The sequence below is a fragment of the Bos indicus x Bos taurus genome, chromosome 9 (assembly GCF_003369695.1).
Source record: "Bos indicus x Bos taurus breed Angus x Brahman F1 hybrid chromosome 9, Bos_hybrid_MaternalHap_v2.0, whole genome shotgun sequence".
Classification (NCBI taxonomy): Eukaryota; Metazoa; Chordata; class Mammalia; order Artiodactyla; family Bovidae; genus Bos; species Bos indicus x Bos taurus.
The window spans coordinates 61070043-61141761 of NC_040084.1; the positions used below are offsets into that span (position 1 = coordinate 61070043).

Sequence of the window (71719 nt, forward strand, 5' to 3'; positions counted from 1 at the left end):
TGTAGTGGGTTGAATGGTGGCCCCAGAAAAGACAGGCTCAAAACCTAATCTTATTTAGAAAAAGAGTCTTTGCAATTAAGTTAAGGATGTTGAGATGAGATCATCCTGGATTACCTGGGTGGGCCCTAAATCTAATGACAAGTGTGCTCATAAGACAAAGAGGAGAAAGCTGTATGAAGATGGAAGCAGAGACTGGAGGCACTAGGGACCAGAAGAAGCAGGGAAGGATGCTCCTCCAGGGCCTTAGGAGAGAGTGTGGCCCTGCCAACACCTTGATTTCAGATTTCTGGCCTCCTAAACCGTGAGAGAATACAATTCTGTTCCTTTAAACCACTGAATTTGTGGTAATTTGTTTCAAAAAAAAGTTACAGACAGCATATTAAAAAGCAGAGATGTTACTTTGCCAACAAAGATCCATCTAATCAAAGGTATGGGTTTTCCAGTAGTCATGTATGGATGTGAGAGTTGGACTATAAAGAAAGCTTGAGTGCCGAAGAATTGATGCTTTTGAACTGTGGTGTTGGAGAAGACTCTTGAGAGTCCCTTGGACTGCAAGGAGATCCAACCAGTCCATCCTAAAGGAAATCAGTCCTGAATATTGGAAGGACTGATGCTGAAGCTGAAACTCCAATACTTTGGCCACCTGATGCAAAGAACCGACTCATTGGAAAAGACCCTGATGCTGGGAAAGATTGAAGGTGGGAGGAGAAGGGGACGACAGAGGACGAGATGGTTGGATGGCATCACCAACTCAATGGACACGAATTTGAGCAACTTTCGGGAGTGGTGATGGACAGGGGAGTCTGGCGTGCTGCAGTCCATGAGTCACAAAGAGTTGGACACGACTGAGCAACTGAACTGAACTGAGAAAATCCAACTTTCCTACCATACACTCAACCTGCTCTCCAGCCTCATTTTCTTGTTCTTCTCCAGCTGGCTGGTCCTGTTTGCTGCCTTTCATTTCCCTGTATTGCCTCAAAGCCTTTGCACATGCTGTTCCAGTGCATGGATTGCTCCTCTTCATTCTTCAAATATTCCTGTAAGGCTTCTTCAGGGTAAAGGTCAGTGATCCTCTAGCCTTGTTTGCCAACCCTATAAAGTACCCTTCCAGCAGCATGTAGCTCCTTTTCAAGAAAAAAAAAAAAATTATTCATTTGACAGCATCAGGTCTTGCAGCACACAGAATCTTTCTTGCATCATGTGGGATCTTTCGTGGTGGTGCATGGACTGTCTGGTTGTGGTCCTCAGGCTCAGTTGCTCCAAAGTATGTGGGATCTTAGTTCCCCCACCAGGCATTGAACCATTATCACCTGCATTGCAAGATGGATTTTTAACCACTGGATCACGAGGGAAGTCCTGCATATAGCTGTTTTCCTACCCTTAGCATAGGCTTGTCTTTATTAGTGTGATAATTAGATTCTGCCGCCTCTAGCAAGTTGTAAGCTTCAAAGAATGTGATCCCACTACCACCCCTTAGATTCCCAGGCTAGCCCTGAGCTTGCTGTGCCCTAAGGAATCACATTTTGAACGAATGGCCACTATTCCAGAAGTATTTGCTGACCTTGGGAAACTCTCACAGCCTTTGAGACAGCCATGGGCTAGGTAGGGTGACCATATTATTTACCCTCCCAAATTAGCCACTTCTGAGAATGAAAAGGGGTGCTACTATAATTACAAGCCACCTGGTTTCAGTCCTGGTAACAAGTTTTTCTGACCACAGTAGCAAATGTGAAGGCACGAGTATTACTAAGAAGGGGTGGCTATGACATTTTGGAGAGGCAGGGAGAGGATAATTTAAATTTGCTTAATTGCCTCTGCATTTTCATCGCTTTCTTCTACAGCACGTATTCACTTGTTCATTTTTTTATTGTCTGGTCTTCGCTCAAGAATGTAAGCTCTATGAGGGCAGGGATGTGGCTTCTTTTGTTTGTTGCTGGGTCCCACACCAAGAATAGTTCTCGGTTTATAGCAGGTGCTCAATAAACATCTGAATGAATGTACTCACAGCTGAATGGTGTACTCTAAACGAATAATGGATGAAGAATCAAAACACACAGAAAAAAAAAATCCTCACAGTTTGAAAGTCTAAACAGCCTCAGCATTCAAAGAGCAGGAGGCAGAACCATTGCCAAGGTCTGGGGCTGAGGATGCAATAAAGAAGGCCCCAGTGACCATCCGGCTGTGGCGCGGTTGAAGGCATCCTTCACCCCGCCCACCTCCGACTTGCGACATCTTTTCTCCGGACGCTCTCTAACCTCCGGTTCACCTGCTTCAGCCCCTAGGACCGCTCTAGTCCACGCCCTCCTATTACACTCTGACCCCAGGCGCCCCCTCTGAGAGTCCCTTTCGAACCCCCGGGACCCCCGCGCTGCCTCTTCCCCGATGCCCTCCACTCCGGGGCTCCTGCGCCGCCCCCTTCGAAGAGGCCCTCGAATCCCGGGACCCCCGCGCCGCCCCCTCCCCACACGCCGCTCGGCCCCGCCCCCCGCCCCGCCCCCGCGTGGTCCGCACGGACAGACTCGCGCTGCACATCGCTCCCCCCGCGCCCGCCTCTGCGGCTGCGCGCTGGCGGGGCCGAGGCCGAGGCGAGGGGGTCGCGCCGCGGGCCGGCGGAGCTGCTGTGGCGGCGGCGGCGGCTGCGGGAGACAGAGCGAGCCCGGCGGCCGGGCAAACCCCCGAGGGAACGGAGGAAGCGGTCATGTCTCGCTATACGAGGCCCCCCAACACCTCCCTGTTCGTCAGGAACGTCGCGGACGCCACCAGGTGAGCGGCGGCGGGTCCGCAGGTTGGGGCGCGGGGGAGGGGCGGGTAACGGCCGCGACGCAGAGCCCGGCGGGGCTAACCCGCACCTCCCCGCCAGCCGGCCCGGGGCTCGCCGTGGAGGAGCATCTCCAGAGGCCGGCGGGAGTCCTCGGGCTGCTCGGGGCCTGGGCGGGACTCGCGCCTCCGCCCTCCCGCCCGGCCTTCCGCCCCGGCGCGGCCCCGTCTCCGGGCCCCGCCGCCCTTGACCGCCCCTCGCACCTGGGCGGCTGGCCGGTGCCTGTTCCTAGCGGAGAGAACAGGAGGAGCGCCGGCTGCCCCTGTTTGGGAGCCACGGTCACTCCCCGCCTCCGCCCCTGAGAGTTCCTCGGGCTAGTGCCAGCGTCTCGCCCCTTTGTCGTTGTGCAGGGATAAAGCCGCGCATCTCACTACCTAGATGGGAAGGAATTGGGGATGGTGAGAACGCGTTAGGGAATAGTGCGTACCTTGGGCCTTACGACTCCCTTTCCCTGTAGTCAGTAGTCTGGTTTACTTACAGGTGGCGCTGGTTAAATTTTATTTGTTGCACAATTTTATACTGTATACAAAGGATAACTTCAGTGAATGAGATTTATGTGTTTTTCTTTAAAGTTTTGAGTGCAATGTAAACACTCAATGGTTTGGAGAGACTCCCTGTTCGATTCTGTTGCATTCAGCCCACCCGCCCCCCTTTGGAGAATCCTGTCTGCATAGTTTCTAACATTGACTAGCTTATAGCTGTGTCTTTCTCCCTCAATAGGAGCCAGAGGGGATGGGGGGGGATTAGTAGACATTTTCGTTTCACTGGGCTTGCTTAATTTACTCCACAACCCTCCTCCCCATCCCAGTCTTTATAGTTATGCAAGATTATCTTGTGGTCCATAAGGGAAAGCTGAAATTCAGAGTGTCAGTGACTTACCTGGGGCTTCACGGCTGGAAATATATTGGAGCCTTTGACTCCAGCGCTATCAGGAGTAATCATTATAATTTACTTTTGAGAAGTAAATTTTAAGTCTCTTTTAGAAACTTGATTTCTGTTAATAATATATATATATGTATGTCACAACTATAGACTGTGAGTTAACATACTTTTAACATCCTAAGTATGCCTGTGTTTACATGTCTTCGCTCAACTTGTTTATCAGTGTATTACATAGAAAGAAAGCGAAATTTATAATTTGGGTAAGGTTAAACAAACCACTTGTATACTGAATAAGATTGCAGTGCACCCCACTCCAGTACTCTTGCCTGGAAAATCCCATGGGCGGAGGAGCCTGGTAGGCTGCAGTCCATGGGGTCGCTAAGCGTTGGACACTACTGAGCGACTTCACTTTCACACATTGCAGAAGGAAATGGCAACCCACTCCAGTATTCTTGCCTGGAGAATCCCAGGACAGGGGAGCCTGGTGGGCTGCCGTCTATGGGGTCGCATAGAGTAGGACACGACTGAAGTGACTTAGCAGCAGTGCCAACAAAAAAATGTAAGGTTTCCAATTCTAATGACCACAGAAGCCAACCAAGGTAATATGAATGAATGAGTGAAGGTGTCAGGTTAAAGCCCATAGAATGGTGTGGGCTGTTGCAAATGGAAAAGAACATGGGCCATCTCAAGGGGACAGCGGCTGCTGCCAAGCTTTAGCTGATAACGGCTGTATAGGCATTTGGACTTGTGGCCACATCGTTTTAATTTTCAAAAGAAGTCAAAAGCCTGTATTTTGTGTGTGTAAACTGTCAGTTTCAAACTGTTGGCAGTATCTAAGTTGAATTATACGAAATTGCCATTTTTGTAGTTTGAAAAGCTATAAAATATTGGCATTTCCATGTTTCAGCACTTTTTGTTAAATGTTTAAACATTGTGCAGGCCAGATAACACACACAGACACACATGTATGTGTGATGCATGATCTCTGATCTAGATAATCAAGAATGATAATTGAGGTCTATTTATTTCTTTTTCCATCTTTTCCACAACTTTTTAACATTGCCACTGGGCAGTGAAGGGTGGGGAGGGCAATCAAAATCTAGGAGGTTTGAAGTAGTGAAATTACAGTAATCCTAACATTTGTTGAGTACTCATTGTGTACCAGGCACTGTACTAAAAACTTTACATATATTATTTTATCAAGTTTTCAATAACCTTATATAACAGATGAAAATGTGAGATTTTAGAGAGATTAAGAATCTTGACTAAAACTGCTCAGCTGTTGACTAGTGTTACGAAAGTAGAATCATCACATGTAACCTTAATAGTTTTTTTTGTACAAGGTGGCATAGAGTTTAACTAGCAATATGATACCTAGACACATTTTAATTTTTTAACATTTGCTATGCTTGTAAAGAAAATCATTGGGATAAATGTTAAATGGGGTATAAAATTATATACAATATGTTTTCAGTTATATAAAATGAAGGGAAAAACTATATAAACACATAATCCACGCATATAGAAAATAAGCTTAGAAAGAAATCTCTTTGAGTGGTTTTCTTTATCCTGTTTTCAAATTCTAACTGTTAGTTTTATAACAAAGTCAAATTTTATTTAAAAATTTTCTTTAAAGTAGCTGTTTAATATATATAATAAAGCACAAGCCATTATAACATGCAGGTTAGCAAAAAATTTGTTAGAAATGAAATTCAGCAAAAGAACTAAGGAAAGGTTTAAAAATACATTTTGTAATTTTATAATTTGTGTTATGTTTCTCTTCACTGGTGAAATAAGATGTGGATTGGGAAGAATATTAACTTTAAATCTTTTTGTATAATTTTTTTAATGGCAGATACAGTTTTCTAGTGAAACAAAGCAATGCCCAAATCTCAAATAAAACATTCCTGTTTTGATGCTTAACATCATGTTAGGTTGGGGAGCACCGATCAAGTACTTCTCTTGGACATACTTAGTAGCATTCTTTGGTTATAGTGTGTATGAGGCTTACATTAATATTGGTGTAAGTGGTGATGTAGAAAAAAGCATTAAACAAAATCCAGCCGAATTCATGATAGGAAGGCTCAGCAACCTAGTAATAGAAGGGAACTTCCTCAGGTTATGGACATCTATGAAAAACCTTTAGCTAACAACATACTTAATGATGAAACTGAATGCTTTCTCCTTAAGATCAGAACAAGACAAGGATGTCAACTCTTACAACCACTATTCAACATTTTATTGCAGGTCCTAACCAATGCAACAAGGCAAGAAAAATAAAGACATAAAAATTATAAAGGTAAAAGTAAAACCTGTCCCTGTTCTTAGGTGACATGTTTGTTTACATAAAGCTACAGTAACTGATAGTTTCCTTAAGTTACCAGAATATGAAGTAAATTTAGTGAATATTCTATTTGTATATACTAACAGCAAACAACAAAAACTTTTAAAATTCCTTTTATCTTAGTATCAAAAAACGTACTTAGGAATAAGTTTTGCAAAACCACGTAAAAACCTTTGCATTGAAGATAACAACACATGGCCAAGAGCAATCAAAGACCAACATAAATTAATAAATATACTGTGTGCTCTTAGATTGGAAGGTGAACTGTTATGTTATCAGTTCCATCCCAATTGATTATATTATGGATTCAAGGTATTCCTGATCAAATGCTTTTTAAAAATAGGAACAAATTAATTCTAAAGTATATTAATATGCAAAGGATCTGAATAGCCAAAATAATTTTTAAAAAGGTCACTGAAGCTGGAAGGCTTATATTCCCTGGCTTAAAGATTTACTAAAAAGTTACAATAATCAAAATAGTTTGTTATTGGCCTAAGGATAGACGAATAGATCAATAGAACAGAAAGAAGGTCCGTAAATAATCCACACATATAGAGTCAATTGATTTTTGACAAAGGCACTAAACTAAAGCCTTTAGAAAAAAATCTTTACACCAAATGATGCTGTAACAACTGGATATATATGTAGGGAAAAAATGTACTTTGACCTCTGTCCTACATAATTTGAACTGGATCATTAATTGATATATAAAAGATAAAATGGTAAAGCTTTTAGAAGAAAGCAAAGGAAAATATCTGTATGATTTAGGGATAGGCAGATTTTTTATAAGACAAAGTCATTACCTTAAAAGGGAATACTGAAAAATCAGATTTCTCCAAAATTAAAATTTCTGTTCATTAAGAAAGTAAATAGGTGAGCCAGGGACTGGGAGAAAGTATTCAGAAAGCATATATCTCACAAAGGACTTTTTCTAAGAATAGTAATGAACTTTTTTTATAAGTCAACAATGAAAAGACATGTTATTATTAAAAATGGACAAAAACTCCTAAATGTTCAAGAGAAATACATATGAATGTCCAATTAGCATGTGAAAAAGTGCTCAGCATCATTTGTACAACACAAATGTACAAATTGAAATGCAAAAATTGTAATGCAAATTGCAATGCAAATTGAAACCGCAGCAAGATTCCACTTAATACCCTCTTGAATGGCTAAAATTCAAAAGACTGACAGTACAAAGTGCTGACAGAGATGGGCAGAACTGAATCGTACATGTTGTTGGTAGGAGTATAAAATGTTAACCATTTTGCAGAACTGTTTGGCTGTTTCATAGAAATTAAATATATATATCCTCTTTAGCCCAGAAATTCTGACCCTAGAGTAAATGACCCATAAGCATGTAAAGATGTTGAACCTAACTGGTGTTTACAGAAATTAAAATTCAAATAATGAGGTACCCATTCACTTTATATCCTTCAGAAGGCAGGGAGTGAGAAGTTGGATTCTTAGGAATTCTGATGCATGTCTTGGGGAGTATAAGTTGATTTGGCTGTTTTGAGAACATGTAGTAAAGCTGAAGATATGTATACTCTCCAACCCATCAATTGCATGGCTAGTGGTACATCCCAGAAAACTATGCTACAGTACAATTTGCACTTAAAAAAAGGAAGCATATTAAGTGCTCACCCATAGAAGTGTGTGTAAAATTGTGGTTATCCATAACAATAGCAGTACAGAGTTAAAGTGAGTGAACTAGAACACCATGGAGAAATCTCAAGGGTGGAAAAGGCAAGGTTCAAAATTTTACAGGTAATCTGATACCATTTGTGTAGATTTGCAGTAGAAATACAAAGTTATGTAGAGGAATGATGAACACCAGTGATTATCTCTAAGGGAGAAGGAAACAATATCTTACTTCTTAAAAAATACTAAAAATTACAAGTATAGTAAGTATTAAGGCATAATAAATCTTGTTGATGGATACATGGGTGTTTAATATCAAGATAGATTACACCAGAAATACGAAAATAAATGAAAAAAAAAACAGCTAACAGATGGAGTGGAGACTGAATGAGAGCCAGTTCTTTTGAGAAGGTTCATTCCCTCAGACTTCTGGGATTCTAAGTCTCTATGACACATTGCTCTAGCCTCCTTTATATATCTAGTATCCTTTTCTGTCAGCCACTCACATTTGGTTGATGGAATTGGTTGCCTATGAAGGTACTCATTTGAATTCTAGCTTTGCCGCTGGCTGTGTACAGCTTTGGGCAAGGTAACTGCTCTCACTTTCAGTCTGCTTGACTGGTAAATGGTAACAGTAATGTGTCCTTCACTCATTAATACAGCAGGTATATTCTGAGGCCTCCTATATGCCAAGCAACTATGCTAGGTACTGAGATATATTAGTGAAGACATCTGCTTTAGAAGTGATTCTCAACCCTGAGCCTCAGAATTGCCTATGAAACCCTTAAAAAAATTAAACATAACTGGGGCTCATCATGGGAAGCACAAATTAGGTCAGGGATGAAAGGATCAGGCTGGAATGCCTGCTTCTATGACATCTCCTTTATAGATGATTCCAATATTCAGGAATGGTTGAGAATTTTTGCTCTGTTAGTCTGTGTTTTATGGGAGCAGGAATTGTGTCTTTCTTGTTCTCCATCATATTCCTAGAGCCTGGCCCATAGTACATACTCAATAAGTATTTGTTGAATGAATAAGTGAAAGAAAAAGACATTGTCACTGTCCTCTAAATCTAAAGTTAACAGTCACTCAGGAAAGGCAGGCAGTTAAGCATGGTATAGTGAATAAAATAATAAAAATAAAATGAAGTTGTCATGATATCAACATAATATTGGCTACTTGGTCAGTGTTAGTTGAAACTTTATGTAATTCTTAAATTAATATCTCTAGCTTTAATCACTGACTTCTAGTCTTGAGAAAAAATAAAATTGAATTTGTATAACCAGTTTTCAGTTGCTCATAGAATAGAACTTTTATGGCTGTTCCACCATCACCTCAAATTTGGCATTTCTAAATGTGAAAGTTTCTTCTTTTGCCTCTCCTCAATCTTCAATCTAACTCTCTTTTCCAGCTATCTAATTTTTATCTTGGACACTATCTTTCTTCCAGTTGCCCAAGTTAGAAGCTTTGTACTCATCTTTGGGCCCTTTTTTCTATGGAGTATGTTTTGAAATACTCTTTAATTCCTCTAAGCCGTGTTTTGTGCTCATAGCTGGTTTTGAATCTCTAAGAGCTCCATGAGGCAGTAGGATATAGTCATTAGGAAGCCAGACTAGTGTCAGATTGTGGGAGTTTGCTTCCAGCTCTGTCTCTTGCTGACTCAGTGATGTTAGGTGACTTTATCTGTCTCTACCCTCATCTGTAAACAACATTTGTAAAGATGTTATGGGAATTAAGTGTTCTTAAGGTGAACAGTGGCTGGTATGTAAATGCATTATAAATGTCAGATTTTAATGCTAAGTGTTTTGTCTCTTCAGTTAAATTGTAAATCCTGAAGAGAAATACTATGCTATGTGTTTCCTTGGTGTCCCCTCTTTAATATCTATGACAGTAGAAAGCATGTAAGTGACTCAAAAATACTTGCCAGATTTGAGGCTCTGGTAGTTATTTTTGCTTTATGTTTACTAATAAAGCATCAATTTTTCTTTTAAAGGCTGAGAAATAACTTTAGAACTTCTTTAGAATCTTATTGCTATCTGACAACATTTAACATAAATATGAAATTATAGTGAGACAAATAAATGTGTTCTTAATGAATAGTTAATAGTACTCTGTATTTTGACAGTTGAAAAGTCTGGTAATAGAAGTAACTTTCAAAAGTGCATATGCTCTATATAAAATAAATAACCAACAAGGATCTACTGTATAGCACAGGGAACTGTACTCAATATTTTGTAATAGAAAAGAATTTGAAAAGGAATGTGAAAAAAAATATAAAAACTAAATCACCATGCTGTACACTTGAAACTAACACAGTATTGTAAATCAGTTATACTTCAGTTTTAAAAAAGCAAAAAAAAATAGTGAATGTGCTGGATCAGTATCCCCAGCCTGAATAAACATAAAAGCCACCTAGAGTGCTTATAAAAATACAAATTTCCAGACCTCTTGAATCAGAATCTCCAAAACTTAGAACTGAGAATTTGTCGTTTTATTTTTTCTTTCTTTTCTAAACCCTGGGTGATTCCTATGAGAGACAATTTTAGATAATTCTAGTCTGGAAAATATACTTTCTTCTGAAGGTTTCAACTGAATTTCTGTAGGCAAAATATTTGAATCTAGCTATTCATATTTCTTTACCTTATTTCTAAAATACTTCAGGCCTGAGGACTTGCGCCGTGAGTTTGGTCGATATGGCCCTATAGTAGACGTTTACATTCCACTTGACTTCTACACCCGCCGCCCAAGAGGATTTGCTTATGTTCAATATCCTTTATTTTACTGTGTGCATGTGCATAGACTACATACATGTGCATATACATATATGTATACACACACATACTCAGGAGCATATTTTATGAAATAATATTGCCTAATTAAATGTGTTTATTTCTTTATCTCAGAAAATCTAAAGCAGTCCACAGTAGCTGGCAAGCGCCCCTCAGTTTGAACCAACCTGTTAGCTAGAATCCAAGCATAAACCGAGCAGGCGAGACAAAAGGCACCTAAAGTTCAAGCATCAAGGAGTAAAGAGGGAGGGTGGACACAGATATAAAGACCTGGAAGAGGGGAAGTCTTTACCAAGCAAAAGACAAAGCCAACACCAGGTTGAGACTTCGGCTTTCCTACATTTACTCAGAGTTCCAGGATCAAAGCCAAGTCTGATTTTGTTGGTTCTGCGTCTCTTATAAAGTCCATCTTGCAAGCCCTAAAGAATAAAGGTCAAGGTTCAAGATCAAGTGACACTGAGGTAATTGCCTAAGTCTCATTTTGTATTGCATTACTTGAGCTTTTTCTGTTTTTAAAAAGTTAAACCAGCGACAACCTCCTGAAATACAGCTAGTTGGTTTATATAGTTTGTTTCCATTTTAGTTAGGTTTATTATATAATTTACATAGATAAGGGAGTTCCGTGGGATATATAATTCCAGATGTTAACAGATTGTTCATAGATGTTAACAGATTGTTTATATATTTCTTTTATAATAATATCCAAAGTAATAAAAACATAAAGGTATTTTAAAGCAGTAGGTTCAAAGTCAAATATGATCACTTTTAAAGGACCAAATCGGTTTTGAATATATGTTTTAGCTCACTTATATGTGTGCACGTTTGTTTATAAGTAAATTTCTCCTAAATTAATTTAAAAAGCCTTTTAATGAAAGTAATTTTAATTTCAGAATGAAAGCTTCTGTGTACTGATTTTTACCTGAAATACTGAAAAACCTGGTAAATCTTTTACCTAAGAGAAGGGAGTGAGTCCTGCCTAAATGTTTTATTTGATAATACTAGCCAGTGTTGGACTTATTCTCATGTTTCAAATTACATGCATTCTACAACTTTTAATGTATACATTAAAAATACAGTTAAAGATTTGTTTCTGTTCTTTTTATTTTCAGACTCACTCTTCAGAATCATAATGGGGCATTTGTTTTGATAGTGATATTTTTTCTGATTTTTCAATTATGTTAGAGATATGACCTTAAAAACTTGAGCTTGTTTTTCCTAATAATTTCATGCCACCTGTAAATTATTAAAAAAAAATAATATTTTTGATATCTGATGTTCAAAGTGTCCTTAACAGCTAGTCATATTTGAAGATGTTCGTGATGCTGAAGACGCGCTTTATAACCTCAATAGAAAGTGGGTATGTGGCCGTCAGATTGAAATACAGTTTGCACAAGGTGATCGCAAAAGTAAGTGTGACTTAATAGCAGATCTTGCTTTTTTAGCAGGATGAGTTTCAGCAATGACAAATTTTTTAATTTAAAATTATTTCAGAATATAATACTATTTGAGTGGCTTATTTATTGAATGATTGTTTATTGAGGTTTTCAGGTAATGAATTATAAATCTTGAACTTCATATTCTAGCACCAGGCCAGATGAAATCAAAAGAACGTCACCCTTGTTCTCCAAGTGATCATAGGAGATCAAGAAGCCCTAGCCAAAGGAGAACCCGAAGTAGAAGTTCCTCATGGGGAAGAAATAGGCGGCGGTCGGATAGCCTTAAAGAGTGAGTACAAAATAAAAGGGGATTGAAAACTTAATTTTCTGCTGTTTGCAGAAAACATTTTAAAGAGTTTTCAAAAACAGGACACCAGAATCATTTTATTTAATATAAATAAAGAATCAACTTTTTTAGAAGGATATGCTCCTCTCAATTTATAATGTATTGTTATTTTAACTTGGGTTTGTTAGATACCTTCCAGTGTGTTCATTTTATGACAGACTTAAGTTCAACCTTTCTAATAGAAAGATAATATATACTGAGGAAAAAAGCAAAAATTTAAAGTTGTATACTAGACAATAAAATGAGGATTTTAAATAAAAAATTTTTAAATGAACCCCCAAATTAAGAATATGAGGCCTGATAATTAAAAACTCATGTGAAATAAAATATAATCATTTGTGAAAGAAAGTTGACCAAAATGTGAATCAATGTATTTATAAAAAGCAAATTATTTCAAAAATAAATTCCAAGTATGGTAGTATTGTAGGAAGAAAATATAAAAGCACTAGATTTTTAAGAAAAAGATATTTACAAGTTATCTATTTTTCCTGCTAGGAGTTAGTTTCTGTTAGAATAATAGGAAATTGCAGTGGAAATTACTTGATGCTGTTTTAGTCATAACTGAAATTGTATTAGCATACCTAAATTCTACCACTTACTGTTTTTCTCTTGAGTTTTAATGCTGTAGTTTTTTTATAGGCATATGGAATTTTAAGGTGAATTCTGTTCGTATAGATTGATCAGCATTTACACTCTTTCTATGAGTAAAAGGAGTTGACTCTCCTGGGACTTCCTTCACAATCCAGTGGTTAAGTCTTCGGGCTTCCACTGCAGGGGACTTATCTTGGGTTTGATCCCTGGTTAGGGAACTAAGCTCCCACATGCCACATGGCGCAGTTAGTGATAAGAAAAGAAAGAGTTGGCTCTCCGGGCCATATATCTAAGCTGTCCAATGACAACATAACCGCAAATCAGAGCTGATCTGTAGAGCAGCTCACTTTCACTCCACTCTCTCCGTTCCTCAACTCCCAGGAGCCTATACAAGGAAGACACACCAACATAGGGTGTGTGTACCTGAGCTAGACAGTCTTTACCCCAAGTACCTAGTTCTAAAAACAAGACTGTAAAGTGGCCTGGCTCCAGTCCCTCCAACCAAGTGGAAAGAAAAGACAGGAAGAGAGAAATATCTGAGAATCCTGATTACTAGAAAATGTGGCCGATTCAGAGCCCTAGAATCTTAACATGTCAGATCAGTCCCTCTCCTTGGGTTTGAACCAAATGTTTTGATTTTGGCACATTCTTAGGGAGGCATGCAAGTAAGAGGAAGCCTTGAGTTCCTTTTATAAGCCAGGAGAACCCAGGTCAGGATTGAGCCATCACCAAGGTGGGTGAAGAAATATTTAGGAACAGTTATGTTTTGGTCTGGAATTTGATTCTTTTTATCATACTTGGTCTGATAGTGTAAGAATATAAACCTCCCATGAATCTGTGGAGAATAATCCATTTTGTTCCATGGCTAAAGGAAAGCCATTTTACTACTGATTATTTGAGATTTTGACACCAATATACTCAAATACAAGTTACATTTATAGAACCTAAAATGTGGTGAGAACAAATTAAGAAATTTTATATGCCATGTGTGTAGCAAAGTCACACCAATACCACTGGTATTGCTTCTGACTTCACAAAGGACTTGAGTAGTATGAATGATATTCAGCATTTCACATTACTATAAGTTAATGGTTTATATACAAAAAATCAAACTAGATATAATATTGTACCTAAAGCAGTACTTTCCTAACTTACTAAATGATAACCAGTGGTCTTGGTGAAAAAGAGTAAAAGAAAAGGAGAAAATTGTCCATCTGATTCATTAAAAATATAAGCTGTTTCCAAATGCATTAGAGCCTTAATCAACCAACTTTTCTCCTGATTGATCTAGAGAAGTGAATATTCACAGCATTTTCTGCCTTCTAGTGGCAGTAAAGTATACTACTTGTCTGGAGAAAAATAAACAAAAAAAGACTCAGTTCCCAGTCACTGTGGAGTATCAGGAATAGAAAGAACCACATTTTCTTATAAGACAGTATAGTTCTACTTTGTTCTAGTTATAGTTCTAGAGGATAAGACTGTTGCTTAAACTCTGTGACCTCAGTGGTTTTTGTTTGCAGTTACATTGTTTGTTGTTCAGCCACTCAGTCCTGTCAGACTCTTCAAGACCCCATGGACTGCAGCACACAGAGGGTTCCCTGTCCTTCACTGTCTCCTGGAGTTTGCTCAAACTCATGTCCGTTGAGTTGATGCCGTCCAAGCATTTCATCCTCTGTCACACCCTTTTCCTGCCCACACTCCTTGCCAGCATCAGGGTCTTTTCCAGTGAGCCAGCTCTTTGCATCAGGTGGCCAGAGTATCAGAGCTTCAGCATCAGTCCTTCCAGTGAATATTCAGAATGTTTTCCTTTAGGATGGACTGGTTGGATCTTGCCGTCGAAGGGACTTTCAGGAGTCTTTTCCAGCACCACAGTTGGAAAGCATCAATTCTTTGGGGCTCAGCCTTCTTTATGGTCCAGTTCTCACATCTTTACATGACTACTGGAAAACCATACAGCTTTGAGTATACAGACCTTTGTTAGCAAAGTGATGTCTCTGCTTTTTAATATGTTGTTTAGGTTTGTCATAGCTTTTCCTCCAAGGAGCAAGTATCTTTTAATTTTCATGGCTGTGGTCACCATCTGCGGTGATTTTGGAGCCCAAGAAGATAAAGTCTGTCACTGTTGCCATTGTTTCCCCACTATTGGCCATGAAGTGATGGGACTGGATGCCATGATCTTCATTTTTTGACTGTTGAGTTTTAAGCCAGCTTTTTTACTCTCCTCTTTCATCTTCATCAAGAGGCTCTTTCCTGTTCACTTTCTGCCATTATGGTGGTGTCATCTGCGTATCTGAGGTTATTGATATTTCTCCTGGCAATCTTGATTCTAGCTTGTGCTTCAGCCAGCCTGGCATTTCGCATGAGGTACTCTGCATATGAATTAAATAAGTAGAGTGACAATATACAGCCTTGATGTACTCTTTTCCCAGTTTTTAACCAGTCCATTGTTCCATGTCCTGTTCTAATTGTTGCTTCTTGACCTGCATATGGTTTTCTCAGGAGGCAGGTAAGGTGATTTGGTATTCCCATCTCTTGAATTTTCCACAATTTATGTGATCTACACAGTCAAAGGCTTTAGCATAGTCAGTGAAGCAGAAGTAGATGTTTTTTGAAATTCCCTTGCTTTTCCTATGATCCAGTGGATGTCGGCAGTTCGATCTCTGGTTCCTCTGCCTTTTCTAAATTCAGCCTGTACATCTGGAAGTTGCACTGTAGACCCCTGGCTTAAAGGATTTTGAGCATTACCTTGCTAGCAGGGGCAATGAGCTCAGTTGTTTGGTAGTTTGAAGATTCTTTGGCATTGCACTTCTTTGGAATTGGGATGAAAACTGACCTTTTCCAGTCCTGTGGCCATTGCTGAGTTTTCCAAATTTGCTGGCCTACTGAGTGCAGCACTTTAAGAGCATCATCTTTTAGGATTTGAACCAGCTCAGCTGGAATTCCATCACCTCCATTAGCTTTATTTGTAGCGATGCTTCCTAAGAACACTTGACTTCACACTCTAGGATGTCTGGCTCTAGGTGAGTGATCACACCATAGTGGTTATCCGGGTCATTAAGACCTTTTATTGTATGGTTTTTCTGTGTATTCTTGCCACCTCTCCCTAATATCTTCTACTTCTGTTAGGTTCATACCATTTCTGTCCTTTATTGTACCCATCTTTGCATGAAATGTTCCCTTAGTATCTCTGATTTTCTTGAAGAGATCTCTAGTCTTTTCCATTTTGTTGTTTTCCTCTGTTTCTTTGCATTGTTCACTCAGTTCTTTAATCTTTCGGCTGCTGTTTTTGGCTAACCTCTTAGAGTCTTACATGTGCAAAGTAGATAGTGGCCAATGACTTAAGGAAAATTTATAGGCAGAGTTTAGGGTGGGGTGAGGTGGTTTATCTGCATTTTCCTCATCTCTAGGATTTTTGTCTGTTAAGTCTTAGCTATTTTGATGGCCCTGAATTCCAAGCTCTGTCTCTTCAGCTTAGTCCAGTAGCTATTTTCTAGTTGAGCTTAATTCTCCCATTCTGGCTTTTGGAAAACGGTCTCAGGAAAAGAGCTATGGCTTATAACCCTTCAAGTTCTGCTTTTGTTGGTTATTCTCCAATGCCTTTTAACAGTTGTTTTATAAGTGTTGTCTCAGTTCAGTTCAGTCGCTCAGTCGTGTCCGACTCTTTGCAATCCCATGAATTTCAGCACGCCAGGCCTCCCTGTCCATTACCAACTCCCTGAGTTCACTCAGACTCACATCCATCGAGTCGGTGATGCCATCCGGCCATCTCATCCTCTGTCATCCCCTTCTCCTCCTGCCCCCAATCCTTCCCAGCATCAGAGTCTTTTCCAATGAGTCAGCTCTTCGCATGACGTGGCCAAAGTACTGGAGTTTCAGCTTTAGCATCATTCCTTCCAAAGAACACCCAGGGCTGATCTCCTCTAGAATAGACTGGTTGGAACTCCTTGCAGTCCAAGGGACTCTCAAGAGTCTTCTCCAACACCACAGTTCAAAAGCATCAATTCTTTGGTGCTCAGCTTTCTTCACAGTCCAACTCTCACATCCATACATGACCACAGGAAAAACCATAGCCTTGACTAGACGGACCTTTGTTGGCAAAGTAATGTCTCTGCTTTTCAATATGCTATCTAGGTTGGTCATAACTTTCCTTCCAAGGAGTAAGTGTCTTTTAATTTCATGGCTGCAGTCACCATTTGCAGTGATTTTGGAGCCCAAAAAAATAAAGTCTGACACTGTTTCACATCTATTTCCATGAAGTGATGGGACCGGATGCCATGATCTTAGTTTTCTGAATGTTGAGCTTTAAGCCAATTTTTTCACTGTCCACTTTCACTTTCATTAAGAGGCTTTTGAGTTCCTCTGTACTTTCTGCCATAAGGGTGGTGTCATCTGCATATCTGAGGTTATTGATATTTCTCCCGGCAATCTTGATTCCAGTTTGTGCTTCCTCCAGCCCAGTGTTTCTCATGATGTACTCTGCCTATAAGTTAAATAAGCAGGGTGACAATATACAGCCTTGACGTACTCCTTTTCCTATTTGGAACCAGTTTGTTGTTCCATGTCCAGTTCTAACTGTTGCTTCCTGACCTGCATATAGATTTCTCAAGAGGCAGATCAGGTGGTCTGGTATTCCCATCTCTTAAAAGAATTTTCCACAATTTATTGTGATCCACACAGGCAAAGGCTTTCGCATAGTCAATAAAGCAGTAATAGATGTTTTTCTGGAACTCTCTTGCTTTTTCGATGATCCAGCAGATGTTGGCAATTTGATCTCTGGTTCCTCTGCCTTTTCTAAAACCAGTTTGAACATCTGGAAGTTCATGGTTCACGTACTTCTGAAGCCTGGCTTGGAGACTTTTGAGCGTTACTTTACTAGCATGTGAGATGAGTGCAATTTTGCGGTAGTTTGAGCATTCTTTGGCATTGCCTTTCTTTGGGATTGGAATGAAAACTGACCTTTTCCAGTCCTGTGGCCACTGCTGAGTTTTCCAAATTTGCTGGCATATTGAGTGCAACACTTTCACAGCATCATCTTCCAGGATTTGAAAGAGCTCAACTGGAATTCCATCACCTCCACTAGCTTTATTCGTAGTGATGCTTTCTAAGGCCCACTTGACTTCACATTCCAGGATGTCTGGCTCTAGGTCAGTGATCATACCATCATGATTATCTGGGTTGTGAAGATCTTTTTTGTACAGTTCTTCTGTGTATTCTTGCCACCTCTTCTTAATAGCTTCTGCTTCTGTTAGGTCCATACCGTTTCTGTCCTTTACCGAGTCTATCTTTGCATGAAATGTTCCCTTGGTATCTCTAATTTTCTTGAAGAGATCTCTAGTCTTTCCCGTTCTGTTGTTTTCCTATATTTCTTTGCATTGATCTCTGAGGAAGGCGTTCTTATCTCTCCTTGCTATTCTTTGGAACTCTGCATTCAGATGCTTATATTTTTCCTTTTCTCCTTTGCTTTTCGCTTCTCTTCTTTTCACAGCTATTTGTAAGGCCTCCCCAGACAGCCATTTTGCTTGTTTGCATTTCTTTTCCTTGGGGATGGTCTTGATCCCTGTCTCCTGTACAATGTCATGAGCCTCCGTCCATAGTTCATCAGGCACTCTATCTATCAGATCTAGTCCGTTAAATCTATTTCTCACTTCCACTGTATAATCATAAGGGATTTGATTTAGGTCATACCTGAATGGTCTAGTGGTTTTCCCTACTTTCTTCAATTTAAGTCTGAATTTCACAGTAAGGAGTTCATGATCTGAGCCACAGTCAGCTCCCAGTCTTGTTTTTGCTGACTGTATAGAGCTTCTCCGTCTTTGGCTGCAAAGAATATAATCTAGCCTTTTAATATAGCTTTTTTTTAATGGGAAGATTGTTCTAGAACAAGTTGCTCTGTCATGTCAAGATTCAGAAGTCCTCCATCTAGGTTTTTGTTTTTATTAACATTATTTAATATTCTTAGATATTTTCTTTTTATCTTTTTTCCCCTTTCAGATTTTCTTACCTCTTAGGAATTATGTAACCCAGACTAAATATGCAAAATATATTTTTCAGAACTGACTCATAAAAGATACCCAGCAAAGTCAAAATCTTTTGGTCAAATATTACAAACTTGTACATATTTTTGAACCAAAAGCACTCATAATAAAATTAGAATTTTTTTCTCCAACAAAAGCACAACTAATGTTATGTAAAGTATATAAGTTCCTGAAAGTGTTGTTTCCTAACCTATTAACTATTTTTGTACGAAATATATACTCTGACGTTATGGATGTTTGCAGGTCTCGACACAGGCGATTTTCTTACAGCCAATCTAAATCTCGCTCCAAATCACTACCCAGGCGGTCTACCTCAGCAAGGCAGTCAAGAACTCCAAGAAGGAATTCTGGTTCTAGAGAGCGGTCAAGGTCCAAGTCCTTGCAGAAAAGGTCCAAGTCAATAGGAAAATCACAGTCAAGCTCACCTCAGAAGCAGACTAGCTCAGGAACAAAATCAAGATCACATGGAAGACATTCTGACTCCATAGCCAGATCCCCATGTAAATCTCCCAAAGCGTATACCAATTCTGAAACAAAAGCACAAACAGCGAAACACTCTCATTTTCGATCACATTCCAGATCGCGGAGTTACCGTCATAAAAACAGTTGGTGAACAGCAACAGAAGAATGCTCTGTAGTGTTAATATAGGTTATTAAACTTCTCATTATGTTGAATAAAAATTCTTGAAGGCTTACAGAAAATGTGAGTTGATATTAGTTACTTTGGGCATGTATAAGAAATAAAGGCTCTCTCACTTGGGTTAATGAAGATTTGGTCTAAGGACCCACACCACAAATATGATGTGAGTGATGTCCCATTTTATGGACCGTTTTTTGCTTACATTGTGGCAGAAGAGTACTTTTTAGAGGAAATGTATAAAGTGGAACTAAATTAGAAACTTTGATTTGGATATTAAGTATTAACAGTAATTAAAAAAAATATTTTTTACTTTAAAGCACTTTCATGTAAAAGTAATGATGACTATATAATTGCATAAGGCAAACTTAAGACTGTTTGACACTGTACGTCTCCTTTGTGTTTTCTCTTTAAACTTGGGGCAATTCCTGATGGTATTAGTTCTGTATCACAAAATACTGACATTTCTAAAAGTGGAGTTTATGTAGAGATCAAGCATTCAAAAGATACTCTTTCCTAGGCTTAAAAAAGGTTCCTGAGTGGAACAGTATAGATAAATTGATATTAAGTTATATCCTGTATCATGTTCATTCATGTCAGAAATATCAAAACATTTGAAAAATACTGAATTTTGAATGGTTTGAGACTGCTATAAAAATGATGTGCAACACTCATAGTCCAAAAATATTCATATCAAGCCTTATACATATGAAGATTGGTACATTTTATATAAAATCACATTTTATACCATTAATTCTGCATACCTACTTTTCATCTGTTACTTAGTGGTTTCTTTTTAGAGCTTTTGTTCAAGGACTTTAAATGGTATTAGAATAAGTCTTGTTTATTTTTGAAAATGTTTAGTACCTTGTATTAAACTCAAGACTGCATTCTCAGAAAACATCTTCTCAGTACGGGATTTACATTACACTGCCCTTCGTTTTTTAAAGCCAAATAGCTTTATTGATATTCTTTTGTAGTTGTTAAAACAGAATTTCTTTAAAAATGTGTTTGTAGTTTATGTTTTTCAGAGGGTTTGGTAGTATTTGTGATAAAATGATTTTGCATATGGTTATTATAGGGGATATATTTATAGAGCTCTACTTGTGTACCTTGTTGAATTATATTGAAATTAAAAGTTCTCAGCCCATACAGTTAATATTTGTATCTAGAATGCTTAAAAAAAAAAATCTGTTTTATATTTTTAGCATATAGGAGCCAGTGTTGCTTCTGTTTGTTTTGAATACAAATTCCATTTTTTTTTTTTTTTTGCATTTTACATCCTGTGTGTAAGAAATAACTTTACAAAATAATTTATATGCTGGTGGTAATTGGATAAGTACCGTAAATTCGTGTATTCTGTACTTTCTGAATAGATTTTCTCTCTTTAATCATAGCAAAATTTATTTCAAAACTACAGCTCTTTGAGGTGTTCAGATGTAATAAAAATTAGTTATAAAATTATGTGGCACTATTGAAAATTGAAAGGATAGTCTGAAGAAAGAGCAAGACAAACAGTAATTTTTTGTATTTTCTAAATAAATGTTTTGGTTTATGTACACATATATGTAGTTATTGTGGATACTAACTATGAATTGATTATAGTGTCTACATTTAATCACATTTTAGTAAAAAGTTAATAAGGCAGTGTTTCTGAACATGCTTAATCCTTCGATTTACTCTGATTTGGTTTGTCCACTGTAATTGCTAGACTGCTTATGAGGATGCTGTTTGGTTTGATGGAAAAACTGGAATGATAATAGTTTAAACTTTATGATTATTTAATATGTGCTTGGCAATGCTCTGTAAAGTTTAACATTACTCACTCATCACAAAAACTTTATGAGGGGAGTACCACTACAGATAAGGTAAGTGAGATGAAGAGAGGTTAAATGACATGCACAAACAAGGTCACACAACAGACTTTGTAGCTGGGTGGTGGCTGGGCTCCATACTGCCCTCCCTGATCAGCTTGCTTGTCTTTTTGGAAGACGAACGTCTTTGACAGATATATGCTAAACTAAGATAATATTTAGAGGAAAAGGAGATAATAGAATTAGGAAAAAAAAAAAAAACAATTATAGGCTTCAGTGAAACTGGGTTCTGTGAGTAGAAGTTGATTAACAATTATGCTGATACCCTGGAAAATTGTATTCTGGGTACATCTGTTCTAGGATTCACTTCTGCTATAGAATTGTTTCTTGGGCCAAAAATAAGAGAGGATACTTAGGGTAAGATTGTTAAATAAAGCAAATGTATCACCTATCTGTGATCATTTCCTTTAAAGATAGTATATTTATTCAGGTACTTCCCCAGTTTAAATATAGGGGCACTTCCTACCTCCATTTTTTCAGGATTCATAGAGGATCAGATATGTCAGAGAAGGTAAAGATGGCCACTTTGATTGCTTGTTTTCTTTCTCTTGTAAATAATACACATAATTGCTGTATGCTGCTGCTAAGTCACTTCAGTCGTGTCCGACTCTGTGCGACCCCATAGACCGCAGCCCATCAGGCTCTGCCGTCCCTGGGATTTTCCAGGCAAGAACACTGGAGTGGGTTGCCATTTTCTTCTCCAATGCAGGAAAGTGAAAAGTGAAGTGAAGTAGCTCAGTCGTGTCCAACTCTTAGCGAACCCATGGACTGCAGCTTACCAAGCTCCTCCATCCATGGGATTTTCTAGGCAAGAGTACTGTAGTGGGGTGCCATTGCCTTCTCCTAATTGCTGTATAGCAGCTGGCATTTTGCAGCTGCAGACAGATAATGGGGGAACATGCTAAAATTTTTTTATCAGGATAGGATTTAATCTTGTGCCACTGGGCTAGTTATCTTTAAATGTACAATATTAACTAATTTCAGGACTTTATGTGTTATCTGAGATACATATATATTAACTTGAGATACTACTATTCTAAGACATGCTCTTCTATTATAAATAAATACAAGTATCTCTCTTTATTCCAGTTCCATTGCATGAGGCAAAATCAGAGTTTAAAAGAAGAAACATTTAGAAATACTTTTACAATTCTTCTAAAGAAAAGTGAAAGTTGCTTAGTCATGTCCAACTGTTTGCAACCCTAGAATTCTCCAGGCCAGAATGCTGGAGTGGGTGGCCTTTCCCTTCTCCAGAGGATCTTCCCAACCTAGGGATCAAATCCAGGTCTCCTGCATTGCAGGTGGATTCTTTACCAGCTGAGCCACAAGGGAAACCCAAGAATACTGGAGTGGGTAGCCTATTCCTTCTCCAGAAATCTTCCCAACCCAGGAATCGAACCAGGGTCTCCTGCACTGCAGGTGCATTCTTTACCAACTGAGCTTTTCAGGGAAGCCCATAATTCTATGGAGAAGGCAATGGCACCCCACTCCAGTACTCTTGCCTGGAAAATCCCATGGACGGAGGAGCCTGGTAGGCTGCAGTCCATGGGGTCGCTAAGAGTTGGACACAACTGAGCGACTTCACTTTTCACTTTCATGCATTGGAGAAGGAAATGGCAGCCCACTCCAGTGTTCTTGCCTGGAGAATCCCAGGGACAGTGGAGCCTGGTGGGCTGCTGTTTATGGGGTCGCACAGAGTCGGACATGACTGAAGCGACTTAGCAGTAGCAGCATGATTCTAAACTACATTAAAATTGTAATTTCCTACTTGGAGTTAAAAATTAAATTTGTTTTCCAAACAGGGTAGCAGAGTATCTGGAGTACTTGTATAGCATTGCTGCTTATGCAGAGGATCTTAATCCAGCATCATGAAACCAAAGCTTCAGATCTAGCACCTGTAGATTTTAAAACAAGTCTGTCACTCCTAGTAGTTTGAAAACTAGTGGTTCAGTGATACATCCAGATACCAGTCTCAAAACTCATATATTCAATTAGAGAACATTTAAGCATTAAGTGAAGATTATGAACTTAGCATCTGAATCACTCCCTTGATGAAAATAGGATATTTAGGATCATAGCATTAGCTCCAGCTTTGGTCTTCCAGGTCAGTTTAGGCCCTCTGCAAAATTTATATCTTGTTCAAGATGCTCTTAAATCAAGCAAATTAACCAAGCTTGTGCATCCCAGACCAGGCCCCATTGCCTCACATAAACAGCCTCAGGGGAGTAGGCACTTCATTCTTGACTGGGCTTCCCTGAGTGCCTCCCGGCCCCACCCCACACTTAGAGAATGTTCCTGATGCACTGATCCCATCCCAGGAACACAGTAGAGCTGGGACAGTCCACAAAGAAGGTGGATGGACTATAAAGGAGTCGTGAAGAAATTGGGAAGTTAAAAATAAACCTAGGCTACTATACCCCAGTAATAGTCCCCCCACAAAACATGGTATAATGTTTTAAATATATTGGGGGAAAGGGTTATATGATTACTCTTCTTGAAGCTTTTTGTTTTAGGAATATACAACAATTTTGAGTATATGAAAAAGTATCAACTTGTGGAAGTAGATGCTCAAGGGGATTGATGGTTACCATTTTTAAATGTATTATGCAATTTAAAACACCATATTAAACCTACCTCTTAAAGCCTACTTAGTTTATAAACTAGTATTTAAATAGGTTATAAATTAAAATCAGGAATATCTTACTGGTGTGTCAGGTTTCAGGTTCTTTCAGAATGTGGATAGAAAATTTAAAGGGTCAGTCTCCAAATGAGAGAATAACTTGACCACACATTTATTACTGTTTGATCTTACGTATTACAGCTTGTGTAGGATGAGTAGTTTCTCAGGAAAAGTATAACTGAAACAAGAAGCAAAGTTACAGCTTCCCGAATTCAGGAGTATATTATATGAACTAAAGACCTAAGAACTATATGCTTTTTAGAAATGGATGTAGATGTAGATTGAGGAAACCCAGGATTCTTTGCTATGAGCAGCTGTTTCCTAAAGAAATAACTACATTGTAGTTTTCTTCGCTTACTCCTGATAAGTAGTCTTAAAATGCTGTTAAATTGACTTATTTCAACAGAAATCACAATATAAAATAGTCTTCCAGGCTCAAGTGATACCCTGTTTCAGTAGTAAGAAAAAAAATTAATGCTTTTTTTGTGAGGTGAAACTGAAAACCATTCCTTTTAAATTTGTGAGGCAGTATCCACTTTGTTGTAATACTTTACACCTTGAGGAAAAAGTACTCTGATGTAAGCTGTATAATTGATTGAATGTTTCAGGGCATTTTTACATTTTAAAAATGAGAAGGAGTGTTACTTAAATTTATTTTAACACTGAAACATAATTTCATAAGAACCTTAAGGAAAAGCATTTACATTCATCATTGTCAGTAAACCTTAAAATGTTCAATGTAGCTGAATTAGAAATACTCAGGCTCTAGTTTTGTTAAGATATTCATTATAATTTTTAATGTGCATATTAAGTCTAACCATTTATTGTTTTATACTTTATAATTTATTCCCTAGTCTTGTCATATAATCTATGTGGAGTTTTTTTTTAATGCCACTTAAAAACATGGATAATAAAATTTTATTCCATGGTATCTCATGAAAAGCACTTGTATAAGGTGCTCTTAGCTGGTTGTCAGTAGTCAAGTATAACTAATACTCAAAGAGGTTTTGGTGACCACACTTCTGTCCATCACCTGTTATCTACTTTTGACTAAAATGTGGTTTTACATGAATATCTATCATGGAAAGTGGAACTACACTTGAAGAATAAATGTAAACGCTTTTAACTTTTCATTAGCTCCACGGATGTTAATTCAGCATCAGAGGTTTTAAAGAGTGGGAGCCAGAGAGTTGCATGCTGCTTTGTCCATCTACTTCCTGGTCACCTCAGTGCTAACCAGCCCTTTGCTGCTGCTGCTGCTAAGTCATTTCAGTCGTGTCCAACTCTGTGCGACCCCATAGACAGCAGCCCACCAGGCTCCCCCCTCCCTGGGATTCCATTTCCTTCTCCAGTGCATGAAAGTGAAGAGTGAAAGTGAAGTCGTTCAGTCGTGTCTGACTCTTAGCGACCCCATGAACTGCAGCTCACCAGGCTCCTCCATCCATGGGATTTTCCAGGCAAGAGTACCGGACTGGGTTGCCATTGCCTTCTTCAACCAGTCCTCTAGCCATCCCCTTTCTTCTCCTTTTGGCATCTCATACAAACAGGTATTTCCTTACACTGCTTGTGGATCATTCTTTAACTTTCCTCTCAAACCGTGGGAAGTTATGATAAATGCCTTTCAGAATCTCAATAGTCTCCACCTACTTCCTCCTACTCCTCTAAATTTAGTTTCAAGCTTTAACATTTATTTCAACATTAACATTAAATAACAATTGTCACATTTCCCAAATAAGCCAGTGCTTAAATGCATTATCATTTCTCTAATTTTTCAGTTCTTAATTTACAATGACTTTGGTATTTCAGTCACTGACTAGAGTTGTGTTATTTTAGAAGTTAGGACCAAATAAGCAGCCTAGTTGAAAGTGCAAAGAAAAAACATTCAGTTTACAGCCTCAAAAGATTGACTTATTTGTGCTTTATATTTAATGTAAATGAATTTTTGGAATTGTTGGCAAATACTCAATTTGTGTATAATACAGGAGTAATGTGGTTTAATCGCTAAATGGACCCATGAACTGCCTGCCAGGCTCCTCTGTCCATGGGATTTCCCAGGCAAGAATACTGGAGTGCATTGCCATTTTGTTCTCCAGGGGATATTCTCCAACCAGATATCAAACCCAGGTCTCCTGCGTTGCAGGCAGATTCTTCCCTGACTGAGCCACGAGGGATGCTACTAGGATATTCATTATAATTTTTAACGTGTATAAGCAGCCTTCATTTTCCCTAATTCTGTTAACATTTTGTTGTAGAAATCTTTAGTGAGGTAATCTTACAATGAATACCCATATACTCATTAATTACATAGAGTCTACAATTGAACAGTAAATTATGCTTGATTTATCACATCTTTTCCTCAGTTATTTTGATTTTTAACATTTAGTAAATTTTTGAAAATTGGAATGTTCATAAGTAGGCTTTTCCAGTTAGCAAAAGAGTGATCAAAAAATCTTGATTATCTTTCATAAACATAATCCTGTTTTCTTAGTTTTAAAATTCAGGGTGTGGTTTCAAAGATCACATGATTTACAGTAACCTAACTTAAAAAGCCTCTTGATGAAAGTAAAGTGGAGAGTGGAAAAGTTGGCTTAAAGTTCAACATTCAGAAAACAAAGATAATGGCATCCGGTCCCAACTTTATTTTTTTGGGCTCCAAAATCACTGCACATGGTGACTGCAGCCATGAAGTTAAAAGACACTCCTTGGAGGGAAAGTTATGACCAACCTAGATAGCATATTCAAAAGCAGAGACATTACTTTGCCAACAAAGGTCCGTCTAGTCAAGGCTATGGTTTTTCCTGTGGTCATGTATGGATGTGAGAGTTGGACTGTGAAGAAGGCTGAGCGCCGAAGAATTGATGCTTTTGAAGTGTGATGTTGGAGACGACTCTTGAGAGTCCCTTGGACTGCAAGAAGATCCAACCAGTCCATTCTAAAGGAGATCAGCCCTGGGATTTCTTTGGAAGGAATGATGCTAAAGCTGAAACTCCAGTACTTTGGCCACCTCATGCAAAGAGTTGACTCACTGGAAAAGACTCTGATGCTGGGAGGGATTGGGGGCAGGAGGAGAAGGGGATGACAGAGGATGAGATGGCTGGATGGCATCACTGACTTGATGGACATGAGTCTGAGTGAACTCAGTTAGTGATGGACAGGGAGGCCTGGCATGCTGTGATTCATGGGGCCACAAAGAGTCAGACACGACTGAGCGACTGAACTGAACTGAAGAAACATTTAAAGAGATTGGACGAGTGCACAGTGATTAGGACCCTGGGAACACTGACTGAAAAGGGAACTCTAACCTTTGATAATCCTTTTGTTCTATTAATGTGAGAGCCCTTAATGTCTGGTCACTTTAAGGGTAATTTCAACTTTGAAAGGGACTGTTAACAGCCATTATTTTATAGCAAGATCTCCCAAATTGTATATCTTTCCAAGATTTTGATAGGAAGAGCCAAAGGCCTCTGGTTCCATGCGGCCAAGCAGAGTGAAATAAAGATCTTCCTGTTTAAAGACCTTACTGTTAGAAGGCAATTTGAGTTCAATTAAATCAAACATTTCCATGTCAGAAATAATCAAAAAGTCACCAGAATGTGTTCATCCTGCCATCTTCTCAAGATTCTAGACTGGTTTGTAATTCGGCTTTGACAACTAATCAAGTTAATTTCTAATCTTAGAACAAAGGAACTATCTGTAATAATTTAGGAGTAGCTTGAAGGATCCTGTGGGCAGAGGAGTCTGGCAGGCTACAGTTCAAAGGGTCACAAAGACTTAGACACAAGTCAGTACAAAGCACATGTAGATACGGGGCTTCCCTTGTGGCTCAGCTGATAAAGAATCTGCCTGCAATGCGGGAGACCTGGGTTTGATCCCTGGGTTGGGAACATGCCCTGGAGAAGGGAAAGTCTACCCACTCCAGTACTCTGGCCTAGAGAATTCCACAGACTGACCTGCTTTCACTTTCACTTTATCTGGTGGCTCAGTGGTAGAGAGTCTGCTTGCCAAGCAGGAGATGTGGATTCAATTCCTGGGTTGGGAAGATCCCCTGGGGAAGGAAATGGCAGTCCACTCTAGTATTCTTGCCTGAGAAATCCCATGGATAGAGAAACCTGGTGGGCTACAGTCCATGGGGTCGCAGAGTCCCAACACAACTTAATGACTAAACAACAACATCTACTTTAGAAAATGAATTCTAAGACCTTGATAATGAACCCTCAGTAAATGTAACACCTATAAATCTTAAATTGTAATTCACAAGCTTAGTTTTGGCAAATACAATTCTTGGGTGTTGGGAATATTACTCATACTTCTTAGCATATTCAATTTAGAACTCCCAAGAAAATTGCAAAGGATATGAAAAGTAATCTGAAAACTGTCAGAGTAAAACAATCTAATCCAAGAGATTTAAAGAAAAAGTTTAATCCAAGCATAAAATAAATTATCCCTAACTCTTAAAATTTCATCCATCCCATACCTTCAGAGAATCCTAAAATTTTCAAGAAAGTTTCTTTCAAAGGTTAATTTTTTATGAGTGTTTATAAAAAGCAATCTATAAAATGTACTCAAATTGCTTTTCAGATACAAAAACAAGTGAGCTCCTGAATTACACATGGTGTGTGCTTACAATTCATTTCGTAACAGACATATTGTTTACCCATTTGGAAACTTTTGAAAGATTTATGGATTCAGGAGAGGAATAAAGTACAAAAAAACCCAACTTGGAGGCATTACCTCAGGGCTAGAAGAGCGGGCTTGTGATTTTGTAATGTTTTCATTCAGCAGCGTCCTTCAAAATGTTAAATAGAGGAAGATGATGAGACTGTCAGCCTTTCATACCCACGTGTAAGTACATTTGCTTGACTCCGCTCAACCTGAAGCAAGTATCAGCTGCATAGAGGGCGTGGGAGTCCGGGGTGTCCACCCTCCAATAAAGAAAAACGTATTCAGCAATAAAATTGGATGGTCATTAGAACGGATAAGATTTACAAAAAATTATAGTATTATAAAAGATCAGTTTTACCCAGTTTGAAATTCAGAAAAGGGAAAGAAACTTTGTTCCTCCTTTCCAGCAACCGGCTCCCTGCTGTCTGTTTTTAATCGAGAATTTAGTATTAGAACCATTACTAACAGACTTTTACAGGTCAGTAGTAACCATCATTTAATACTGTTTCAGAGGAAATACTTTAAACCATTTACTATCATAGATGAAGTCTAGAGTCTATAGGAGGCAGAAAGGATGAGGTCAGGAGTACTGGTAAAGGTGCTAACCTAAGGAGGGGAAAAGAAAATACAGGAAGACAATACTTGTTTCATATTCATGTTGTAATTAGGGTTTTTGTGCAGTTACCACGGCTGTGCCTCTTAGCCTGACCTGACCTTACTTGCTGTATATTTCCACCTGGATATCCTACACACATCTCAAAGTTCAACATGCAAATCAAAATTACCTTCCTTTACAATTCCAGCCCCTTCCAGAGTTCCTTAATTGCTGGCTTTATCTTCCTAATGGCTCAATTTTAAATTAAATCTTTTTCTTATGCTTCATTCAGTTTCTCAATTCTGAATTCTACGTCCAGAACATCTCCCAAATAAGTCCATGCTTCTGTATAACCTCCAATAATGCCCTTTAGGCTTTTTTTTAAAGTACTGAATCCTCAAGCGGCTTTCGTGTCTCAAGATCTCCGTTTCCAAACTATACTCCATCTTTTCACGTTTTGTTTTAGAATCTTACTACCTTGTTCATAAACCTCTGATGACTATCATGCTTATAAAGTTGAAACTCTTATTAAACATGGACTTTAAAGCCCTTCATGTTATTACCCCAATACACCATTCAAGACTGAATCTTCTGACTCTAGTCCACATCTTTTCATGTAACACTGCTAAAACTTTTACCTGTGACAGTTATTTAGCTTTTCTTTGCATGTCATACTATTTTAAGGCCCCATGCAATACTCCTTCCAGAGGGTCTGGTTACCAAGGAGATGATCCCTACTCTTTCACTAGAGTTAGTAACCACCTGTTGGAAAACATTGACTTGTTTTTACCTCCTAAAGACATTCGGTAGGGTGTAGGGTGAAGGGAAGGCAGCTTGTATTTTAGTTATGGTGGCCATTTCTTTCTCACCCACCTATGTTGTTAACTTTTCGTTTTGCCAGTTATCCTTGTACAGTTGACCCCTGAGCAATTCATAGGTTAGGTGCACCTTGCAGTTGAAAGAAGCATGCATATAAATTATAGTCTGACTCTGTTATCTGTGACTCCTCCATATCCAAGGTTCCACATCCTGGGATTCAGCCAACTGCAGATCATGTAGTAGTTAATATTTTAAAAATACGTGTGTATAAAGTGGACCTGCTCAGTTTGAACCTGTGATGTCCAAGGGTTAGCTATCTCCTGAACATAACTTCACACTTAATCTCCCACATTCTGTAGACATGCTGCTCAAAATGACACAAAAGAACAGGTTATTTCAAACAAAGGAGAGTAGTGGTTGAAGTTTTTATCCAAGACAAGGACTCTATATTAGTTTGTTAGGAATTTTATTATATGAAGAAATGTGCATATGCACATAAATGAGCCATTTGATGGAATCATAGACAAGATTTGGGAGACTTCAGAACTCATGTAGGCCAATTAGTGGTAATATTTACAACATACTATTTTTAAAAGCTAAACTTGGTGACTTAACAATTGAGGGAATTTTTAACTATGGGCTTAACTCTTAAAATCAATTTCCCATCTGTAAGGAAGACCTCTGCATTTGTGTAAGCAGCAATGAAGACTCATACAAAAATGCCAGTATCAAGTAGAAGTTCTTTGCAGCTTCCTTTCTAGAACTGATTGCTTAATGGAGAAAGTGTCTGTTGCTGTTGTGTTCGACTCTTTGCAACCCCATGGACTGTAGCCCATCAGACTACAGCTCCATGGGATTTCCCAGGCAAGAATACTGGATAGGTTGCCATTATCTTCTCCAGGGGATCCTCCCAACTCAGGGATTGAACCCTGGTCTCTTGCACTGCAGGCAGATTCTTTACCATCTGAGCTACCACAGGAGCTCAGTGAAACGGTTAGTCGCTCAGTCGTATCCAGTTCCGACCCTGTGGATTCAACTCAAAATTAACCCACCGCCTCAATCACAAAACCAGCTTCCCCCACAAAACACTTGCCTTGCATTTTTTTGGTAATCTCAAACCAATGAATATTCATGTTTCTCCCCAGCACTGCTTCTGGAGGAACCAGGAATAAATAGGGTAGAGGTTGGTGGTTTTGAGCTATGACAGCCCTGTTCCTCCCCAGACATTGAACTGCTTTTGAGAACATGCTGGGAGCTGAGGCATCAGAGGGGTCTAGTTTATCCACTACATTCATAGTTCCTCATAATCCTCATTTCCCTGTCTTGGGTGGATATCCACTGTGCCCTCCTTACCAGGTCCATGCTGGGCCCTGGTGCTGAGGGGCAGAAGCACTGGGATGGGCCTGGGTTTTGTTCCTTCTCAACACCAAAATTGAGTCAGGGCTTTTAATGAAGGCAGGTGAAGACAGAACAAATACTATGGGTTTTTAGCTAGTTTAAAAACCACGTACTAGGCAAAAGAAATACAAGTGGTTTTAAGTACAGCATAACTGGATCCCATTCATTTCCCACAATTGTACTAGTTTTATAATTTGTGAAGGAACGGGGTATAGAAACCTGAAAGCTGGTTAAGAGTAAAATGTAAACTACTTGATAATACATTCAGATCTTCAAATTTGTAAACTACACTAAAGTTTGTATTTTAACTTAAAAACCACCTTTAAGTTTGAAAAGAATGGCTCCCATCAATCTTTTAATATTGTAATTTGGTCTTTTATTGTTTTTCCCTTTCTCATTCTGCAGGGACACAAATTACGTAGCACCAAGATTAATGCAAATAAAAGCAGCTTTCTATGTTGTCACCACATCAGTGGTATGAGCTGAATAAACTCAGTATCAAATTGTACAAATTTACCTAAAGACATTTCAGTATGAGATTCTAAACTGCATATATGTTTTATAGGGGAAGTGCCACTGAATAGAACAATTTTTTTCCACTCACATACACATTTTACCCCTTTGCAATTTTAAACTAGGCCATTAGTTAAAATTAGTAGTTTACTTTATACCCCCACAAAACAAATTACAGGAACATTGGGAGGAAATGTTTCAAGCTCCAATAGGGGAAACATAGTACTAGGAGGTAGAGACTTGGCAAGTGATTAGGATAGGAGGGCAGGAACCCTCATGAATAGGATTCATGTCCTTATAAAAGGGAGCCCAGAAAGCACCCCCACCCCTGTGCCATGTGCGTACACAGCTAAAGGTCGCCTGCTACAAACTTTATGAGGGCTCTTGGGCATGCTTAACGTGCTCACTCCAGTCCTGTCCCGATTCTTTGCAACCCTATGGACTGTAGCTCACCAGGCTCCTCTATCCATGTGATTATCCAGGGAAGAATACTGGAGTGGGTTGCCATGCCCTCCTCTAGGGGATCTTCCTGACCCTGGGATTGGAATCTCCATCTCCTGCATTGGCAGGCACACTCTTTACCACTACCGTCCCCTGGGAAGCCCTAGACACCAAATCTGCTGACGCCTTGATCTTAAGACCTCCCAGCCTACAGAACTGAGAAATTTTGTTTATAAGCTACCCAATCTCTAGAATTTTGTTATAGTAGTCTGAAGGGGCTAAGACTGCTAAATAACTTTTACTGCAAAACCAAAACTATTCGACTTAAACTTGTTAACACCTTCTCACTAAATATATCTGTAGTCTGTTTCAACCACTTTTCAAACTATAAAATTTATTTATAATTTCCTTATATCACCCCTTAAAAAATTTAGCCATCTTCTTTACCAGTGTATTAACACTCCTCTTGGCTAAAAGAAAAAAAGTCTTAACAAGTTGAAAGTGCACCTGTATCTTAGTTTCTCTAAATGCTTTTTAAAAATCTAGCTATATATACCTGTATGTAAATTAAGTGTAACTTTCTCTAAATTCATAAGAACAAGGCATCAGTGCCAAAGAAAAATGGCTGGACGGGTTTACAAGTTGTACATTCTTAAGAGATTTTGTGGTGGCAGTAAGAAGTCGTCATGCCACTGCTTATTGAGTCAATAGGATTCTAAAGTTAGGTCCTCCCTTGTGTGAACCAAAGGATCCAAGAAATTGAGAACATGCCTCATTTTCTCCCCTTAGGATGGTAGCACCTTTCTCATCTATACTGTTTTATAAAATCATATATAACCTTTTAACAACTTTACATTTTCACACGTCTAAATACTGACCAGTTACTCATTACCACTTTTTCTTTTGTACTGTATGAGATAACCTTGGCTTTGTATAATGAAAAGGGAAAATCATGTTCTAGAATTTCTTATTGGAATAGACCTTATACACTATTGAGTAGAAGTTTGAATTTTAAAGTAAAAAACACATATGCTACAATAACTTCAAGCAAGCTTCAGATTCCAAAATCTCCATCTATTATTTTAACGTTATATTTGCTTTGATTCAAGTATCCCATTTAGTATCAATATACTGATTTTGAAAACCAGTATACTGAAAATTTGAAAACCAAACAAGTGCCATTTTCCTTCATTGTAAATGTGGTAAGTCAAATGGTACTTTACAAAAACAGTTGGGAAATAAAAACATTCTAAGCTATAAACTAAATCAGCTACACTTTTGCCCACAACCATTTCCATTCATAAGATGGGGAATTCCTCCCCTTAGAGGTAGTAGTGTTTTAGACTCTGCAAATTTCAAGAGGACATACAATTAGTATAAACATTTAGCCAGTGAAATGGAAAGTTAAAATCCATCTCCTAGTTACACATTCAAACATGAAAAACAATCACACACAAAGAGTCAAGACTTAAAAGGGGGGGGGCCAAATTATTATTATTGTTTTAAAATTTGATTACAACCGATTTTGTTGGCATTAAAAATTTAAATTTGAATGGATATAAACCAAAAAACCAGAAATTAAGTTTGGTAAAAATGGGGATAGAAGTTTTCCAGTAATTACAGATTAGAAGGCAGAAATCAATTTAGAGAAACATAGACAAACCCTATGTTTACAATGATTGTGCCACAGATTTAACTTCAGTAGTGCATTAGTAAACTGTTCACATTGAGATCTTCACCTTGAGATTCAACAGCTGTTTCTTGAAAAAAAACCTCAGTACCTTGTGCAAATAAATCGGTCTTATATGTGCCTTAGCACACTTAAAATTTCTCCACTGTATATATACAAAACACCTACCATTTGGGCAGGGCAAAATACATACTTTCATAACAAAACTATAATGTACCTCTCAAATATGAACAATATACACATAATACATGGTATACAGTATTTACAAAATATAAAATATAATACAAGCTGTTTGTAATTTTTTAAACTCATCTTCTGCCCTTGTATGTTACAAGGCAATTTTCCGTTTCTGTACCACTTCTTTTCAAGGAGTCCAGGGATTTTGGAAAAACTATGTTTTACATACATACTGAGATCTAAGTCTGAACTTTTAGGAGAGTTTTTAAGTGTACTGCCATCAACTCCCTATTTTGGTTGGAATTCTCGATGGTGGTTCCCATCCAGTGACTAGGAGGCTTTGGAAGAACACTAGGAGATGGTGGATCACTAAACTTTGCCCCAGCATAATTCTCCTTTTGGCTCACTTCAGTTAGAAATGATGATTTCTTCAAATGCTTATTTTTAATATTCTCAGTATTTTTAAAAGGCTTTTTTTCCTGCTTCTGAATTATATCAGATGAAACAGAATCCTGCCAAAAGTTATTTTCATTTCGTTTTGCAGAGGTGATCTTGGTTAGTGGTAAGTTATATTTGTTTTTCTGTCTGTTTATCTTTGGTTGTTCACACAAGGGTATACCATGAACAAGCTGGCCGTGGGGAATGGCAATTTTCTCCGATTTTCCCATCTTTGATTTTAAAACCTACAAAGACAAGGAACATAATAAAAGTGAATACAGTCTCATGATAAAAAAAGCAGTCATGAACCTCACCATATATCTAATATTTATTTTTTTAAAAGTTCTGGACTTTCATTCACTGCCTTGATTAAATGTGCTTGCTGCACTTAAGCACTGATGTCCAAATATGCACACATCTAATTTTACCAGGAAAATAGTTAAATCACTGTTATCAGTGCAGTGTATGACCTGATTCTAAAACGTAAGGTAAAAGGCCCAAGGTAACCAAGTTCATCTTTCCGGGAAGAAGATAATGAGCTCTCTTCCAAACAAGTATGCCAACCTCTTCCTAACAAAAGTCAGTGTTTTTACAGTAGGAGTTTTCCAAGAGAAATTTTCAAATGCTTTGGCAGATTAGAAAGAAAAACTATGTTAACAGATACACTATCTACACCTCCTAAGACCGGTACTTTATAAAATATTTAAGAATAAAAATGTGAGGAGTGAGGAAATGTTTTGACAGTGGTTACTAAGTATATACATTAAAAATGATCTCCCAGCTTCTGAAAATAAAATTTCAGAAATTTAAATACTAAAAAAACTCTATCATCCTTTCCACTTTTATACATAATGGTAAAGGCGATTTCTGCCTGCCCCCTACTTTGTTTTAACAATTGCTTCAAGAACTTTATTGCCTTAATTCTAATCACTTTACTAACTCAAGTGATCCTTAACTGGAAGGGATGAGAGGATGGAAAGGACAAGATAATCTATTAGATCACTGTCCTTTCAACCCTTGTAATGCCGTAGTGAAGGACACAAATAGAAAGCCAGAGCACAGGGTAACATAACCAAGTCAAACGTGGTAACTGCAACAGAGAGCGCCCAGGTTTGAATATAGTTCTAGAAAAGGTAATCTTACTAAGAAACAAGTATAAAAACTCGTTTTTACATTATCACTAATGCTTCAGAAGAGCCATGGAAATGTAAGACGCTCAGTCGTGTCCCACTCTTTGTGACCCCACGGCCTGTAGCCGGACAGGCTCCTCTGTCCATGAGATTTCCCAGGCAAGAATACTGGAGTGAGTTGCCAGTCCCTTCTCCAGGGGGATCTTCCCGACCCAAGGACTGAACCCGAGTCTCTTGCACTACAGGCAGATTCTTTACCGTCTGAGCCACCAGGGAAGCCCATGAAATTGAAACAAGAACCTATACAAAATTTTGAGGACTCATGGCGGACAAATTTAATTTTTGCAAGGGCACAGCTAGATAAGCTGCAAGTCTCTTAAACATTCTTTCAACAAATGGCAGTAGCTTATTTTCATTATTATGAAAATCTCTGAAATTAAAGGGAAAATGTCTTATTGCGATGTAAACGTTACCTTAGCGACTTAATACCATCTAAGTTTTAATCAGTTTTATCCTAGTCCTTTAACAGCAACTGGGCATCATAACGTCAACTGATAACTTTTCTTTCGAAAATTTCATCCTTCTGGGCACAACACCACGTTCCATTAAGGAAGCCTGGCACAGGATACATAGTGGGGATGGTTAAACCGTAAATTCCGTTCACCTGATAAAATTATCGCTTCAAAGAGACAACCCAACTCTACCGTCGCTCCTGCCAACTTCCGAAGTTTAAAAGTACAGCTAAGTAGGTCGGCCCGGCAAGGAGCTGCGCCCCAGTTGGACCGGCGCCCCACACCAAGCACCTCACAACTCAACAAAAGGCCAACGTAAGCGAGCGGCTGGCAGCCCACTGAGAACCCCACATAGGGAGGCGAGAGGCCGTAAGCGCGTCCCGACCGGTTTTGGCGCTACCAGCGGTAGGGAAGCCGCCGGCTGGCCCGCAACCCGGCCCTCCATCGCCGGCCGCTCGCCTCCTTCATGGGCGCCCGAGCGCTCTGCACGTAGCGCGCGCTGACGTCAGCTTCCCGCGGGCTGCTTCCCTCCCCCGCCCCCCGCGCGCCCGGAACGCCGAAACCCCCTGGAACGCCGCCAGCCTTCTAAATCCGGGCTGTTGCTGGGGCGCAGCGGCTTCTCTCATTGGCCGGCTCCCCGGAGCCAATCAGCGGTGCCAGCGCAGGCCTTCCCCCCTCCCCCCAGCAAGAAGGGAGCCGGCGTCACGGAAACTTCCCTCCCGAGTAAACAGCCGCCCCTCGCCCCGGCCCCCGCCCCCCTCCCCGACCCCTCGGCGCAGGGCCCCAAACCTCGGGGCCCGGCTGTGGCCGTATAGAGGCTGGAACGCCAACGGTTCCCCCTCCATCCCCCTCGCGGCCCTTACCTCTCTTCTGAACGAGGGTTGGCCGGGCGCCGCAGGCGGCAGCGGGCCAAGTAAAGGGCTCGCTTCCTCAGTTCGGGTGGCGGTCGTAGGAGCTGGGACCCAGGCGGCGGCCTGGGCCTGGTCCGGGACTTGCTGCGCTCCGCCAAGGCCCGTCGCGGGACTCCGCCCGCCCTCCAGGCTCGGCCGGTGCTGCTGGTACTGGTGGAAGCGGCTGGGGAGCTGCCCCGACGGGCTGGTCCGCACCTTCTTCTTTCGTCGCTTCTTTGGTGCCGCCCGAGGGGTGCCCCCCGCCGCGGCGAGGCTGCAGTTGGGAAGAGGTGCCGGGGCGCGAGGCTGGGGGGTCAGACAGGGACCGTCTCCCCCTAAGAAGTGAGGGAGGAAGAGAGTGGGAGGTAGCGCCCGGGGGTCCGGGATCCGGGGTAAAGGCGGCGGAGCAGTGGTAACCATCGGGAGGGCGCCGAAGTAACCGCGGGTGGAAAAGCCCATGGACGCAAGGCGGCCGCCTAGAACAAGCGGCTCCCGCTGTGGGACAGAAACGACGGTCATAGCGCTAAGCGGAAAAGTGGCTCTGCAGGAGTAGAAGGAGCTAGTGAGGCCACAGATCACAGGGCGGCGGCGGTGGCGGCTGCTGCTGCTAAGAGAGCCGGAGTGAATCGCGGACCATGGCTCGGGCGGTGGCGGCGCAGCAACAAATATCTTCAGCCTCCGCTCTGAGTGTTGTTATCCGAAGCTCCGCCCTGTGCCCGCCCACCTTCCTGAGAAAGCCCAATAAGAATGCGACAGGGCAGGTCACGCCCATCAGGCTCCGCCTCCACCGCCTGGAAGAGACACACACAAACAACCCGCTGCTGCAGCCAGGCACAAAGAGCGCGCACTGCGCAGGCGCTGCCAACGGGTTCTTTCGGGAAGAGTCGGTCCCGCGAACAATGAAGTTCCGTTTCAGCCCCACCTGCCCCACCCCCCCATCCTGACTCCTCCTTACTTATCCTTGCACTTTGCCCTGAAGGCATTGATCAGATAGCCAGATCTAGGCTGATTTGGGCGTTGGGGTTAGGGGCGGGAGCCAGGGGAAAGAATCGGAAAGCTTCAAGACCACTGACGCCTACTCCCCAGCCACTGACCTTGGGGAAGTATTTATTTCAAGCCCAACATAATAGCATTATTATTGTGTGTTTTTTTTTTTTTTAATTATTTTAAGATTTCAGAGTACGTTGTAAGAGTTTCATTCTTCACAGTCGGAAAACCAGCCCACATTTATATTACATTTGATGAAGTGTGGCTCACGTTTTTTCATTAACCTGAGTGAGAAACGCTGCTCATTAGCCATGGTAATCGGAATAAAAATTAAGAGAGTGACTCCATGAAACTGACTTCTTAATATATAAAAAGTTCTCCATAATCCGTAATTGCGCATTGGAAATGTTACCGCTTTCCATACGGTGGGACTTTGGATCGCTAAACAGTGCTTGGTACTGAGAAGGAAGCAGAGGAGGAGAGCTGTGTCTCAAAGGGAGAAAGTGAAACATTTCTGCAACACACTGCATTTTACTTGCTCTGTGTTGATAGAAATTCGTCATCTCCCCGTACTGCGCTCACACACACAAAGAATTGTGGCTATTTATCTAGTACTTTTGTACCATGACCTGTTTTTTACATAAATTATCTCGTTTGAACCTCGAAAGAACTCTAAGGAATAGGTACTATATTTTATCGCTAGTTTACAGGAGAGAACATAGGCTTGAAAGTGAAAGTGAAGTCGCTCAGCGTCCGACTCTTTGCGACCCTAGGGACTGTAGCCCACCAGTCTTCTCCATCCAGGCAAGAATACTAGAAAGCGTTTCCCTTTTTTTCGCCAAGGGATCTTCCCGACCCAGGGATCGAACACAGGTCTCTTGCCTTGCAGGCAGACTCTTTACCCTCTGAGCCATCAGGGAATCCTGAAAACAGGCTTAGAGAGACAAAAAGTACTTGTCAAATGCCATACAATAAGCAAGTTAACAGAATTTGAACTCCAGGTCAGGCAAGACTAAAATTTTAACACCATCGTACTGCTTGCAACACTAGATTACAGGTTATTAGAATACCGCAATAATCTTTTAACTTCTTTGTATCTTACCACCCTTTAACCAGTATTCTTCAGCTTTGTGTGCTTGAGAAGTATTTTGTGATTGATAGCAGAGTTGAACAGAGGCAATAGCCAGAATGATGCTTCCCAAAAACTTTATATAAACTTTGTGAATGCTACATTTCATCATTTTTCATTGCTGGATTTCACGGGTTTTTTTTTGCTGGATTTTACTCATTTTTGTGCTTCCAACACTTACTACGTAGTAAGTGTTCATGATCATGGGATGAATAGGAATCATATACTTCCAGTCCTGTAAAAGATCTTGTTGTTTAGTCACTAAATTGTGTCCAACTCTTTTAGCGACCTCATGGACTGTAGCCTATCAGGTTTCTCCGTCCATGGGATTTTCTAGGCAAGAATACTGGAGTGGGTTGCCACTTCCTTCTCCAAGGGATCTTTTCCATCCACGGGTGGAACCCATGTCTCTTGCATTGGCAGGCGGATTCTTTACCACTGAGCCATCTGGGAATCCCTGTAAAAGATTTTGTTGTCAAAGATCTTAGAGAGCCTTTAATTGAAGTTCTCAGGTCTCTAAACTGAAGTTGGGTTTAAGATCCAAGTAAAAAATATAGCCTAGCAAGAGCTGGTGGAAAAGAGCCGGCAAAGATTGTAGAATGAGCTAATTGTTCTTTTGTTTTTGTAAGAGTTTCTACTTTTTCAAAGCACTTTTTCATCTATTATCATTTATTTCTTCACTCCTTTAAAGAAGATATTCTACTTGTAATGTAGATGTAAGTGATACATAAAGTCTCTAAAGATGAAGTGAGTGCTGAAGAGTTGATGCTTTTGAACTGTGGTTTTGGAGAAGACTCTTGAGAGTGCCTTGAACTGCAAGAAGATCAAACCAGTCAATACTAAAGGAAATCAGTCCTGAATATTCATTGCAAGGACTGATGCTGAAGCTGAAGCTCCAGTAGTTTGGCCACCTGATGCAAAGATGCTGACTCATTGAAAGAGACCCTGATGCTGGGAAAGATTGAAGGCAGGAGGAAAAGGAGATGACGACAGAGGATGAGATAGTTGGAGGGCATCAAGGACTCGATGGACACGAGTGTGAGCAAGCTCCAGGAGTTGTTGATGAACAGGGAAGCCTGGCATGCTGCAGTTCATGGGGCTGAAAAGAGTCGAACAAGACTGAGCAACTGAACTGAAAGATAAAGTAACTTGCCTCAGGGCCACATGTCCTGAGGTGTGTTGTTGTTCTGTCTTGTCTGACTCTTTTCGACACAATGGACTGCAGCACCCAAGCCTTCCTGTGCACTCTAGAATATTGGCACATTTTTTAGACTTTTAGACTCGCACATTAATTCAGTTCAGTTCAATTCAGTCGCTCAGTCGTGTCCGACTCTTTGCGACCCCATGAATCACAGCACGCCAGGCCTCCCTGTCCATCACCAACTCCCGGAGTTCACTCAGACTCCCGTCCCTCAAGTCAGTGGTGCCATCCAGCCATCTCATCCTACGTCGTCCCCTTCTCCTCCTGCCCCCAATCCCTCCCAGCATCAGAGTCTTTTCCAATGAGTCAACTCTTCGCATGAGGTGGCCAAAGTACTGGAGTTTCAGCTTTAGCATCATTCCTTCCAAAGAAATCCCAGGGCTGATCTCCTTCAGAATGGACTGGTTGGATCTCCTTGCAGTCCAAGGGACTCTCAAGAGTCTTCTCCAATACCACAGTTCAAAAGCATAAACCCTTCGGCGCTCAGCCCTCTTCATAGTCCAACTCTCACATCCATACATGACCACTGGAAAAACCATAGCCTTGACTAGATGGACCTTTGTTGGCAAAGTAATGTCTCTGCTTTTGAATATGCTATCTAGGTTGGTCATAACTTTCCTTCCAAGGAGTAAGCGTCTTTTAATTTCATGGCTGCAGTCACCATGTGCAGTGATTTTGGAGCCCCAAAAAATAAAGTCTGACACTGTTTCCACTGTTTCCCCATCTATTTCCCATGAAGTGATGTCATGATCTTTGTTTTCTGAATGTTGAGCTTTAAGCCAACTTTTTCACTCTCCACTTTCACTTTCATCAAGAGGCTTTTTAGTTCCTCTTCACTTTCTGCCATAAGGGGGGTGTCATCTGCATATCTGAGGTTATTGATATTTCTCCTGGCAATCTTGATTCCAGCTTGTGCTTCTTCCAGCCCAGTGTTTCTCATGATGTACTCTGCATATAAGTTAAATAAGCGGGGTGACAATATATAGCCTTGACGTACTCCTTTTCCTATTTGGAACCAGTCTGTTGTTCCATGTCCAGTTCTAACTGTTGCTTCCTGATCTGCATATAGGTTTCTCAAGAGGCAGGTCAGGTGGTCTGGTATTCCCATCTCTTAAAAGAATTTTCCACAGTTTTTTGTGATCCACACAGTCAAAGGCTTTGGCATAGTCAATAAAGCAGAAATAGATGTTTTTCTGGAACTCTCTTGCTTTTTCGATGATCCAGCAGATGTTGGCAATTTGATCTCTGGTTCCTGTGCCTTTTCTAAAACCAGCTTGAACATCTGGAAGTTCACAGTTCACGTATTGCTAAAGCCTGGCTTGGAGAATTTTGAGCATTACTTTACTAGCATGTGAGATGAGTGCAATTGTGTGGTAGTTTGAGCATTCTTTGGCATTGCCTTTCTTTGGGATTGGAATGAAAACTGACCTTTTCCAGTCCTGTGGCCACTGCTGAGTTTTCCAAATTTGCTGGCATATTGAGTGCAACACTTTCACAGCATCATCTTCCAGGATTTGAAAGAGCTCAACTGGAATTCCATCACCTCCACTAGCTTTGTTCATAGTGATGCTTTCTAAGGCCCACTTGACTTCATATTCCAGGATGTCTGGCTCTAGGTGAATGATCACACCATCGTGATTATCTTGGTTGTGAAGATCTTTTTTGTACAGTTCTTCTATGTATTCCTGCCACCTCTTCTTAATATCTTCTGCTTCTGTTAGGTCCATACCATTTCGGTCCTTTATCAAGCCCATCTTTGCATGAAATGTTCCCTTGGTATCTCTAATTTTCTTGAAGAGATCTCTAGTATTTCCCATTCTGTTGTTTTCCTATATTTCTTTGCATTGATCTCTGAGGAAGGCGTTCTTATCTCTCCTTGCTATTCTTTGGAACTCTGCATTCAGATGCTTATATTTTTCCTTTTCTCCTTTGCTTTTCGCTTCTCTTCTTTTCACAGCTATTTGTAAGGCCTCCCCAGACAGCCATTTTGCTTGTTTGCATTTCTTTTCCTTGGGGATGGTCTTGATCCCTGTCTCCTGTACAATGTCACGAACCTCCGTCCATAGTTCATCAGGCACTCTATCTATCAGATCTAGTCCGTTAAATCTATTTCTCACTTCCACTGTATAATCATAAGGGATTTGATTTAGGTCATACCTGAATGGTCTAGTGGTTTTTCCTACTTTCTACATTAATTAGACTTACTGATGTATTTTTCTGTTAGTAAACAGTGTTCTTGAGTATTACAGAACAGTTTTAAACATCAAAACAATTTGAAGAGAAAGGTAGAGGATCACAGAAAAGCAGCAGTTAGGACAAGCATTTTGTAGTTTTTCAAGGTTTGAGAAAATTACCTCTTAAAAAAAAAGAACACTGAATTCATTGTTGTGTTTCTTCATTGCAAGAATTCACTCAGATTACCTAAAGTAATGAATTATCTGTTGTAATGATATGAACACAGTCATAAGAGAGATAAGAAAGTGTGAAGTCACTCAGTCGTGGTCCAACTCTGAGGCCCCATGGACTGTAGCCCACCAGGCTCCTCCATCCATGGAATTTTCCAGGCAAGAGTACTGGAGTGAGTTGCCATTTCCTTCTCCAGGGGATCTTCCTGACTGACCACATATCAGGCCTCATAGGATCCTAGGAAAACTTTATACCCAGAACTCATGGGAAGAAGAGGAATTACGGTATAGTGCCTAAAAGATCTGGAATGAAGAAACTCAAAATTTCTTCAGCATCCAGTGCAACCCTAGATAACTGGGTTTATTTTGTGACTCCTAAACAGAAGATGTTTGCTTGGTCTAATGTTCTGTCATCTTCATGATTTAACTACTCTGTGCTTTTGCATATTTCTTCCTCTACTATCACTGCCAGTTAACACACCATTTATCTGAAGTTCAAATTCCAGAGGGAAGCTGATTGGTCCAGTTCGGATTGGTTCTTACTGGACGATTGGATGATTCATCACCATCATCCTGGTTCAACAGAACTTTCTTACTAGATCAGATCTCCTCTGGGCCACTCCTGCCAAGAATGATGAGCCAGGATGGCGAGGCACTTTCTAAGGAACCATTTAGGACCAGTTTAGGAACTATGGGCATGACAAGCATTGATAGGCTCGGCCAACCCAGTATATTGCATAACCTATTTTCCAGGCACTACACATCCCTCTGTTTGGATGTATAATTTCCAGAAATTCAAGGGAAGTGAGAGAACTTATGGAAACTCTGGAAATCTCTGAGTTTTCTGAGAAAGTTGGATTTCTAGCAACATTGTCCCATCATGCTTGCTGAAGCGACAATTGGCTAGAGCCGAATAGAGGCTGCCCTTTAAAAAGGCTGCCTGACTTTGATACTGGGAGAAAATAATAGCAATGAAACAACTGACTAAGAATTAATCTCCAAATTATACAAGCAGCTCATGCAGCTCAATACCAGAAAAACAAACTACCCAATCAAAAAGTGGGCCAAAGAACTAAACAGACATTTCTTCAAAGAAGACATACATATGGCTAATAAACACATGAAAAGATGCTCAACATCAATCATTATTAGAGAAATGCAAATCAAAACCATAATGTGGTATCATCTCATGCTGGTCAGAATGGCCACCATCAAAAAGTCTACGAACAATAAATGCTAGAGAGGATGTGGAGAAAAGGGAACCCTCTTACACTGTTGATGGGAATACAAATCGATACAGCCACTATGGAGAACAGTGTGGAGATTCCTTAAAAAACTGCAAATAGAACTGCCATATGACCCAGCAATCCCACTGCTGGGCATACACACCGAAGGAAACCAGAATTGAAAGAGACACATGTACCCCAATGTTTATTGCAGCATTGTTTATGATAGCTAGGACATGGAAGCAACTTAGATGTCCATTGGCAGATAAGAAAGTGTGGTACATATACACAATGGAATATTACTCAGCTATAAAAAGGAATGAGTTTGACTCCATTCTAATGAGGCAGATTAAACTGGAGCCTATTATACAGAGTGAAGTAAGTCAGAAAGAGAAACACCATTACAGTATATTAATGCACATATATGGAATTTAGAAAGACATTAACAACAATCCTATATGCAAGGCAGCAAAAGAGACACAGATGTAAAGAACAGACTTTTGGACTATGTGGGAGAAGGCGAGGGTGGGAGGATTTGAGAGAATAGCATTGAAACAAGTATATTACCATATGTAAAGTAGATGACCAGTACAAGTTCGATGCATGAAGCAGGGCACTCAAAGCCAATGCTCTGGGACAGCCCAGGGGGATAAGGTGTGGAGGGAGGTTTGGGGGGAGTTCAGGATCGGGGGACACGTGTGCACCCATGGCTGATTCATGTCAATGTATGGCAGAAGCCATCACAATATTGTAAAGTAATTATCCTCCAATTAAAACAAATAAATTTAGCAAAAAAAAAAAAAAAAAAACCAGAGGCTCTATAACAACCTAGAGGGGTGGGTTAGGGAGGGAGATGAGAGGAAGGCTCAAGAGGGAGGGGACATACGTACTCCTATGTCTGATTCATGTTGATGTTTGGCAGAAACCAACGAAGTTCTGTAAAGCGATTATCCTTCAATTAAAAAAATAAAAGCCTGCTTGTTCTCATCCTGAGCATTTCACTCCTTTACTTCCCTGACTCTTTAGGCAAAAAAGCTTGACGTTCCTCTAAAAACAGATTGGAGGCAGTGAGGCAAATGGCAATGACTTACCTGTGAGGCACCTGAGGACTTGGACTAAGATAGTTCAAAGGAAATGGAAAGGTAGACATGGAAATAAAAGCCTGAGACCTGGTGACTGAGTGCGGAGACCAGACATGGTGGAGAGGATGAGGAAGAGGAGAGGTAAGGAGAAGGGAGAGTGGACAGGATGCTCCCTGACTTTCTAATCTGGTTGATTTGGAGAGAAATAGTAGCTTGACAGGACTGTGAAAATCCAGAGGAGCAATTTGAGGAGAAAATATGATCGTTTGGGTTTAGTAAGGTTTTATTTTTTATGTTCTTCCTTTTAAAGCCAAATGAAATAAAATTTTTGTTTTGTTTCTCATAAACAAAAGAACCCAAAATAATTAAGGTGGTTTTTTTTTTTTTAATTTGCCTATGAACCCCTTATAGAAAAAGTGTTCTTACTTTTGTTCGTAAAAACATGAAAATCCACTTTTCAAATCAAGCTGGTGATCTTTGCTTATTTCATTTGACATTTCCAGAAAATACTTAAGCTACTTCCAGAAAACTTAAAATAAATTAAGGAAAATGAATAGAAATACACCCTGTCAAATTGCCTTTATTTTTCAGGTCCCCGAACAGTCAATTCAATCTTATCCTAGTCAGCTAAAATTCCATGAAAAAAAGTGCATATCTCATTTCTATGAAATAGTGCAATGCCTCAATTTTTACTGTATTTGAACTTAGGGTGAGATCAGTTCAGTTAGTTCAGCCACTCAGTCGTGTCCGACTCTTTGTGACCCCATGAACCACAGCACGCCAGGCCTCTCTGTCCATCACCAACTCCCAGAGTCCACCCAAACTCATGTCCATTGAGTTGGTGATGCCATCCAACCATCTCATCCTCTGTCGTCCCCTTCTCCTCCTGCCCTCAATCTTTCCTAGTATCAGGGTCTTTTCCAATGAATGAGTTCTTCGCATCAGGTGGCCAAAGTATTGGAGTTTCAGCTTCAAAATCAGTCCTACCAATGAACACCCAGGACTGATCTCCTTTAGGATGGACTGGTTGGATCTCCTTGCAGGCCAAGGGACTCTCAAGAGTCTTCTCCAACACCACAGTTCAAAAGCATCAATTCTTTGGTGCTCAGCTTTCTTTATAGTCCAACTCTCACATCCATACATGACCACTGGAAAAACCATAGCCTTGACTAGACAGACCTTGTTGGCAAAGTAATGTCTCTGCTTTTGAATATGCTGTCTAGGTTGGTCATAACTTTCCTTCTAAGGAGTAAGCGTCTTTTAATTTTATGGCTGCAATCACCATCTGCAGTGATTTTGGAGCCCCAAAAAATAAAGTCTGACACTGTTTCCACTGTTTCCCCATCTATTTGCCATGAAGTGATGGGACCGGATGCCATGATCTTAGTTTTCTGAATGTTGAGCTTTAAGCCAACTTTTTCACTCTCCACTTTCACTTTCATCAAGAGGCTCTTTAGTTCTTCTTCACTTTCTGCCATAAGGGTGGTGTCATCTGCATATCTGAGGTTATTGATATTTCTCCCAGCAATCTTGATTCCCTTAGGGTGAGATAATAAAATAGAATTTCAGACTCAAAGCCTCTTTCAACTATGTGATGGTAAAAGGTTCCAAAATGAATCTTTGTTTTAGAGAAATGCTCTTGATTTTCAGGTCTAAGTTGGATCGTGTAGAGTTTTTTTTTTTTTTTTTAGTTTGTAACCCTAGAGCACAGAAAAGAAAAATGAAGTTTGGCCAATTATTTTTCTATTAATTTTTCCTAAGAAAGAAGATTTTCCATGTCCTTACCATATCCAAAAAGATTTAAGATTTGTCCAAAGCAACCAAACCAGAATTGCCTGAGTTATCTTTACTGTGTCCTTATTCCATGCTTGGAAATTTAAGATTTGTATAAGAAAATGAAACTGACCATCCCTGAGTTATATCTTTTTTTTTTTCTTTTTACATTGATGAACACAGAGAGGAAGACCAAAACAATGTTTGAATTGCAGAGCCAAAGAAAAGCACAGAGAAACTCAGAATGAAGCTGTGATATTGATATTTTACCAATTTTCTCTGAGATATTGATTATGACTTGCAGCCAAGTATGACTCATTGCTATAATCTAAAATGATGTCATCAGCCTTTTGAATTTCAGGAGAGAGATGAGAGTGATCTTTCGGCAAAATTAGTAAGTTAAGCATATTACAGTTATTCTGCATGTATACAAGTGCATATGTGATTAGCTTAAATACTGACAGCAAAGATTCTTTAAGAGATATCCCAGCCAGATCATCTCATAAAGATGTTCACTAGCCAGTAATTCATGCCATGTACACTGAGTTTACCGTCCGCTTCTTTTGCTATACCCTGTGCGAAGAGTTGACTCATTGGAAAAGACTCTGATGCTGGGAGGGATTGGGGGCAGGAGGAGAAGGGGACGACAGAGGATGAGATGGCTGGATGGCATCACTGACTCGATGGACATGAGTCTGAGTGAACTCCGGGAGTTGGTGATGGACAGGGAGGCCTGGCGTGCTGCGATTCATGGGGTCGCAAAGAGTCGGACACAACTGAGCGACTGACCTGACCTGATCCGAAAGTGCAAGCAGTCAGGCAAGGATCACCAGAGAAACAAACGAGCGGGAATAAAAGGAACTTGCAGGACATAGAAAACTTAGAAGAAATTTTAAAAATTATTTTTGGTTGTGCTGGGTCTTTGTTATTGTGCATGGGCTTCTCTAGTTGAGATATTCAGTTGCTTTGTGCAGGCTTCTCATCATGGTGGCACCTCTTGTTGCAGAGCATGGATTCTAGAGCGTGGGCTTCGGTAGTTGTGGCTGCTCCTTGGCATGCGGAATCTGCCAGGACCAGGGATGGAAGTCATCATTCCATTGTCTTCTGGCTTCAAGCTGATATTTCAGATACTATTCTGATCTCAATATTTTGTATAGGACCTGTTTTTCCCTGCCTGATGATATTAAGAGGTGGGGCTTTTGGGGGTGGGGGGTGATACAGTCATGTACTTGGAGCTCTCATGAATGGGATTAGTGCCCTTGTAACAGTTTGCTTCCTTCTCTCTGCTCTCTACCAGGTAAGGATACGAAATGGCAACCCACTACAGTACTCTTGCCTTGAAAATCCCATGGATGGAGGAGCCATGGACGGATGCTACAGTCCATGAGGTCGCAAAGAGTCGGACACGACTGAGCCACTTCACTTTCATAACTCAGAAGAGGGCTTTCCCTAGAACCCATGGAGGCCGGCACCCTGATATGAAACTTCCTGCCTCCAGAACTGTTAGAAAGAAACTTCCGTTATTTATAACCACCTGTTAGTCAGTCCTGTCCAGCTTTTTGCAACCCCATGGACTGTAGCTTACCAGGCTCCTCTGTCCGTGGGATTCTCCAGACAAGAATACTGGAGCGGATTGCCATTCCTTTCTCCAGAGGATCTTCCTAACCCAGGGATCGAACCCAGGCCTCCTGCATTGCAGGCAGATTTTTTACCATTTGAGCTACAGGGAAGTCCTTGTCTACAGTACTTTGTTACCGCAGCCTGAACTAAGATACCTCCCAAACTATCATTCAAGCATAAAGGCACAATAAAAGATCTTCAAATACAGAACGACTTGTGAAATTTCTCCCATGCATTTTTTTCTTCAGGAAGCTACTAGAAGAGGTGCTCATTGAAGAGAATAAACCAACAAAGAGGAAGTCATGGAAACTAGGAAACATGAGAGCCCACACCAGAGAGGAGTAGAAGGAATTTTTAGGATCAGGGTGAGAGGTGAGCTCAGGGCAAATACTGTGGCCTGGAAGGCAAGACACTCAGCCTGCAGCAGGAAGGTGGATGGCGCTGGGGGGAGGGGAGGAGTTCTAAGAAAAAGGTGCAATTGATAGAGTCCTCAGTATGTTTGAAGGAATTGAGAAGAGAGGTACACTTTTGGCAGAGAGCTTGGGGACTAATAAATGCTAGGTAAATGGGCTTCCCTGGTGGGTCAGTGGTAAAGAATCCGCCGCCAGTGCAGTAGACTCAGGTTCGATCCCCAGGTTGGGGAGATCCCCTGGAGAAGCAAATGGCAATGCACTCCAGTATTCTTGCCTGGAGAATTCCATAGACAGAGGAGCCTGGTGGGCTACAGTCCATGGGGTCCCAGAAAGCGTCAGACATGACTTAGTGCCCGAATAGCAACAACAAATGGAAAATGAAACAAGGAAAATAAAGTCAAGGGAGGAGCAAGGCAATGATTAAGAGAAAAAGCCCAAGCAAGAGACTATATTCATAGTAAAACTGGTTACATATAAATACCTGTTAAAAAGAAACAACAAGCCCTGAAGTCACTGTGGTAAATCACACCAAGACTTAATACCTAACCTAATGCAGTTTTAACCTCTCCCAGAAGGTTTAAAAACCATTGAGTGTGAAATTTCCTGGTAGGACTAGTGAGGTAATCCGCCTAAGATCTCCACCACCCCCACCCTGTCCCCGCCTTCCTCTCAGGGAGGGTGATGTTCTTGAAATAATCCACTCTTGTAATTTTCTTGTCCCACCCTCTTTCTGCTATAGAAACCTTCCATTTTACACAAACTCCTCTGGAGCACCTCAGGAGTCATTTAATAAAGCCAGTCAGGGACTTCGCTGGCAGTCCAGCTGAAACTCCCTTCCAATGCAGGGGTTGCAGATTCCATCCCTGGTTGGGGAGCTAAGATTCCACATGCCTCCAGGCCAAAACACCAAAACGTAAAACAGAAGCAACACTATAACAAATTCAATCGAGACTTTAAAAATTAGCATCATCAAAAAATCTTTTAAAAATAATAATAAAGCCAATTAGAACTTTAGATTTACTCAATCTACTTTTGTTTTATAACATGACAAATATTAATAGAATTCCAACTTAAGATTTAACCATATTAAGATGGGGAAGGAGAGTATATGTACACATGTATTTGTTGTTGTTCATTCGACAGGTCATGTCCGACTCTTCACACACTAGGCTTCCCTGTCCTTCACTATCTCCCAGAGTTTGCTCAAATTCATGTCCATTGAGTCCATGATGCTATCTATCTCATGCTCTGCCACCCTCTTCTCCATTTGCCTTCAATTTTTCCCAGCATCAGGATCTTTTCCAATGAGTTGACTCTTTTCAGCAGGTGGCCAAAGTATTGGAGCTTCAGCTTCAGCATCATTCCTTCCAATGAATATTCAGGGTTTTTTTCTTTTTCTTTTTTAACGCATAAGTGTAAGTATATGTGTATTGATGGGATCTAGGTGATAACAGAGTGAAAACCTCATCATAGTAGAAAGTCATCAGTTTATATTCAGCCAAAAAATAAATATATTATTGTTGTTGTTTAGTCACTAAGTTATGTCCAACTCTTTTGTGACCCCATGAACTGTAGCCTGCCAGGTTCCTCTGTCCATGAGATTTCCTCGGCAAAAATACTGGAAAGGATTGCCATTTCCTTCTCTAGGGGATCTCCCTGACCCAGGGATCAAACTCAAGTGTCCTGCATTGGCAGGCAGATTTTTTGCAACTGAGCCACCAGAAAAGCCCCCCAAATATATCATTATTGGCGTTTTACTTTAAAATATGAAGGTTGACACTAAAAGAACCATAAGAAGATTAGAAGTTTGCCAGAAAGGAGAAGGCGTGGACAGGAAGCAAGGGTGGGTAGAGGGAGTTTGATTTATGACACCACACTTATTTTTCTTTTTAAAGAAAGAGCATGATTTTTTTTAAAGTAGACCTACAGGACTTCATCTTTCTGTGTCATATCTTTTTGCCTTTTCATACTGTTCATGGGGTTCCAGATGTTCAAGCTAGATTTAGAAAAGGCAGAGGAACCAGAGATCAAATTGCCAACATCCGTTGGCTCATAGAAAAAGCAACAGAATCCCAGAAAAACATCTACTTCTGCTTTATTTATTACGCCAAAGCCTTTGACTGTCTAGATCACAACAAACTGTGAAAATTTCTTCAAGAGATGGGAATACCAGACCACCTTACCTGCCTCCTGAGAAATTTGTATGCAGGTCAAGAAGCAACAGTTAGAACTGGACATGGAACAACAGACTGGTTCCAAATTAGGAAAGGAGTATGTCAAGGCTGTATATTGTCACTCTGCTTATTATATGCAGAGTACATCATGTGAAATGCCAGGCTGGATGAAGCATAAGCTAGAATCAAGATTGCCAGGAGAAATATCAATAACTTCAGATATGCAGATGACACACCCTTATGGCAGAAAGTGAAGAGGAACTAAAAAGCCTCTTAATGAAAGTGAAAGAGGAGAGTGAAAAAGCTAGCTTAAAACTCAACATTCAAAAAGTGAAGATCATGGCATCTGGTCCCCATCACTTCATGGCAAATAGATGGGGAAAAAATGGAAACCATGATGGACTTTATTTTCTTGGGCTCCAAAATCACTGCAGATGTGCCTGCAGCCATGAAATTAAAAGACGCTTATTCCTTGGAAGAAAAGCTATGACTAACCTAGAGAGCATATTAAAAAGCAGAGACATTACTTTGCCGGCAAAGATCTGTCTAGTCAAAGCTATGGTTTTCCCAGTAATCATCTATGGATAAGAGAGTTGTACTATAAAGAAAGCTGAGTGCCGAAGAATTGATGCTTTTGAACTGTGGTGTTGGAGAAGACTCCTGAGAATCCCTTGGACTGCAAGGAGATCAAACTGGTCAATCCTAAAGGATATCAACCCTGAGTATTCATTGGATGGACTGATGCTAAAGCTGAAGCTCCAATACTTTGGCTACCTGATGCTAAGAACTGACTCATTGGAAAAGACCCAGATGCTGGGAAAGATTGAAGGCAGGAGTAGAAGGGACAGAGAGTGAGATGGTTGGATGGCATCACCGACTCGATGGACATTAGTTTGAGCAAGCTCCGGGAGTTGTTGATGAACAGGGAAGCCTGGTGTGGTGCAGTCCATGGGGTTGCAAAGAATCAGACACGACTGAGTGACTGATTTGAACTGAACAGGACTTCAACCTTAAAGCAAAGGCAGAGAGATGATAGTACACAGGGCAAGCATGGGTGGGGAAGAAAATAATCCAGAGAAACTGGGAATTTCGATGGAGGTCATACTGAGAGGGGCACTCAGGGCCCTGCTGAAGAGCTCTGGTGTTGTGGGTACCTCAAGAATGTGGGAAAGTATTTATGTCATGTGCTGGGGAGTGTATTTTGGCAGAGTCAGAGAATGCCAAGACATCCAAAGTTGAAAGGCAAGGAGGCTAATTAGAAGCTATCGTTGCTGCCAAAATCTTGGCTTCCTCTGCCCACCGGAAAGAAAATATGGAGACAGAGTTTGGAGAAAATCTAAAGTTGGCTTTAATCCTCAAGCCAGCAGAGGAGAAAAGTAGGCTCATGCCTCAAGAATTGTGTCTCCCCTCCATGGGGAATCAAGGGGATCCTATAGTTGGGGCTTGCTTGCAGTCAGGGGTTGGAAATAAAGAGGAAAGATGTAAGGATACTGTATTCTTCTTTCTTTTTGCATTGTTTCAAAACACTCAATAGGCTGGCATCAGGTAGCCCAGTCATTTGGGTCTAACAGTTGGTCTCAATAGTAGGGCCCATTGTTTTTTGTGGATTGCACTGCGATTTGTAGAACAAGGGAAAAACAAACTATAATGGGTGGTTTGTAGAGAAAGTGCTGTAAAGTTAAGCATCAGGATGTGACTAGCATAAAATTAAAAGATAATGGATACATAATGTGGTTCATGCAGAGTTAGAGGGCAATAGGTCTGTGATGTAGTTTTAGTTATCAATGCAGACTGTAGATCAGGAACAGTTAAATCAAAGAAGGACCAAAAGGCAAAGAGAAAAAGAAAACTTTTTCATGTTTCACTGCAACACTACTTTTAATTTATTTTTAATTTTTTATTTTTAGATTTCCAAATGCGATGATTAATTGTATGTGTTAATGTGGCTGGACCACAGTTCTCCAGTATGTGGTCAAACACTGTTCTGGATGTTTCCATGAGGATATTTTTGGATGAGATTGACTTTAAAAAAAAAAAATTTATTTATGTTTGGCTGCGTCCGGTCTAAGTTGCGGCTCTTGGGGTCTTCATTGTGTCGAGCAGGATCTTTCACTGTGGCGCACAGGCTCTCTAGGGTCTCGTGGCTCAGTAGCTGTGGCATAAATATGCATAGTAGCCTTATTTATAATAGTCACAACAACCCAAATGCTTGCCAATTAATGGGTATCTGTTGAATAATAAACAGATCACTAAGATGTGGTATATTCAAACCATAGAGTATTATTTGGCCATAAAAAGGAAAGAAATACTGGTACATGCTGTAGCATGGATGAACCTTGAAAACATGTTCAGTGAAGGAAGCCAGACACAAGAACTGTATGATTTGATTCCATTTATATGAAATGTCCAGTAAAAGAAAATGTATAGAAAACAGAAGTAAGGTTAGTAGCTGACAAGAGCTGGAGGGGATGAGAAATGGGGAGTGACTGCTAATGAGTATGGGGTTTCTTTTTGGAAAAGAAACAGTTTTTATTTTTATAAAAATGTTTTAAAATTAGATATTGATGATGGTTGCATAATTCTGTAAATATTCTAAAATTCACTGAATTGTAAACTTTTAAACTGTAAATTTTATGGCATTCAAATTTATCTCAGTAAAGTTGTTATATTAAAAAACAAAAAACTCAATCCTTGCTTATACTTATTCACTGAGCTAATAGGTTAAGAAGTTCTTAGACACAAACATCTTCTATTTCCATGTGGGTGTGGCTCTTGCCTCTAGTTGCATCCGCACACAACCACTCACACACGTGCGCATGTGCATACACACATAAGGAGACAGCCTTCCAAGCAGAGCTGGACCACATGCGGCAGGCGGTCCCAGGGAGCTGGCTAGGACCACTGGCAGCTGCTGCCTGTGCCTGCCCTCTGTAAAGCAGACAAGCAAGATACACAGTGAAGGTGTAGGTGGTGGTGCTGGCCCAAGGCGGATGGTTTATAAACCGTCGTTACCTAAAGCCTTCCCACCCGTGGTAGCAAGGCCACGCCAATGTGCTGAGAATTCACTGGTCTCAGAGCTCAACTTGGTTGTCAGCTATCTTTCTATCAGTTCCCCCAATAAATAGGAACCAGGCTGTAAAAATGTAATTACGTTATTGTTAATTTATAACACCAACTCCTCCCCCTCTGAGAACCAGTTCTTTCCACACACACCCAGCAGGTTGGGCTTTATTGTTTGTTTCCTTCTTTCAGCCCAGGCACTGAGTCATCTTTGTTCATAAATGTGCTTGCACTTCCTAACCTCGTCTCGCTAAGATGGGTAGTGTGTTTTCTTTCCCTCACCCACTTCCTAGGATGGCTAGTCCACTCCCCTCTTCCCTCAGCACCTTCCCTCAGAAACGTATGTTTTATCTATCTTTCCTGTTCCAGACTGCCAGCTGTCATATATGATTAAAGAACTGGGCAATCGTTAAGTGGAGAAATGGGAGGCAGCGAAGGTGAGAAATGGGAGTTCTGTTCTTCTAGCAGGATCTGGAGTTTCTGGAGGGCTGGAACTCTGTGGGGCTTCCCAGGTGGCTCAGTGGTAAAGAATCCGCCTGTCCATACAGGAGACGCAGATTCGATCTCAGGTCTGGGAGGATCCCTTGGAGAAGGAAATGGCAACCCACTCCAGTATTCTTGCCAGGAGAATCCCATGGACAGATCTGTCTGGTGAGCTACAGTCCACAGGGTCACAAAGAGTCGTACACGACTTAGCGACTGACCACCAACAACAAGGAGCTTTGTGACAGAGAGGGTCATTATTGCTGCAGCAACTGTCTATTTATTAAGTTTAAATAGCTACTTTACTATCACTATTATTATTATTTTGCCCATGCCCCGAGGCATGCAGGATCTTAGTTCTCTGTCCTGGGACTGAACCCATGTGCCATGCAGTGGAAGTTGAGTCTTAACCACTGAACCACCAAGAATGTCCCACAAGTGTCTCTTTAGGACAGCAGTTTTCAGAATGAGGTCAGAAACCACCAGAGTCCCCAAGAACTGACTGAACAGAGGAGCAGATATAAGAATTCAGCTGCCTTTATCAAACCAGACACAAGAGACTTGGAAAAAAGTAAATGTCACTCCTCTTGGTAACTTTTGTTTTGGAAAATACAGCTATGCTTTATACACATTACTATATACAAAATAGATAACCAACAAGGACCTATTGAATAGGACAAGGAAACATAGTCAATATTTTGTAGTAATTTATAAGAGAAAAGAATCTGAAAAAGAATATATATATTAATATATAAATAAATCACTTGTCCTGTATACCTGATACTAACATGATATTGTAAATCAACTATGCTTCAATTAAAAAAAGAAAATATCATTGTTTTAAAAATATTTATGCTAACGTAATATTTTGTTCATTTTCAATAAACTAATAAATATTAAAATTTTTGTTTTAATTTTAATAGAAGAAATATTGATATAGCCCATGTAAAGAGAGTTCCTTAGAGTCCTCAACAATTTTTTGAAGTGTAAACAGGTTCTGAGATTCAAAAGTTTGAGAACTGCTGCTCTAGGACCACTCTTGGCCCCCACGTGCGCTCCTTCTTGCTCTTCCTGAGGGACCTCACTAAGACCGACCACTATCAACTACCACCTCCAAGCTGGTGACTGCTCTGGCCAGCATGCAAGCGGCTGTGTACCACTCTGCAAGGACCTGGAGAGAAGGGAAGGAGGATTGCCCCGAGAGTGGAAATGGATAAATCCAAACACAGAGGATGTGACTGACCACTCAATCATTCAACAAATACTTATTGAGCACCTACCCGGGGCCATGTGCTATTTCAGATGTTGCAGTTACAGTAGCAAGCAAAACGGAAAATCCCTGTATGTTCTGTAATAGGGAGAACATGAAAGAATATAATGGGAAATGAAGTGATACGTAGTGATGAAAGTGAAGTCACTCAGTCGTGGCCAACTCTTTGCGACCCTGTGGACTGTAGCCTACCAAGCTCCTCCGTTCATGGGATTCTCCAGGCAAGAATACTGGAGTGGGTTGCCATTTCCTTCTCCAAGGGATCTTCCTGACCCAGGGATCGAACAGGTCTCCCGCATTGGAGGCAGACGCTTTAACCTCTGAGCCACCAGGGAAACCCCTGGTATACATAACGATAATACTAGAAATTATTTGTAAGAGCTTGACCTTATGAATTTTGGGAATAATCCCAAATTCCAGGTTTCTTTCCCTATACGATTTCCAAAGGTGATATTCAGACAACAGACAGTGATAAGTGACAAAGATTGTGTGTGTGGGGTGTATGTGTTTTTTTTTTATTCCATAAATAATGTTTCCCCAGGAGCCATTCTGCTACTATGGTTCTGGGAAGTAGGTGTTTACAGATTTCACCTTGGTAAGGAGGCAGATGTGATGCAAGAGAAGTTCCTGCCAGTCACAGGAATGGGGGGGAAGGAGGAGAGCGAAAAGAGGAGACTTTAGGATTGACAGCTCAAGGACAAGGCCAGACAAGCATTCTTGCAACACACGGTAACAATCCAGAGAAGCGTCACCATGAGGTCACCTAAGCACCACCCTCTAGACACTGTCTCCAGGAGGAACAGAAAAAAAGTGAGAGAAACAGCTTTGGCAGAGAGTTGTCACCTTGGGATAACACTGTCTCACATTAGAAAACTGAGATACTTTCATTGAAAATTTGAAGCCCCATCTTCAACATTTTCTTTGCATGTCTGAGATGACCTGTCATCAAATTTCAATCTGAATGCATTAACCATTTATTGTTGCTGGGCTTGTATGTGAAACCCTGGGGCAGGGTACTCCAGTGATAATGACTCAATCAGACCCCTCCTTTTTTTAATCCTAAACCCAAGTGTTATGACCAGTTGGTCACATGGGAGACAGGAGATTGAAGCGAAGAGATGCCAGAAGAAAAGACAACAGGATGGATAGGTCTTTTCTTCAGAAGGAAATGCTTTCCGTCTTCTCTGCCACTTCGGCCACCTGGAAAGAAACAGCTGAGATCGATCTGACCTCCTACTACTGAAACATACACCCAGAAAGAGAAGAGAGGGTTAAGAGAAAAACAAGGTGTGTGTGTGTTGGGGGTGGAGGGGGGTAGGGGGAAGGGTGTCTCCTTCTATGCTGACCCTCAGAAAAGATAAAGAAGAAAGAAAGAGAGCCCCATTCACTTGTGGCCCAATTCATAACCCATCAACTTGGGGTCTCCTCTATGGAGTCAGAATAAAAGCAAGGCCCAAGGAAGAGCCTGAGTAGACACTTCTCATGCCCAAAATATAGCATCCCTGAACCTTAGGCATTTTCCTTTTTTAAGGCTGAGCTGTGTGGCATGTGGGATCTTAGTTCCCAGACTAGGAATCAAACCTGTTCTCCCTGCGCTGAGAGCACAGTCTTAACCACTGGACCTCCAAGGATGTCCTGAGTTGTGTGTGTTTGCTCAGTCCTGCCCAACTCTTTTGCGATCCCTTGGACTACAGCCTGCCAGGCTCCTCTGTCTATGGGATTTCCCAGGCAAGAATACTGGAGTGAGTTGCCATTTCCTTCTCTAGGGGATCTTGCTGACCCAGGGATAAAACCCATGGCTCCTGCATCTCCTGAATTGGCAGGTGGGTTCTTTACCACTGTGCTACCTGGGTCCTGAGCTAGGCATTTTAAATAGGCCTATTGACTGAGGCTCAAGGACAAAAATCAAAGTTGCAAGCTATGGAAGGAGTAAAGTCAGAGTCTGAACGACTTGCAGGTTCCAGTGAACCATGCTGCTGCCCTTCTAAGCTCCCCCATCCCCTACAATTAGAACCTAATTGGTTAGCATAGGTAGTCTTTATTATATCTTGCAGTCCGGTGTCCTTCCCCACCCTGGGATATTAGGTGAAATGACCAGACCTATAGTCATTACTCATTCATCCGGCTAATGTTTACTGAGACTGAGGCTTTCTTCAGTTCTGAGCCCTGAAATCGCTTCTGTTATCTGGTGTCCTGAAATGTGGTATGAAGCTTCCCAGGTGATTAGTGGTAAGGAATCTGCCTGCCAATGCAGGAGACGCAGGAGACAAGGGTTTAATCCCTGGATTGAGTAGATACCCTGGAGTAGGAAATGGGTGCCCACTCCAGTATTACTGCCTGGAAAATTCCATGGACAGAGGAACCTGGTGGGCCACAGTCCATGGACTGGCAAAGAGTCAGATACAACTGAGCACTCACATGAGTGCGTGCGCACACACACACACACACAAAGTGGAATGAATCCAGCCATAGGAACAGAGCAGATTGAAAAATCAGGAAGTGGAGGATGAGAGGAGAAAGAAGACTGACAGTTAGCAGCCCTAAGGAGTAGCCAGTCCTGGCTGTGAGCAGAACAGGGACCACACTGTGGACATGAAATGAGATCATGGTGATGAGGGCCCCCTTTGCTGTGTGGTTTCTCCTTGACCATTTGCTATGCGGATAGAATCTCGACCTATGGATCAGTTCAGTTGCTCAGTCGTGTCCGACTCTTTGTGACCCCATGGACTGCAGCACACCAGGCCTCCCTGTCCATCACCAACTCCTGGAGCTTGCTCAGACTCATGTACATTGAGTCGGTGATTCCATCCAACCATCTCATCCTCTGACCTATGGATAGATAGTACTTTAAAAAAAATTTTATTTGGGGGGAGTTCCCCTATGGCCTAGTGGTTAAGATTTGGGGCTTTCCCTGCCATGGCCTGGGTTCACTCACTGGTAGGGAAACTCTGCCTGGCAGGGCCAAAAAATACACACACACACATAAAAGAATTTGTTATTTTTTTAATAATTTGTGGTATGTGGGATCTTTTTTTAAAAAAAAAATTTCATATAATTTTATTTATTTTTGGCTGTGCTGGGTCTTTGTTGCTCCTTGGACTTTTCTGTAGTTGCAGTGTGTGGGCTTCTCATTGCAGTGGTTTCTCTTGTTGCAGCTCCTGGGTTCTACAGCACAGGCTCAACATACTCCTTGGCATGTGGGGTCTTCCCAGATCAGGGATCAAACCGGTGTCTCCGGCATTGGCATTGGTAGGCAGATTCTTTACCATTGAACTACCAGGGAAGCCCAGTGTGTGGCATCTTTAGGTACTGCATATGAACTCTTAGCTGTGGCATGTGGGGTCTAGTTCCCTGACCAGGGACCGAACCTGGGTCCCTTGCATTGGGAGTGTGGAGTCTTAGCCACTGGACCACCAGGGAAGTCCCTGTACAAAAATTTTTTGAAAGCTGATTGGCAGCTCCTAATGTTTCCCAAACGTCCAAACCATTCGAGTCATCTTCCAAATCTCTTTGAGGTACCTACACAAAATGATCCAGATACCAGCTGTTAAAAGACAAACTGAGACGTGTTAAAGATTTTAAGAGTTTATTGGAGCAGAAATCAATTGGAATCAGGCAGCACCAAAATAGAAGTATTTAGTAGTGCTTTCCACCAATAAGAGCTAGGGGAAAGACTTATAGAGAAAAGGTAGATTCAAAGCAAGGAAATTATCTGATTGGCTACAGCTTACACTCCTGCCTTATATGGGAAAGCTTGCTTGGCTGTTTGTGACTGGTAGTCCTGAGGTTTGGCTTTCTTAACCTTGAGGTATTTATAGGTTCCAGTTTGGGTTTGCTTAGGCCTCTAAGGCTGGTGGCCCAGTGGTAAAGAATTGGCCTGCTAACGTAGGAGACACAAGAGACGCGGGTTAGATCCCTGAGTCGGGGAGATCCCCTGGAGTAGGAAATGACAACCCACTCCAGTATTCTTGTGTGGAGAATTCCATGGACAGAGGAGCCTGGTGGGCTACAGTCCATGGGGTGGAAAAGTGTCAGACACGACTGAGCACAGCATATCACTAAGGCATTTGGCCGCACCAGGTCTTAGCTGCAGCACACGGGGTTGTCTTTCTTCCTTGTGGCATATTTAGTTTGTAGCCTGTGAACTCTTAACTGTGGCATCTAGTTCCCTGACCAGGGATCAAACCCTGGCTCTGCATTGGGAGGGTGGAGTCTCAGCTACTTGACCACCAGTGAAGTCCCTTATTTATTTATCATTCTTTTTAAAAATTTATCTTATTGAAGTATAATTGACTTGGGGCTTCCCAGGTGGCTCAGTGGGTAAAGGATCTGCCTGAAATGCAGGAGACATAGGAGACACGGGTTCAATTCCTCGGTCGGGAAGATGCCCTGGAGGAGGGCATGGTTCCCCACTCCAGTATTCTTGCCTGGAGAATCCGCATGGACAGAGGAGCCTGGTGGGCTACAGTCCACAGGGTCACAAAGAGCTGGACATGACTGAAGCATACATGCATGTAGTTGACATACAGTGCTGTGTTAATTTCTGCTGATTCAGATATATATATATATATATATTCTTTTCCACTATGGTTTATTAGAGGATATTTAATACAGTTCCTGTGCTACACAGTAGGACCATGTTGTTTATCTTCTCTATGTAAGTTTGTATCTGCTAGCCCCAAACTCTCAATCCCTCCTTCCCCCATCCATGGTAAACTTTAAATCCCAGACCATTTTAAACCATTTAACTTTTGTTAATGTGTGTTCAGGAAATATTAACCTAAATAAAATGTAGTTTGTATAAAAAGAAGCAAAAAACCTGTCCTAAAAAAAAAAAGAAAAAAACAGCAACAAAAAACCCTGTCCTTTAAAGTTAAACAATATTATGCCTAATTTTTAGACCATTTAGAAGGCTGCAGAGCATGGTGATAAAACAGCAGAGGTCCTTATGTTAGACCATCTTGGTGAAGCCCCAGTGACTGCATTTACCAGCTCCGTGACTTTAGAAGAGTTATTTGACTCCTCTCTGCCTTGTTTTTCTTATATGTAAAGTGGGAATTTTACATATTCAGAATTGAGAAGTAAGGGAGCTCGTTACTATCCAGTAGATAACAAATGATATTCAGTAGACGTCAGTTTCATCATTATTAGTTTTTCAGTTTCTTTCTCTCTTCTGTCCTCCATTTGCACAGTTAAAGCCATTTACTTCTTTCTTTTAAAAAATACCTATCTTGATTATAGAATTAATATATATTAGTAAAAGATTCAGAGGATATATAAAAAGATAAAAAAGAGGAAATAGAAATTACCCACTAATCCCAAACCTAAAAGATATAACTGCTTTGAAAATGACCCTCAAGAAATCTATTACTAGCATTTCTGAGAAGTGTTTGAAACTTCCATTCTTTGGTTTTACGGAAAGAAAAATCTCCTTTCTAAGGTACTATCTCTCTTCCCTAGACTGCCTCAGTACAACTCGGTACACTAGTAGATGAACTTTTATTCACCATTTACAGCTTTCTTTGCCAAAAGAAATCAACGCATGATCCTCAATATCCACTCAGTTTCCCTCTGACAGGCTCAGAGGAATCCATCATTGTATTTTCCCATCTCCATGTCATCTGAGGAATAGGGACAGTGAGAGCTTGACAGGGCTCCTGGCCCCTGTGTTTAGCTTGGGGACACTAAAGCCCTGAATGAACATGTGACATGCTGGAGGGCCTTGGTGGGGCTGGAATCAGAAGCTGGAGCACCTGATATGCCCTCCCTCCCCCCACACAGTGCAGCTGTGCAAAGCTGGACTCAGGAAGTCTGCCCTCGTTGTGGGTGGTTTCCCACGACTGAAACCACCAGGTCTGTGTGGGAGAAGCTGTTTTTAAAAAATAATGCGCAATCTCTGAACCCGGAAGAAGAGAGCTTGGGAGGAGAGATCTGATAGAGGCTGGTGGGCCCTCCTTCTCAGAAAAGGCAGGAAGAGGCCCTGAGGCTGAGGCAGGATATTTGCTAGAAAACACAGCGTTACTAAGTAACAGGGTAAAACCCACAGAACCACAGAGAGCAGTACACACGTTGAAACTGGGTGGCGTGTTCAAAGCTAGATTGGGTAATGCATCTTTGAAGGAAACTCTAGTTTTATTTTATTTTTTTTAATTTTTAGGAAGAAAACGTACAAGGTCATCGTATTTGAAAATCTTATTAAGTAGGTGCTTCTTCCTCTAAAGTGAATATTGAAGGTCTAGATTTCCATCAGGCATAAATCCTTTTAGAAAGATTTTCAGCACTGATTATTTCAATATGAATAAAAGTGAAATATTCAGGATCGTGTACAGAAAATTAAACGAGACATTTCCTCTGTGATTTCTATTCAGTCTTTTTAAAGAAAAGGCCACAACACTTTAGTAGTGTGTTTATATTTAGGTAGTCAAAATTAACTAAGAGCATGCAAAGTGTTTGTCTTCCAGTAAACCTTCTGTATCTATTTATTTATTAACTTAAAATTTCTTTATTTATTTGGCTGTGTTGAGTCTTAGTTGTGGCATTCAGGATCTTTGCTGCATCATGCAGATCTTTCATTGTGCTGTGGGTGAAAGATGTGACATAAACTAGTTAGAACCTACTAGACCCAAGATGGTGAAAGATTTATTTCCAGTGGAACTTGGGCCTTCTTATTATATGCTCATTGCAGTACATCAGCTAAATGACTCAGCAACAAGGGCCATGACAGTTTTGAAGCCAATCATAAAAGGCCAAAAAGGGGGCGGTGGCCCAATTCCTGGAAATCCTCTCCCCTTCCCCAGATAACTGGAATAATCCTCCCACTCATTAGCCTATGAAATTACACAGCCCATAAAAACTAACCATGCCATATTTTGGGATCTCTCACCTTCCAAGATGGCTCACACTCTGTTTATGGAGTGTGACTCTCTCTCAATACATCAATTTCTCGCCTATCACTTTGCCTTTTGCTGAATTCCTTCTGCACTGAAACATAAAGAACATTAGTTTCATTAAGTCCTGAGACCAGGTGTGCAATTTCTGCTGGGAGATTGTGGGCTCAAGTTTCCTCCTAAGCCAGAAGTTGTGAGTTCAAGTCCCAATCTTAAGTGTGCAGTCTTAGCATGAGAGAAAGGGAGAGATCAAGGTGAATCCAAATGTTTGGACTGAGCAACTGATAAGCCAATCACTGCGATGGAGAAAACTACAAGAGGCACACGTCTGGGGGGTTGGGAATTGGGTATTCTGTTTTGGATATATACATTTAATAGGCCTGAGAAACATACACTGGCAATTTTCAAGCAGGCAATTGAATATGAATCTGGAGGTCAAAGGAGAGATCTGGCTGGAGATGTATATTTAGGAGTCACCAGCATGCAATGGCACCCCACTCCAGTACTCTTGCCTGGAAAATCCCATGGACAGAGGAGCCTGGTAGGCTACAGTCCATGGGGTCACTAAGAGTCGGGCATGACTGAGTGACTTCCCTTTCACTTTTCACTTTCATGCATTGGAGAAGGAAATGGCAACCCACCCTAGTGTTCTTGCCTGGAGAATCCCAGGGACAGAGGAGCCTAGTGGGCTGCCGTCTATGGGGTCTCACAGAGTCGGACACAACTGAAGCAATTTAACAGCAGCAGCAGCAGCATACTAATAGTATTTAAAGTTACAAGCTGCTTAAGATCATCTGGGGGTACAGAAAGAGAACAGGAGTGTCTGAGTACTCAGCCCTGAGACACTACATCCACAGAGGAGGAATTAGCAGAGAAGACAGGCCAGCCAGTGAGACAGAGTGGCAGTAAGAGCGAGTGCTATCTTGGAAGCCAAGGGAAGAAAGTGTTTTGGGGAGCAGAGGAAGACCAGCTGTGGAAACACTGGTTTGACTGTCAAAATTAACAACATGGACCTCACAGGCGATCATGACAAAAACAATGAAAAGATGATTAGAGGAGATTCCAAAGAGAATGGGAAGAGACAGATTGGAGACAGCATGCACTGACAATGTACATTTTCAAGTTTTGTTAAAAGGGAAGCAGATAGATAGGGTAGCAGCCAGTAAAGTGAAAGTGTTAGTTGCTCAGTTGTGTCTGACCCTTTGCGACCCCATGGACCATAGCCTGTCAAGCTCCTCTGTCCATGGAATTCTCCAGGCAAGAATACTGGAGTGGGTTGCTATTCCCTTCTCCAGGGAATCTTCCCGATTCAGGGATCAAACCCTGGTCTCCTGCACTGCAGGTGGATTCTTTACCATCTGAGCAACCAGAAGGGGGATTAAAGTGAAACTGAGAGGTAAATACTGTTGTGTGCTAAGATGAGGATATTTTAAGACATATTCATAGACTGAGGAGAATGATCTAGTACAGAGGAAAATTTGAGTATGCAAGGGAGAGAGGAATAATTTCTGAAGCCATATCTTTGAGTAGGTTAGAGAATAGTGGGTCTAGCACCCAAGTGGAGGCAATGATATTGAACAGGGAGCTTGGATAGTTTATCTATGACTACATGTGATAGAGTAGAGGATAAGGCAGATGTGATAATGGGAGCTCCTAGAAGGCTTTTTTCTGGTTGCTTCTCTTTTCTTAAGGAAATGGGAGGTAAGGTCATCCATGTGAGGTTTAGGAGAGAAAGGAAGGTGTGAAACAGCTGCCTTGGAGAGTGGAAGAGTGAACGATGGGGGACAATGGGATAGGGCTGCCAGGTAGCACTAAGGGGACACCTGAGGTTAGTGGTCATAATTTAACGTGAACCACTCCACACGGTTGGTTGTTCTCCTCCAGCCACATTCAGCTGCACTGGTGCAAAGGTGGAGCTGACGGAAGTTGGTTTTGCCATGGGTTAGACTTTTACCAGGCAAGTTTGCTGAAGGGAGAGGTGTAGGGAGTAATGAATCATGGATGGAAGATAGTTCAGAACAGACATGATAGTGTTATGGACAGTGGAATAGTTTGAGGATTAATGGATTATGGATCCCAGACAAAAAAAGAATTACTGAAGTCAGAGCTGCAAAGACTGGAGGCAGTGGTCAGAGAGTGGTTTGCTTAAGATGATTTTGAAGGCAGCTCCTGGAAGAGCTGACTATAGAACCTTAGAATTCAGAAGCTCCACAGACCAAGTGTTCAATTTCAGAGTACAAGGTGTTCATAACTAAAATTTTGGTATGTGCTGTAGGAATAGTTTGTGAAGAGAGGGGAAAAGGAGACAGTAATGAAGATGCCTTTGACAGAAGGAAATGGATTATCATTTTAAGCATAAAGGAAATAAAGCCAGAATCAAGGTCACAGAGGTCCATGTGGGAAAGGGGAAAACTGGAAAGAGATTTGTCCCACACTTCAAGGTCATAGTGATTGATGTAGGCAGGTGAAGGGAATTGAAATCAATGTTAAAGCAAAAATAGAAATATGTGACACTGTTGATCCACGAGGGCACTTCGCACAGTTGTTGTCAAGAATTGTTGAGATGCTTGATTTCAAAGCACTTACTGATGACGTCAAGAGCTGTTTGGTCACTGGTTGCCATGTGTGATAATGAGGCCAACTGGAAGGCCTCATTAGTCCCCTCCCTTCTCAGTGGTCATTTACTTCAGGGAAGATCAAGTAACAGTGAAACCACAGGATGAGTCGGAACAATAAACCACGTTATCTGGACACACTGTCTTCAAACACAGGCATCTGAGAGGATGGGCAGGAGACCTCTGGCCACTCAAAGAAAACTTGATAAAAGTTTAGTCAGTAACTTAGGTGGCAGACCTTTCTGTGGCTTATCATTTACTCTTGAAAATTATCATCTATTGAAAGATTCAAATAAAAATAAGCTCAAAAACGAATTCTTGGGCGTTACCTGGGAGGTCCAGTGGTTAGGACATAGCGTTTCCACTGCCCTGGTCAGGGATCTTACCCACAAGCCATCTGGTGGCCAAAAAACCCAAAGAATTCTTAATGTGGTGATGATCACACAACTCTGTAAAAATATTAAAAGTTATTGAATTGTATACTTAAAATGGGTAAATTTCATGAAATATAAAATTACACCTAAAAAACCTTAAAAATCTGAATTCATATTTATTAAATATTATAACAACATATTTGAAAATTTAATTCAGGGTTGAGCTCAAAGTCATACTGACTGTTGATTTATTATTAAATAAAGCAGCCAACCAGGGTATAGCCCTAAAAAAAGGAAAATCCACTGGAAAAGAATTAGGTCACTTACTATGTGTTTCTAGTACTAGTTAATACAAACCAGCAGTGAAACTGTAACATCGCCCAGGATAATAACCAAAGTTTGTGTGAGGCTCCAGAAAATTCCTTCCTTGCAACACTTCTTGGCTAGCTTGCTCTTGCTCTTCCTGGTAACGTCCAGACCATGCTGTCCCTGGGCTGGACTTCTCCTTAACCTTTCTTTGCTTGTCCCTTGGATGTATTTTGCTGCCTGGACTATAATTATTTTTTATACTGAAGCTCGTAGTTAACTAGAAGACACTAGTAGATTTTGCTGACAGGAAAAAGGCCAAGTAGGAACTTGCATGTAAATCAGCCTGCTAGCTAGTCATCATTCTCACCAATAAAACGACATATCTGGAACGTGACCAATGAAACTCTATAACTGGAATGAGTGTCTGGCCTGGTTCCCGTGGACTTGGAAAGCCCGTAGTTCATACCCAAGTGTACAGAGGAGGGGCCGCTGCCTCATGATCTCTTCACAGCTGTTATTTTGAAATAATTATTCATGGCAGTGAGCTGTCACTGAATATTCCAGGCGTATGCCTGTGTTACGAAACAACATTTGATGTTTACCGCCACGGTGAAATGCTTAGAACACCAAGCAGTGGTAGGCGAACTGAAAGTCTCCAGTCAGGAGGGCTCCTTTTGGGAATAATTAAAATGAGCCGAGTCCTGCCTCTTTGCTTTTCCTCTCGTGATTCTCCCTGATCTGCTGCCCTGTTCATCTGCCCACACTTGTTCCCCAAGCCTTCCTGGAGTACCAGCTCGAAGACAGTCTTTCCTAAGTTCTCACCCAGGTTCTTCCCCTTTAAGCATCTGTATGATTTAGGGAAGTTCTTTTACCTTCTTCGGAAAATGGGACAATATTTCGCAAGGTAGTGGTTTGGCACTAGATGCTCAATAAAAATTAATACCTTTCCTGACTGTTTTAGGAGAGTAAAAATTATATCACATTCCTCTGAATGGAATGTACTTCACAAGTCAGTGCTTTATTTTAAGCTCCCTTGTACTTTTGCTCACTATTTCATGGACACTATATATCTTATACCCACAGTAAGCCTCAACCCTCCCAGGGAGATAGAAAACCTTTTACTCTTTTCTGAAGTCCTCTTGGAATGTCCACTTAGTCACAGAGCAAGAACATGCAGGTTTGGACTAGGCTGTGGTTGGTGGGTAGTTTACTTTGGTGACGTCACTGTTTTCAGTTCAATTAGGTGGTGGTAGTAAGATCAGACCAGGTGGCTAGGATGTAGGGACCCTGTGATTGGGCTGTTGGACATGAGTCACTGGCAGACCACCGAGGAGGGTAATCTCTTGGCAGCATAGGAGTACAGTTTCTCAGAAAGTAGAAAGCTCTCAATGACTTTTACTAATCAAAATAGAAGGCTTTTCATACCATCTGATATGTGAAACTTGTACTGTTCTCAGTTTGTGCTCAGTTGCTCAGTCCTGTCCAACTCTTTGTGACCCCAAGGACTATAGCCCGCCAGGCTCCTCTGTCCATGGGATTCTCCAGGCAAGAATACTGGAGAGGGTTGCCACTTCCTCCTCCAACGGATCTTCCCAACCCAGGGATGGAACCCCAGTCTCTTGTGTCTCCTGAACTGGCAGGTGGATTCTTTACCACTGCACCACCTGGGAAGCTCCTTCTTAATTTAATGACAACCAGTAGCCATGCCAGAATCTTGAGACATGCTTAAATCTGCCCTCTTTACCTCCCTCACACCCATACGGATATTGTCAGCAAAATCCAGTTGATTCTACCTCTTCCATGACTCTTCTGATCGGTCTTCCTATCCTCCCAGGCTTCAGTGTAGGCTCCCATCAGCTCTTACCTGGATCTTTAGAATAACTTTGTTACTAAATTCACCCCTCTGTAATTTTCTTCCAAAATGCTGCCACCAGTGATCTTTCTCAAACAGGCATCAAATCAGGTTATCTTCCTTTGTAAAATCTTTTAAGGATTTGCCACTATTGACAGAGAAAATATTCCACACTCGCTCTCCCATCACCTTGACTCTCTGTCTCCCTTATAATCTTTATTCTCCATCATTCTTCCCTTCACATCCTCACCCCAGTTACAACTTGCAGGTGCTGTGCTCTTTCAGGCTTCTTGGCCTTTAATGTTTTCTTGTCCTGGAATGCCCTCTCTTTCATTTCTTTGACAGCATCATGCTTTGGAGCAGAGGCTCTGGGCAGACACCTTCATTTGATCCTGACTCCTCTGCTTGCCAGCTGAGATGTTGGGCAAGTTATTTTAAAATAGTTTATATTATTTTATACAGTAAAGGGACTTCACAGATGTTAAGGATCTTGAGCTGGGTAAGTATCCTGGTTTATCCAGATGGGTCTGAAGTAATCACAAGGGGCCTTATAAGAGGAAGACAGGATGGTCAGAGAGATGAGAAGGCAGTGTGATGATGGGAGCAGAGACTGCAGTGAGGCAGCCGTAAGCCAAAGGTTGCTGGCAGCCTTGAAAAGCTGGGAGAAATGAGGAACAGATTTTCCTCCAGAGCCTCCAGAAAGAACCAGCCCTGTCACACACATTGATTTTTAACCTTTAGGACTCATTTCTGATTTCTGATCTCCAGAACTGTAAGTGAATACAGTGGTGTTGAATTAAGCCACTAAGAGTGTGTTAAATTGCTACAGCATTAACAGGAGATGGAGTGAATTCCATAACATTTACATATCTATAGCTATATATAATTTTAAATTCATATGTTTCCCCATTAGGCTGATTAGGTGTGTTTATTAGGGTCTGATGATTTTTTTTTTCTTCTTTGTGATGAATGTGAACAAATCCTTACTTCAAATTGTGTTTATTTCAGGAGGGTGAAGCCTTGGGTACCAAACTCTACAGTTTGGTACTTACCCAGCTCAAGATCCTTAACTTAACATCTGTGAAGTCCCTTTACTATATAAAATAATGCAAAGTATTTTAAAATAATTTGCCCATCATCTCAGCTGGCAAGCAGAGGAGTCAGGATTCAAATGAAGGTACCAAATGAAGAATAGACAGGGACAAAACCCAGTTCAATAAGGGCTTGTCTGCCAAGGAAAAGTCAAGGTGCTCTTGCTTCTTATTAATATTTTAAAAACACCCCCTAGTACCATGTCTGCATGCCTAGCACTGTGCTTGGCACATTCTTAAACTCATATAAATATCTGATGAAGGAAAGGTTATGGTATCAAGTGTGTTTTTGTTTTGACTGGATTCAGTTCACGCCAGAATGGAGGCACAAGTTGTGAACTCTCCAATAAGGTTCTATCTCTGGCAAGCACAGGTCTGTGAGATATGTCAGAGAAATGACTGAAAACAGGTCTGGGGATTGTTGTAGAAAAAGAGAGGTGACTATAATCAAAGGAGTGCCTGGTCCTGGAATATTTTACATGATAAATATTTCATAAGATTTTGGTCTCTCTAGTATAAGATAGAGCTAGGAAAAAACCCAGAGAAGGATGTTAAAGATGATCAAAGTAGAAGGAATTAGGTAGGTATAGTAGTAAAAATAAAAAAGATTCTATTTGAAAAAAAAATTAAAAGTCTTAAATTCACAAAGAATAATCAGATTACTTTCTCAAATCTGAAAAAAAAAAAAGAAATAGGAAACATTTCATAAGCTTGAAAATCCTTCCACTAAAAATAAAAGGGAAATACCTCTCTACATAACACGCATGAAAATATAGAATTCATTACTCCGAAAGGCTGTGCCAACCAGAAATGTAAATACTGCAGACAGAGGTGAATTAGGGGTCAAGCCAGGCAGCAGTGGCCTGAACTACCTCTAAGAGGCACAAATCATTGCTGAATACATTAGATTGTGGTGTCTGTGTTAATTCAGGTTTTCCAAATACAGCTTTTTACAATTTTACACTTGTAAATCGCCTGTCTCTGTTAAAATAAACAATGCCCTTGAGTGGAATTTAAAAAGTAAAACAAGAAAAATCTTACCATTTGGATTCATGTCTTTTGAAATGCTTTTGAATTACACATATAAGTAGCCTCATCAACTAAACTTTTGGATTGAATAGAATGAATGGCCTCAGTGCTATTTACCGTAAGGGAATGATTTATATTCTCATACACATTTTAATCTTTTTAATATAACTTACACAAGGTTATCTGGTGCAAAAAGTCACAAAAGGAAACTATAGAGAGAATAAGGACCACAGAAAAGGGAGAATCATTGTACAGATTGTTGTGAGGTCATTTAACATGATTTTAGTATAAGGTAGGGATCTGATTTTATTTTCCAAATGACTAGACAATTGTCTCAATACTGTTTATTAAATACTTTATCTTTTCTCTTCCCTGGTGGCTCAGATGGTAAAGAATTTGCCTGCAATGCCGGAGACCCATTCGATCAGGTCAGGAAGATTCCCTGGAGAAGGGAACAGCAACCCACTGCAGTATTCTTGCCTGGAGAATCCCATGGACACAGGAGCCTGGCGGGCTACAGTTCATGGGGTCACAGAGAGTCGGACATGACTGAGCAACTAACACTTTCACTTTATCTTCTCTCTAATGTTTTAAACACCATTTTGTTGTATACTAAATTCCCATATCATTGGCAGTTCTTCAGGTTCTATGTAGAAGTGAATTTGAAACGAATGGGAGGAGGAAGTCCATGACAAGAACAGGATTGGCTCCTAAACCGTCAGGCCACGGGAGTTTCCAGCAAGGCAAGGATGGGGACTCCTACTGCTAGCACTGTACTTTTTTATATCAGGCAAATAAATTGGCAGCTAAATACTCTACATTCTATTAGTATGAATTGATTGAACACTGATTAGTCCATTTCAAGTTTTTTCTTTCTAAAATCTATAAAACAATATGACTAAGTCTTTGGTGCAGAAAATAAGGTTGGGCTATTTATTCTCCAGCTCCCTTCCTGTGATACCCCTTCAGACTGCTGGTGTCACAGCTCCTCTCTCTTGGATTCTGGTAACCTCCCTCTCCTCCTGCTCTTTTGAACGTTTACTGCTGTTAGCCCTGGGTCCTTGCAGGATCCCTATATCTCTCCCACATTTTCAAAATAGGCTGGTGATATGCTGGTAGATAGCTGGGGCTGAGGGGTGTGGGAGAGACTTAACTTGTAGCACCTGCCACTTGCTCTGGTGTAAATATTCCTGTCATGGCCCATCTCAAGCTACCAGTGTGAACTCACTGAACACAGAGTTGGGAGGCAATGCTAAGAGGTGGCTTTTATAAACTGTTATGAGCCAGCTCCAGCACAGTACTCACTGAGATGGTCCTCTTATAAATGAATTCTTTCTAAATTATCCTAATTAGAGTGTGCCATCTGATTCCTATTGGGCCCCAAACTGATTCCAATAC

General features: G+C 40.8%; 2 protein-coding genes and 1 long non-coding RNA gene across 5 annotated transcripts in view; 1 reads left to right on the forward strand and 2 right to left on the reverse strand.

The window, feature by feature from the left end:
- Window positions 1-2569: 2569 nt before the first annotated feature.
- On the forward strand, window positions 2570-21169 carry SRSF12 (serine and arginine rich splicing factor 12). Of its 2 annotated transcripts, none has more exons than XR_003512622.1 (5): window positions 2570-2763; window positions 10592-10938; window positions 11760-11883; window positions 12061-12202; window positions 19129-19587. XR_003512622.1 is itself a non-coding variant. In XM_027551414.1 (5 exons), the coding sequence occupies exons 1-5, from the start codon at window positions 2699-2701 to the stop codon at window positions 19496-19498; spliced, it is 786 nt and encodes a 261-aa protein (XP_027407215.1). In that variant the 5' UTR covers window positions 2577-2698; the 3' UTR covers window positions 19499-21169. The 2 variants fall into 2 exon arrangements, 1 of the variants encoding a protein (XP_027407215.1); XM_027551414.1 differs by lacking the exon at window positions 10592-10938 and adding an exon at window positions 10350-10454 and having other exon boundaries at window positions 2577-2763; window positions 11780-11883; window positions 19129-21169.
- A 9432-nt stretch (window positions 21170-30601) lies between these two features.
- Window positions 30602-38085, reverse strand: PNRC1 (proline rich nuclear receptor coactivator 1). The gene is made up of 2 exons (XM_027551415.1): window positions 37315-38085; window positions 30602-35054 (listed from the first exon to the last, which is right to left on the reverse strand). Exons 1-2 carry the CDS (start codon window positions 37858-37860, stop codon window positions 34611-34613), a joined length of 990 nt encoding a protein of 329 aa, XP_027407216.1. The 5' UTR covers window positions 37861-38085; the 3' UTR covers window positions 30602-34610.
- Window positions 38086-60752: 22667 nt separating this feature from the next.
- The window catches only part of LOC113898372, a 25040-nt gene continuing 14073 nt past the window's right edge, over window positions 60753-71719 (reverse strand). Inside the window, exons 2-4 of one of the 2 annotated variants that reach the window (XR_003512624.1) lie at window positions 65996-66115; window positions 63048-63145; window positions 60753-62741 (exon numbers count right to left, since the gene is read on the reverse strand). This is a non-coding gene — a long non-coding RNA (uncharacterized LOC113898372). Of the gene's footprint in view, window positions 62742-63047; window positions 63146-65637; window positions 66116-71719 lie in introns of both variants that reach the window. The other variant, XR_003512623.1, reaches the window with a different exon arrangement.

Excerpts from the sequence above, each read along its gene's own strand:
- SRSF12 (XM_027551414.1), top strand. The coding sequence starts at position 2,699 with ATGTCTCGCTATACGAGGCCCCCCAACACCTCCCTGTTCGTCAGGAAC. Across the intron at positions 10,455-11,779 it reads AGAGGATTTGCTTATGTTCA|ATTTGAAGATGTTCGTGATG; the intron begins ATATCCTTTATT and ends ACAGCTAGTCAT. Across the intron at positions 11,884-12,060 it reads TGCACAAGGTGATCGCAAAA|CACCAGGCCAGATGAAATCA; the intron begins GTAAGTGTGACT and ends TTCATATTCTAG.
- PNRC1 (XM_027551415.1), bottom strand. The coding sequence starts at position 37,860 with ATGACCGTCGTTTCTGTCCCACAGCGGGAGCCGCTTGTTCTAGGCGGC. Across the intron at positions 35,055-37,314 it reads AACCCTCGTTCAGAAGAGAG|GTTTTAAAATCAAAGATGGG; the intron begins GTAAGGGCCGCG and ends TTGTCTTTGTAG.